This window comes from Puma concolor, chromosome B3 (assembly GCF_028749965.1).
Source record: "Puma concolor isolate L17-30 chromosome B3, mPumCon1.1.hap2, whole genome shotgun sequence".
Lineage (NCBI taxonomy): Eukaryota > Metazoa > Chordata > Mammalia > Carnivora > Felidae > Puma > Puma concolor.
The window spans coordinates 77,861,925-77,934,013 of NC_141672.1; the positions used below are offsets into that span (position 1 = coordinate 77,861,925).

The following is a 72,089-nucleotide window of genomic DNA, read 5'->3' on the forward strand; positions in this document are numbered from 1 at the left end:
CCCAGGGAAGCCATCTGGTCCTGGACTCTTATTTGTTGGGAGATTTTTGATAACTGATTCAATTTCCTCGCTGGTTATGGGTCTGTTCAAGCTTTCTATTTCCTCCTGTTTGAGTTTTGGAAGTGCGTGGGTGCTTAGGAATTTGTCCATTTCTTCCAGGTTGTCCAGTGTGTTGGCATATAATTTTTCATAGTATTCCCTGATAATTGCTTGTATTTCTGAGGGATTGGTTCTAATAATTCGATTTTCATTCATGATTTTATCTATTTGGGTCATCTCCCTTTTCTTTTTGAGAAGCCTGGCTAGAGGTGTATCAATTTTGTTTATTTTTTCAAAAAACCAACTCTTGGTTTCATTGATCTGTTCTACAGTTTTTTAGATTCTATGTTGTTTATATCTGCTCTGATCTTTATTATTTCTCTTCTTCTGCTGGGTTTAGGGTGTCTTTGCTGTTCTGCTTCTATTTCTTTTAGGTGTACTTTTAGATTTTGTATTTGGGATTTTTCTTGTTTCTTGAGATAGGCCTGGATTGCAATGTATTTTCCTCTCAGGACTGCCTTCGCTGCATCCCAAAGCGTTTGGATTGTTGTATTTTCATTTTCGTTTGTTTCCATATATTTTTTTATTTCTTCTCTAATTGCCTGGTTGACCCATTCATTCTTTAGTAGGGTGTTTTTTAACCTCCGTGCTTTTGGAGGTTTTCCAGACTTTTTCCTGTGGTTGATTTCAAGCTTTATAGCATTGTGGTCTGAAAGTGTGCATGGTATGATCTCAATTCTTGTATACTTATGAAGCGCTGTTTTGTGACAGAGAATGCGATCTATCTTGGAGAATGTTCCATGTGCACTCGAGAAGAAAGTATATTCTGTTGCTTTGGGATGCAGAGTTCTAAATGTATCTGTCAAGTGCATTTGATCCAATGTATCATTCAGGGCCCTTGTTTCTTTACTGACCGTGAGTCTAGATGATCTATCCATTGTTGTGAGTGGGGTATTAAAGTCCCCTGCAATTACCACATTCTTATCAATAAGGTTGCTTATGTTTCTGAGTAATTGTTTTATATATTTGGGGGCTCCCATATTCGGCACATAGACATTTATAATTGTTAGTTCTTCTTGATGGATAGACCCTGTCACTATTATATAATGTCCTTCTTCATCTCTTGTTACAGCCTTTAATTTAAAGTCTAGTTTGTCTGATATAAGTATGGCTACTCCAGCTCTCTTTTGACTTCCAGTAGCATGATAAATAGTTCTCCATTCCCTCACTTTCTTTTTTTTTTTTTTTTTAATTTTTTTTTTCAACGTTTATTTATTTTAGGGACAGAGAGAGACAGAGCATGAACGGGGGAGGGGCAGAGAGAGAGGGAGACACAGAATCGGAAACAGGCTCCAGGCTCTGAGCCATTAGCCCAGAGCCCGACGCGGGGCTCGAACTCACGGACCGCGAGATCGTGACCTGGTTGAAGTCGGACGCTTAACCGACCGCGCCACCCAGGCGCCCCTCCATTCCCTCACTTTCAATATGAAGGTGTCCTCAGGTCTAAAATGAGTCTCTTTAGACAGCAAATAGATGGGTCTTGTTTCTTTATCCATTCTGATACCCTAGCCTTTTGGTTGGTGCATTTAATCCATTTACATTCAGTGTTATTATAGAAAGATATGGGTTTAGAGTCATTGTGATGTCTGTAGGTTTCATGCTTGTAGCGATGTCTCTGGTACTTTGTCTCACAGGATCCCCCTTAGGATCTCTTGTAGGGCTGGTTTAGTGGTGATGAATTCCTTCAGTTTTTATTTGTTTGGGAAGACCTTTATCTCTCCCTCTATTCTAAATGACAGATTTGCTGGATAGAGGATTCTCAGCTGCATATTTTTTGTGTTCATCACATTGAAGATTTCCTGCCATTCCTTTCTGGCCTGCTAAGTTTCAGTAGAGAGATCTGACATGAGTCTTACTGGTGTCCCTTTATATGTTAGAGCACGTTTATCCCTAGCTGCTTTCAGAATTTTCTCTTTATCCTTGTATTTTGCCTGTTTCACTATGATATGTCATGCAGAAGATCGATTCAAGTTATGTCTGAAGGGAGTTCTCTTTGTCTCTTGGATTTCCATGCCTTTTTCCTTCCCCATATCAGGGAAGTTCTCAGCTATTATTTCTTCAAGTATACCTTCAGCACCTTTCCCTGTCTCTTCCTCCTCTGGAATACCAATTATGCATAGATTATTTCTCTTTAGTGCATCACTTAGTTCTCTAATTTTCCCCTCATACTCCTGGATTTTTTTTATCTCTCTTTTTCTCAGCTTCTTCTTTTTCCATAATTTTATCTTCTAGTTCACCTATTCTCTCCTCTGCATCTTTAATCTGAGCTGTGGTCATCTCCATTTTATTTTGCAGCTCATTAATAGCATTTTTTCGCTCCTCCTGGCTGTTCCTTAGTCCCTTGATCTCTGTAGCAATAGATTCTCTGCTGTCCTGTATATTGTTTTCAAGCCCAGCGATTAATTTTATGACTATTATTCTAAATTCACTTTCTGTTATATTGTTGAAATCATTTTTGATCAGTTCGTTAACTGTCATTATTTCCTGGAGGTTTTTTTTGAGGGGAGTTCTTCCGTTTTGTCATTTTGGATAGTCCCTGGAGTGGTGCAGAACTGCAGGGCACTTCCCCTGTGCTGTCTTGAATAACTTGCTTTGGTGGGCGGGGCTGCAGTCAGACTTGATGTCTGCCCCCATCCCACTGCTGGAGCCACAGTCAGACTGGTGTGTACCTTCTCTCCTGGGGGGGGGGGGGATACTCTGTGGGGTGGCGTGGCCCATCTGGGCTTGCACACTGCCAGGCTTGTGGTGCTGGGCATCTGGCGTATTAGCTGCGTTGGATCGGCAAGGTATACAGGGGCGGGAGGGGCAGGCTCAGCTTGCTTTTCCTTTGGAGATTCACTTCAGGAGTGGCCCTGTGGCACTGGGAGGGAGTTAGACTTGCTATAGGGTTTGATCCGCAGAAGCACAGCATTGGGTGTTTGTGTGGTGCAAGCAAGTTCTCTGACAGGATCTGATTCCCTTTGGGATTTTGGCTGGGGGATAGGCCAGGGAGATGGCGCTGGCGAGTACCTTTGTTCCCTGCCAAACTGCGCTCTGTTGTCCGGGGCTCAACAACTCTCCCTCCCGTTGTCCTCCAGCCTTCCCGTTCTCTGAACAGATCTGTTAACTTATAACCTTCCAGATGTTAAGTCCCGCTTGCTGTCAGAACACACTCCGTCCGGCCCCTCTGCCTTTGAAGCCAGACTTGGGGTCTCTGCTTTGCTGGCGGACTGCCCCTCTGCCCCAGCTCTCTTGCCAGTCCGTGTAGCGCGCACCGCCTCTCCGCCCTTCCTACCCTCTTCTGTGGGCCTCTTAGCTATGCTTGGCTCTGGAGTATCCGTTCTGCTAGTCTTCTGGCGATTTTCTGGGTTATTTAGGCAGGTGTGGGTGGAATCTAAGTGATCTGCAGGAGGTGCTGAGCCCAGTGTCCTCCTAATCCGCCATCTTCCCAGAAGCCAAATCAACATCATTTTGTAATCACTTATGAAGAGAGACAAAGACAACACTCTAAAACCACCAGATTACTGAATATCACCTTCTCCCTGCTAGTGTGAGTGACTGCTGCTTCTTTCCTATTGACAATTTCAGTCTTGCTTCATTCCTTCCACCTTCTAAATGAAAACGACTAAGATGCCAGTCACTGAATTGCTCACTTTCTGGCAGCAGTCTATCTAAAACAGATTCCCATTTTGTTGAACTTTCCCCCAAATCATATAAAGTTCAAATCTTATGATAATCCTCTCTAAGCTCTTACTGAGTTATCCCATGGTTCATTTGGGATAGTCTCCCTTGCTGCAGCAAACTCTAAATATGATTACTACCACTATGATTATTATCATTAATATCTTCTTTTCTTATTAAAATTTTTTTTAATGTTTATTTTTGAGAGAAAGAGAGAAAGACAGAGCTGAGCCAGGGAGGGGTAGAGAGAGAGGGAGACACAGAATTTGAAGCAGGCTACAGGTTCTGAGCCCCTGATGCGGGGCTCAAACTCATGAATCATGAGATTATGACTTGAGCCGAAGTTGGACACTTAACCAACTGAGCCACCCAGGTGCCCTGATCATTAATATCTTCTTAAGATACACTCATCATCTCTACTGTAGCCTACAAAATCTATATATTCTGGGTTCTGGCTACTTCTTTTTTCTTTTTCAAATTTTTATTTCAAATTTAGTTAGGGCACCTGGGTGGCTCAGTCAGTTGAGTATCAGATGCTTGATTTCAGCTCAGGTCATGATCTCACGGTTTGTGAGACTGAGCCCCACATTGGGCTTTACAATGACAGTGCAGAGCCTGCTTGGGATTCACTCTCTGCTCCTCCCCCACTCTCTCTCGCTTTCTCAAAGTAAATGGATAAACTTAAAAAAATTTAGTTAACATGTAGTATAATATTGGTTTCAGTATAATTTAGTGATTTCTGCCACTTACATTTACTATGTAGTCCTCATCATAACAAGTACCAGCCTTAATACCCATCACCCATTTAGCCTATCCCCCACCCATATCCCTCCATCAACTCTGTTCTCTGTCATTAAGAGTCTCTTATGGTTTGCCTCCCTCTCTCTTTTTCTCCCCTTCCCATAAGTTCATCTCTTTCTTAAATTCCACATATGAGTGAAATCATATGGTATTTGTCTTTTTCTGACAGACTTATTTTGCTTAGCATAATACACTCTAGCTGCATCCGTCATTGTAAATGGCAAGATTTCATTCTTTTTGATGGCTAAGTAATATTCCATTGTATGTACATAGTTTGGCTATTGTTGATAGTGCTGCTATAATCATCAGGGTGCATGTGCTCCTTTGAATCAGTATTTTTGTATCCTTTAGGTAAATACCTAGTAGTGCAATTGTTGGGTCATGGGTAGTTCTATTTTTAATTCTCTGAGGAACCTCCATACTGTTTTCCAGAGTGACTGCACCAGTTTGCATTCCTACCAACAATGCAAGAGGGTTCCCCTTTCCCTGCATCCTCACCAACATCTATTGTTTCCTGTATTGTTATTTTTAGCCATTCTGATAGGTATGAGGTAGTATCTTATCATGGTTTTGATTTGTATTTCATTGAAGCTAAGTGATCTTTTAATCTAGGCTCTGGCTACTCTGATAGTCTTATTCTCATTCACCCCAAAGCACGTCACACACGAACTGTATCTTGAACATGCTAGTTTTACTCCACCTTTGTGGCAGACCTTTGTGCTAGATATTTTTTTCTACCTGGAATATTCTTCTCCAAGGTATTCACACATCTCAGTTCCTTGATTCATTCATTTCTAATCTCTGTCTCCTTCATGAACACATTCTTGACAACCTAGTTTGAAATATACATCCGCCGCTTCTATTCCCTTATTCTATTTTTGTTTGTATCATTTAATAGTAAATGGAATTATGTATCTCTTTATTGTCACTCTTATCTTCTCCGGAGCATGGGCTCTATAATAACAAAGTCTTTGTCCTGTGCCTTTATTCACTTCTGTATTACCAGCATCTAGAATAATTCCTGGCAAAAAGGAAGAATGTAATAGAAAATTGTTGACATGATGAAATAATTCATTGCTTCATGTCTTATGAGGCAAGAATAAAAAGAAAGCATAGAATCTCTTCTCAGAAATAAATGATGTAAACTGTAGGGAGATGGGTATAGGGTGGGAGAAGATTAAAGGGATTCCCCAAATTACAGGGATCAAGAGAATGTGTACATTTATAATTCTCTGGTCACTGTACCTTAGTTGACATTCTGTTATTTTGTAGAACTCCGGTGCTTTAAATTTATTTTCTGCTATATTACTAAGGGGCTGATTCTATTTTTTATGTCTTTCTATGAGTTTTTCTCTTAGTGTCTATGTCCCCACATTCTTCTATTTATTTTTCAAGATCCAATTCAAATGCCCTTATCTTTGTGTTACTTTTTATATTCACCCTTACATGTGGAATGGCTTTGCTTCTATAATATTATTCACACAGTTCCACTATATATCATTCAAGTTATTATATTACTCATATTATTGTATTGTAAGAGGTTAAAAGTTTAGAAAGAGACTTCCAGAATAGAAGAGTAAGGGCCTTCAAAAACCCACTTCTTCAAAAAAGCATCAAGTAGAAATAATCAAAATAAGTTTTATCAGAGCTCTGGAAATTAATCAAAGGCTTGCAACAATTCAAGAATTTTTTTTTCAATAAAACAGCTGAATCTTCGTAAGAAAAGTGAGTTTTGTGTCATTTTAACTGGCCGTATTCTCACCTCCCTTTCCCATTAGCCTTGAAAACCAGCAGACTTACAGACTTACATGGTGTCTGTGAAAACCAGTAGACTAGCAGCCACTAGAGAGGAAGACTGGGTTTGGAACTCCTCAAAAAGCCCCAGTTACCAGAGAGGTCTCACTATCTGGCTCATCTTACAGCTCCTTGGAAAAGCCCTATTTGCAGGACTTGTTATTTGGCCTGAATCAGAGTTTGCTCAGTGGGGAAACCTCTATCCCAGGATATTTTTGAAAATAGTGAAGGCGGTTGTTTAACATTGAAGCTGCTTGGAGCAGTGATATCAGCTGTGACAAATGGGAAGCTGGGGAAAAAAGACTTAAAAAGTAGTTCAGGGGAATGAGATGTCCATAGTGATCTTTGAAATGTTCCAATGTATTCCTGGGGATCTAGAAGACTACACACATGTGCAAGGCTGTGCACATTTCCAAAAAAGACTTAAGAAGACCCTAATATTTTACCTAAGGCTGTATCTGAGGCCCTGTACAAGTAAGAAATGAAAGCTAAAGCAGATTTATAAACATCTGGAACACTGAATCTTTGTCCTAACAGAACCCCTTTGCAGAGAGTGGATAATCTTTTGGTTAAAGGCATTTAAAAAATCTCTGTACAATTATGATCTGACCATTAAGTTAACCAAGCAGAGACTTCAATAGCTACATATAACAGGTGATTTAGACTTTATAGAATTAGTGAAAGAAAAAGTCATTAAAGAAACAATCAGCATCAGCAGCAAGAACAATCACATGAAACAGCAGTAACAAAACCTGGAGAAATTGGGGAAATTTGATTTTTAGAGTTGCCACATTTTATTATTTAAAATATCCAGTTTTAAATTAAAAAAAAAAGACATACAAAGAAAGAGAAAAGTATGGCCCATAGATAAGAAAAAAACCAGAAGTCAATAGAAATTGCCTTCATGGGAGTCCAGATATGGGATTCCCTAGGAAGAAAGTTTAAGTAAGCTTTTATAAACAACTTCAAAGAATTGAAGAAAATTATGTCTACAGAATTAAGAGAAATTATGAGAATGATATCTCACCAAGTAGAGAATATCAAGAAAGAGATTGAAATTATCAAAAAGAACCAGATGGAAACTGTATTGAAAATTACAGTGACTACTAAAAATATTTAATAGAGAGGCTCAACAGAATATTTGAGTAAGCAGAAGAAAGAATCAGCAAACTTGAAAATAGATTGAGAAAATCCAACCTGAGAAATAGAAGCAAAATGAACAGAGTTTCAGAGGACTATAGGACACCATTGGGTATACCAACATATAATGGGAGTCTAAGAATGAGAAAAGAGATAAAAAGGGGGAGGAAAATATTTGAAGAAATAATGACTGAATATACCCCAAATATGATTAAAAACATGAATTAATACAGCCGAGAAGTTTAATAAATTTCAAGTAGGATAAATTCAAAGATCCACATCTAAACACATCAAGGTCAAACTCTTGAAAGAAAAAGAGAAAATTGTGAATACAGCAAGAGAAAAGCAGCCTATAACATACAAGTGATCCTAAATAAGATTAACAGCTGACCTCTCAAAACCATGGAAACCAAAAGGGAGTGGGTTGGCATTTTCAAATGGACTGAAAAAAGATTGGTAACCAATAGTTTTATATCCAGTAAGCCTATATTTCACAAAAGAAGGAAAAATTAAGACATTCTCAAATAAACAAAAACTGAGGGAATTTGTCGCTAGCCAACTTGTATTATAAATGATATTAAAAGAGAGCTTCAGGTAGAATCAAAAGGACTAGAGTTGAATCTACCCCCCAAAAGTAAAGAGCACCAATAAAGATAACAATGAAGGTAAATATAAAATGCAATATAAATGTATTTTTACTTGTAACTTTTTTCCTCTCCTGATTCAAAAGACAACTGCATAAAGCAATAATTATAAAACTGTGTCAATGGGTGTGAAATGTATAAAGATGTCATTTGTATGACAACAAAAGCAGAAAAGAGGAGGGGGAAAAGGAGATACATTGAAGCAAAGTTTTTTTATACTATTGAAATTAAGTTGAAACTAATCCACACTAGATGGTTTTAAGATGCAATCACTAAGAAAATAACTCAAAAAATATACCAAAACAAACAAAAAGGGAATTAAAATAGTGTACTAAGAAATATATATTTAACACAAAAGGAGCTAGTAATGGAGGAATAGAATTTCAAAAATAAAGGAGAGGAAATAATCTTCCCTATTCATTCCATGAGGCCAGTATTGCTCGGAAACCAAAACCAGGCAAAGATGTCACAAGTAATAAATCAGACTGTTATTTCTTATGAACATAGATTAAAGAAAACCCTCAAAAAATACTAGCAAAACAAATCCAGTAATATATAAAAGGATTGATACATCATGACCATGTGGGATCTATCAAAGGTTAGTTTCACTTTGAAAATTGCTGATTAGTGATTTTCATCTGCCTGGGTGGCTCAGTTGGTTAAGCATACAACTCTTGATTTCATCTCAGGTCATGGTCTCACAGTTACATGAGTTTGTGCCTCAGGTCATCAGGCTCTGAGCTGGCAGTACAGAACCTGCTTGGGATTTTCTATCTTCCCCCCCCCTCTCTGCCCCTACCCCTCTTTCTTTTTTCCTCCTCTGTCTCAAAATAAATAAATAAATAAACTAAAGAAAAAAAATCATTAACCATTCAATGTTACTTACCATATTCATAGAATAAGGACAAAAATATATGATCATCTCAATAGATACAAAAAAAGCATTTTACAAATTCCAACATTATTTCATGATAAAAATCCTAAAAAACAAAACAAAACAAAACAAAACAAAAAAGCAGACAAACCGAGGGACTTCCTCAACCTGATAAAGGGCATCTATAAAATACCTACAGCGGCCTCACATTTAGTGGTGAAACACTCAAAGCTTACCCCTAGGATCAGGAACAAGACAAGGATGACTGTTCTTGCCACTTATATTTAATATTGTACTGCAAGTTCTAAGCCTCAGCAAGAAAAAGAAATATAAGACATCCTGATTGCATTTACAATAGCATCAAAAAGAATAAAAATCTGACAAATTTAGCAAAAAAAAAAAAAAAGCAAGATGAATACTGACAACTACAAAACATTGTTGCAAGGAGTTACTATAAATCAAAATAAATAGAGATCCCATGTTATTGGATTGGAAGATTTAATATTATTAAGGTGGTAATACTCTTTGAGTTATCTTCAAAAGACGTTAATGACTTGATATCCATGTTTTTTTTTTTTTTTTCACATCCTGATGGCTCATTTCTTTTTGTCACTGAAAAATATTCCATTGTTTAGGTGTATCAGAGCTTGTTGTCCATTTTTCTACTAAAGGACTTCTTTGTCCCTTCCAGTTTTTGGTAATTATGAATAAAGCTACTGTAAGCATTTGTGTGCAGGTTTTGTTTGTGGACATAGATTTTTGAGTCAATTTGGAGAATGCCTGGGGATGCAATTACTGGATCATAAGGTAAAATTAAGCTTAGTTTGGGAGAAGATTGCCAGAGTGTCTTCCAGGCTGGCTCTATCATTTAGCATTCCCATCAGCAGTGAATGACAGTTCTTGTTGCTCTGTGTCCTCGCCAGGAGTTGTTATTGTTGGTTTTTGGATTTTGGACATTCTTGTTAATGGTTGTAATGGTATCCCATTATGTTGATTTGTAACTCCTTGATGACAGGTGAAAGACAAAGTGCGTATTTTCCACCTGTATATCTCCCTTTTTAAAAATGTTTTTATCTGGATTCAGTAATAGGATAATGATGATCCCATAGAGTGAGTTAGGAAAGGTTCCGTCTGCTTCTATTTTCTGAAATGTATTTGTGGAAAGTTGGTATCATTTCTTTGTTAAATGTTTGATAGAATTCACCAGTAAAATCATCTGATCCTGTTCATTACGTTTTTAAGAGGTTACTAGTTATTGATTTATTTTCTTTACTCTATATAGGTACAGATACTAAATATATAGATTATCTATTTCTCCTTATGTGAATTATAGTTTGTATCTTTTGAGGAATTTGTTGATTTCATCTAAATTACCAAATTTATGGACGTATATCAAATTTATAGTGTTTCTTTACATTTTAATGTCCATCTCTGTCTCCTCTCTTTTTTCTTCTTGGTTAGCCTGGCTGGAGGTTTACTAATTTTTTAAACATTTTCAAAGAACTAGCTTTTGTTCCATTGATTTTTCTGGTTTTTTTTTTTTTTTTGGTTTCTTTTCAATTTCATTGACTTCTGCTCTGAATTTTATTATTTTTTTTCCTGCTTGTTTTAGGCTTAAATTGTTTTTCTTTCTCCAGATTTCCTAAGGTAGAAAATTATATAATTAATTTAATACATTTCTTTTTTTCTAATAGATGCATTTAATGCTATAAACCTCCCTCCCTCTAAATACTGATATTGCTACATCTCTCAAATTTTGGTAAGCTGTATTTTCATTTTTATTCAGCTTAAAATGTTTTTTAATCTCTTGAGATTGCTTTTTTGCCCCATGTGTAGAAGTATATTAAGTTCCACATATTTGGGCATTTTCCAGCTATTTTTCTGTTACTTTAGTAACAGATTCTACTTTAATTTCAATGTATGATAACATACTTTGTATTATTTATATTTGTTTAAACTTTGTTAAGGTTGTTTTACGGCCCCAAATATGGTGTATCTTGGTTCTATGCAAGTTCAAGAAGAATGTGTTTTCTGTTGGATGGAATATTTTATAAACGTCAGGTTCAGTTTATTGATAGTGCTATTCAGGTAAACTGTATCTTTGCCAATTTTCTGTCTGCTTGATCTATCAATCACTAAAAAAAGGGTGTTTACTTTAACTATAATAGTGGATTTCTTTCTTTCTCCTTGAAATTCTCTAAGTTTTTGCATCATGTGTTCTTAGGCTCAAACACATTAATATTGTTAGTTTTAACTTTGGGATGCATCACTTTAGAAAATTATATAAATTATAAAATATTATAAATATGAGAAAAATAATGGAAATACATAAGTTGTATCATTTAGTTTACCTAAAGAAGAAAATTAATAATTTGACTTAAAAATTCACATGGAAATGCAAGGGACCCAGAATACCCAAAGTTGGAGGACTCCCAATTCCTGATTTGAAAGTGTACTACAAAGATACGATAATCAAGACTGTGTGGTACTAGCATGAGAATAGACATATAGAATGAGAATTGAGCATCCAGAAATAAACCTTATTTTTATGGTTTAATGTTCAACAATAATGCCAAGATAATTCACTGGGGGGAAGGATAGTTTCAACAAATGTTGCTGGGACAACTGGATATCCACACGCAAAAGAATGAAGTTGAACCTCTGTCTTCCATCTTATACTAAAATTATCTCAAGATAGGCCATAGACTTAAATATAAAAGGTAAAGCTATAAAACTCTATGAAGTAAACAGACATAATTATTTGTGATGTTGAGTTAGACAATAGCTTCTTAGATATGGCACCAAAAGAACAAGACACACACACACACACACACACACACACACACACACACACACAAATAAATTGGACTTCATCAAAATAAAACAAACTTCTGTGCTATATATGACACTGTCAAGAAAAGTGAAAAGCAACCCACAGAATGGAAGAAAATATTTGTAAACCATTTATTGATAGACACTTGAATCTAGAATATTTTAGGGGCACCTGGATTGCTCAGCCAGTTGAGTGTCCAATTCTTGATTTCAGTTCAGGCCATGATCTCAGTCATGGAATTGAGCCCTGCATTTGGCTCAGTGCTGAACATGAAGCCTGCTTGGGATTCTCTTTCTCCTCTCTCTGCCCCTCCCCCTTCTAAAAATAAATAAATAAACATTTAGAGTATTTAAAAAACTCTTAAAACTCAACAGCAGTAATGAATAAGACAACTAAGCCAATTAAAAATGGGACAAAGAATTTGAATTGACATTTCTTCAAAGAAGATTCATGAGTGGCCAATAGTTACATGAATAGATGCTTAATATAACTGATTAGGAAAATACAAATCAAAACCACAGTGAGATGTTACTTTATAATGTCTAGGCTGGCAAAAAGAAAAAGAAAGAAAAAAGAGAGAGGGAGGTAGGAAAGAAAGGAGGGAATAACAAGTGTGGCTGGGATATAGAGAATTTGAAACTAATAATTGCTGGTGGCATTATAAATAGTACCACAACTTTGGAAAGCAGTCTAACAATTCTTCAAAAAATTTACTACATGATCTAGCAATTTTACGCAGGTATTGTTATGGACTGAATTGTGTCTTTCTAAAATTCATATAACTTCTAAAATTCATGCAACTGTGTTTGTAGACAGGGCCTTTAAGGAGGTAATTAAGGTTAAATCAAGTCATGGGGGGGACCTTAATTTGATGACTGCAGCACATATAAGAACAGGAAGAGATAGCAGGACCACCCTCACCTCTGTTCATGTATAGAGGAAAGGCCATGTGAAGATACAGTGAGAAGGTGGTTGTCTGCAAGCCTAGGAGAGAGGCTTCATCAGATTCCAACTCTTCTGGTGCCTTGATCTTAGACTCTCAGTCTCTAGAACTGTGATAAAATAAATTTATATTGTTTAAACCACCCAGCCTGTGGTATTTTGTCATGGCAGCCTATGCAAACTAGTATATGTCCAGGAGAAATATATATTCAGACAAAAATGTGTACATGAATGTTCATAACATCATTATTCATATTAGCAAAAAAGTAGGAACAGCTTAAATGTTCATCATTTGATGAATGCATACACAAAATTTGGTATATCCATACAATGGAATATTATTTGACAATAAAAAGGAATAAAGTACTCATAGCAAGCTATAATATGGATGAGTTATTCATGGATGAACATTATGCTAAGTGAAAGAAGCTAGCTACAAAAGGCCACATAGTGCATGGTCCATTTTTCTGAAATGCCCAGAATAGGCAATATCCATAGGAACATAAAGTAGATTAGTGGTTTCCAGGGGCTGATGGAGAGGGAAGTAGGGAATGACTGCTAATGGGTATGGGATTTCTTTTTGAGGTTATGAAAATATTGTAAAATTTGTTAGTGGTGATTGTTGCACAGCTATGTGAATAAACTAAGAGCACTGAATTGTCCCTTTTTAAAAGGGTGAATTTTTATGGTATGTAAACTGTATTTCAATCAAACTATTATAAACCAAAACAAAAAAAGTTAGAAAAATTTATTTCCTTTGCTGGGTTGTGGTCTTTCTGAGGACAGGAAAGAAATATTGCTAATCAGCATTACTCCAAAGGCTAGTACGATGCCAGGATGGTTTTTCATATTCGCTATTCTTTTTAATATACATATATCCCATTTAATATACATATATCCCAATATACATATATCCCCAGGTAAAAATATTCAAAAGAGACTTACCTAACTTGAATATAAAATTTTTGGGGGGCAAAACAATGATTATTATACTTGTGTTATAACATGTCGTATTGCTATCTAATAATCAGTTTGGTTGATTTGCACCAGGGTGGCTTTTGAAAAGAAAAGGAATGTGGATGTAGTCTCGTTATGTGTTATTGTGGAGTTTAGAAGTCCCTGGATTGGAATGCAGTGGTTCCCAGTGCTTTTTGTGTATTACAATTTCCTGGGGGGCTTTTCAGAATACCTGTACCACCTGCACCCCCATCATGAGTCACTCAGTTGAGAACCACTGCTTGGGTGGAGGTAGGTGTCAATAGGACTGCATGTGGTTGTGATTACAGTGAGGCAACAGAGAAACTGTTGTAAAGCACTGGTTTGCCAACTTTAACGTATGTAATAACCCATGAGGATAAAATGCAGATTCTACTTTATAGGGCTGAGCTAGGCCCTGAAATCCTACCTTCCAAGAAGCTCCCCAGTGATGCCCAGCTAACAGTCCCCAATCCACATTGTCAGTTCCAAGGGTTGTATAATACATTTTCAAAGGAGTGAAAGCATGGTTAATAGGAAAATGTAATAAAGAAAATGAAATTAAGCAGCTGCATACTTAGACAAAGAGCTTGATGAAGGGAAGGAAGCAGGTAATTGCTTAAGACAATAACTTTCATCTTGGTGAGATTTTCCATTGATTTGATTATCATTTAATGATTGGTCCAACCACTTTAGATGGATTTCACGTTTTCTGGAAGTTTTTCCATTTTGTCCATAGGATGAAAATTTGGATTGTTAGGGACTTTGCATAATTTCTTTAGATATTGTCCTGACTTGCCAGGATGATAGAATCTAGTGAGGAAATATGAACAAATATATTTGTTTTATTTAAATTGACATTATTGACATTTTTGTGCTAGACATGATATTGAGTTCTGGAATTACAGAAATTAATAAGCATAGTCCCTGTTCTTAAAATTTGACAGTTTAGGGGCACCTGGGTCGCTCAGTTGGTTAAGCATCCCACTCTTGATTTTGGCTCAGGTCATGATCTCATGGTTCATGGGATTGAGCCCCAAATTGGGCTCTGGGCTGACAGTATGGATCCTGGTTGGGATTTTCTCTCTCCCTCTCTCTCTGCCCCTCTTTTTCTCATGCTTATACTCTCTATCTCTCTCAAAATAAATAAACTTAAAAAAAATTGACAATCTGTTAAGGATGGGGAGGCATGTAGGACAGATTTGTGAACAGCTAACTATCACACAAGAAATAAATGAATGACATGTGCAGTAGAAGTACACACAACGTGCTATGGAAGAGGCAGTTAATTCCACCTGGGGAAAGTTTCCATTGATGACCTGGTATTTAGAATTTTGAAATGACTTCTTCAAAATGTTCACTGGTTGTTGGCCAGTTCTCAACTATTCACTGTCAGGAGGCTCACGGTTGGAACTCATCCAGGAATAACATACTAACATCACAGACCAATTTTAGAAACCTCCTAGGACTTTCTTCAAGGCATCCTTCATTTCTTTATTCCGGAGGCTGTAGATCATGGGGTTAAAAAAAGGGGTCAGAACTGAGTAGAATAGAGTTGTGAACTTCTGCATTCCCTCTGCTTGTCCTGACCCCGGGCTCACATATGTCATCATGACAGAGCCATAGAATAGAAACACAACAGCCAGATGTGAGGAGCACGTAGAAAAGGCCTTCTTCCGGCCAGCAACTGAGGGCACCTGCACTACAGCCCTCAGCACCAGGGTATAGGAGCCAGTAATGTAGAAAAAGGTGGCAAAGATGAGGAGTGAGCTCATGGTGCCACATATGAGAATAGTCCCTGGGATTGGGACACAGGTTGAAGCCAAGTCCAGCAGAGGACCCAGGTCACACAGGAAGTCATCAATCACGTTTGGGCCACAAAATGGTAGCTGGGTAACAAGTATCACTGGGATCAGAAACCAGAGAAAACCATAGACCCAGCAAAAGATGACCAGGCTGCAACAGAACTTCACAGTCATGATGGTGGGGTAATGCAGGGGGTGACAGATTGCCAGGAACCGGTCATAGGCCATGATGGACAGAAATAAGCATTCAGTTGTGCCTAGTGAGAAGAAGAAGTACAACTGGAGGAGGCACCAAGCAAAGGAGATGGTTTTGGTCTGGGAGAGGAAGTTGGCCAGCATGTTGGGCACATCAGAGTTGACATAGCAGATTTCCAGGAAGGAGAAGTTGGCCAGCAGAATATACATGGGGGTGTGGAGCCGGCGGTCCCAGTGCACCACACACACAATGGCCATGTTTCCAAGGAGCGTCATGATGTAAGTCATAAAGAATATGGAAAAGAGGAGGATCTGCATTTCCCAACGGCAAGGAAAGCCCAAGAGGATGAACTCACTCACAGTGTGAGAAATATTTCTGGCCTCCGAAGTCATTTCCTTCTATCCTGTGAGGATTGCAGCAGAAGTTACATTACAAAAGGAGTCATGCCTCCTGATTCCTCCCCAGGAGAGAACACATTTTCCTGATCATAGGGGAGACCTAGACCAGGAGTTCCTATTTTTGATTGGGCACTTCAACAATATACTTGTTGAGTATACTTTTCTATATATGACTCTTCACTTTTAAACTATATACAGCCCACTGTCAATCAATATAGTAAATATTGGTAAATATTTTGAAAAAAGTTTTCTTAAAATAAAAGTAGAAATTCAGGTATTTCCTTTCTGCATCTCTCATTGAGTTGTCCGGTGCAGCCAACTTTGGAGAACATTGGTCTAGACAATATACATAGGTGGCTGGCTGAAGCTAAATTGAGATATAAACATTGACATTGGCAATTCATCCATAAAAAAAAAAATTAGAATTGACAGTTTTACCAAACAAAACAGTACAATCAGATAAGTGATATAAAGGAGAGAACATGAGGCTTTGAAGCCAGGTATGAAAATAACCAGAGTGACTTTAAACAAGTTGCATTTTAGCACACTAAGTAACCATTTATAGGCCATTATTAGTGTCTCTTCTCTATCTGTAGGATGCTGTGGTACAAGGGCTCCAGACTCTGATATTATTAGCAACATATGGGGGAGACTTTGAAAGGTGTAGATTCCTGGGCTCCACCTGGGTTTGGGATCCACTGGTGTGTGTCAGAGCACAAGCTCTGGAGACATGACAGTTCTGGGCTCTGCCACTTCCTGAGGAGCATTTCCTCAGGCAAGAATTTGACCTTTGAGACTATGTTTCTTTCTCTGTAAATTATGAACAGTCATACCTCCACAGTAAGGATGGCATGAAAATTGCATAGAATAATGTATGCAAAAGCAGTTTAAAATTATACAGTGCTACAGAAATATAAACTTTGGTAAACTGTTCAGGGCTTGTTATGCTAAACATTACACTCCTTTGTTAACCTTATAAATTAAATTGATTTTATTTATTTATTTATTTTATTTTTAAAATTTTTTTTGTATTTTATTTTTTATTTTTTTATTTTTTTTGACTTAAAGATCTACTTTATTTTTTTTCTTTTTTTTCAATATATGAAATTTATTGTCAAATTGGTTTCCATATAAATTAAATTGATTTTAAAATGCAAAAGAATGTGTTTTCCTGTGGAATTTTAGCCATGTGACAGGCATAGTCCATGTTGTGTGTGTTCGTGTGCATGTACACACGTATGTGTGTATGAAAAAGAAAGTGTTTCTCAGTCGTTTCAGAGTACACTGAATGAAACTCCCTTATAAGCCTCTTTTTTTTTTAAGTTTATTTATTTTGAGAGAGACAGAGACAGCATGGGTGGGGGAGGGGCAGAGAGAGAGGGAGAGAGAATCCTAAGCAGGCTCCTGGGAGATCATGACCTGGGCTGAAACCAAGAGTTGGACACTTAACCCACTAAGCCACCCAGGTGCCCCTATAAGCACCCTTTTTTGCCTATCAAACATACCTATAAAGCACCCTTGAAGACCCTTTTTTGCCTATCAAACATATCAGAGCTCTCATTTTTTTCTTAATAGACTGTCTTCCTTGGTAAGGTTACCACTGCAACCATAAACAATAGGATCATTTTCCTGATGGCTACACTGTAGTTTGTATTAAAGCCGCCTACTTTTGAAGCCACAAAACTTCCTGTGTGATCTCTTCCCCCACTGCTCCTACCCATGCCTGGCTCCTTTGTGGGATTTCCTGGGAAATAAGCATCAACCTTTATTCAAATGATCACAACAGAAGAGCAACAACAAATACTATTTCAAAATAGTCAGACATGGAAATCAGGGTTTTGATAGAACCTTTCTCCCTCTGGCATTCTTTAGTTTTGTGGTTTATTCAGCCCTGCAAGCCTGGCGCTCTCTCTCTCTCTCTCTCTCTCTCTCTCTCTCTCTCTCTCTCTCTTTGATACAGGGGGGCAGAGAGAAGCTTATCTAAATTTCAGCCTTGACCTAAGCCTAAGTTGAACCCAGAAGAAGTTTGGAATATGGGTATATCATCTCTGTTTTGCCTTTTTCCTCCTTTCCCATTTTAGAAGCTCAGAACTCAAATGCTCTATTTACCTTTTCTTGGCAACACCAGTTCTTTGGGGAAAAATCCAATAAACTCATGCATAAACTGAACCTCAGTGTCTGTGAAGACTTTAGCAGTTTTCATTTTCCACATTATGTACACAAGGGCACATGACCAGCTGGCACACATACCAGATACAGTGGAGCAGCATTTATTGGGAGAAACTTGCAGACCCAGCATCAGTCACAGGCCTGCAGTCCCCTTGTTTTGCTCATTATAAGCACAGTGGCACACAGAAATCTAGGATATTACGTCTTAAGAAGGCACCTGAACTTTTAAGGCCTGAGGGTTTTGTTTTTTAGCTGTGTCATTAGGGAAGTGCTAACCCCTCCCCTGATGTGATTAGGGCCAGTACATAACATCAACATGAAGAAAATTTGGTTCTGGTCCTATTTCTAGAATCAGGTTTTGGGGCTGGGGGAGAGGGCTGCCAGCATTTCTCCTGGTGTGATTGGGGGCTGAAGTCAATTCAAACTTTGCAGTTGCAGCTCTAGGCTATGACAAGTTAACAGAGGATTCTCCCCCTCAGCCATGTGAAGGAGAAAGTCATTGTATTAAGCACTGGGCAATTGATGCTTCATTTCCATGGAACTTCACAGGAGGCAATTTACTCTTTGGGAGGGTGGCTTGAAAGAAATTTGTTTGAACAAGTTAACCCTTATGTCTGCCATAAGGGTTAGATGTAACCCTTATGGGTTTTTTGGAGGGCTTTCTTAATTACTCTATAGGGGAGCCATAGCAAGGGTTATTGCTTCCATTTCATGTATGAGGAGATAAAGAATCAGAGATCAAATGCCGGAAATTCCAAAGCAGTAAGTGACAGGGTCAGGACACGAGTCTTTGCTTTCTAGCTCCTATTTTGCTATTTCCTCACCACGTTAGAGGATCTTCAGAGTAGATGTGTCTAAAATGTCACTCATCCCAGGGAAAAAAGTGTATCAAATTAATAAAATGAGCAACAGTTGGTGCTATAGACATCATCACATCATCCGAGGGAAGAGGGGTGGCATCTCCCAAGCATCCCTTAAATTATACCACCTAGGTGGAATTGTGGGTTTTTTTTCCTTTTATTTTTCATTTTTACATGGCTAGCTCATTTTTTTTCTTTTTTGTTTTTTGTATTAAGTTCAGACACACAAATACTATACTGAGTGTGGTAGTTATTTTACTCTTACCTGACTTTTCTGATATGCAGTGTTCAACTTCTCTACAGTGAAGAGGCAGGACAACTCTCATCCATCTATACAAAATTAAGATAAATGATTATCTTAAAGAAGTAATGGAAGTTTGTTTTGTTTTGTTTTAATTTTTTTTTTCAACGTTTATTTATTTTTGGGACAGAGAGAGACAGAGCATGAACGGGGGAGGGGCAGAGAGAGAGAGGGAGACACAGAATCAGAAACAGGCTCCAGGCTCCGAGCCATCAGCCCAGAGCCCGATGCGGGGCTCGAACTCCCGGACCGCGAGATCGTGACCTGGCTGAAGTCGGACGCTTAACCGACTGCGTCACCCAGGCGCCCCTTGTTTTGTTTTTTAAAGAGATGATATTAAGCAACAATAGACAGTGAGGAGGCATCTAAGGGACCTACAGGCATGTTTCTTTGCAGTTTGGGGTGTTATAATTCTATTTGTTGCAGCTTTTGACTTATTACTACTTTTATTATTTAAACCTTTTTCACCAATTAGATAATGTTACCCTGTTTCTACCAGTGCCTGCCTGAGTCTCTGTTTCCCAGTTATCTTTGCAGCATAAAGGACAACTGATTCAATGTGCTATGTCCAAGGACTCACTTAAGTGAATAGCTGGATTCTGTTCCTTGTACTCTGGAGCAAATAAACTGTCAAGTCTGGCCTTCTGTTTCTTGGAATAACGTATTGCTCATATTCACTGGCCTCAGAGACATCATGGGTTTTAAAGTGATTTACAAAGTCACATTTTCTTATTGATCTGAATTTACTGAATCTTGGAGTGGGAGAGACTTTAGGGATTCTCTAGTCTCTCTTCCTACCAGCAGTAAGAACCCCTTTCTTCTGCTTTCTTGCTGGTTGGTTATCTAGCTTCTGTTGGAATAATCCATGACAAATAGCTCAATGAACTGCAGAACAGCTTTCAGTTTTAGAGATTGTAATACACTTCCTTGTTCTCTCTTACGTTCCTGAGTCATGTTCCCATCTTGATGTGCCATCTTGGTCTCACTTCTGCCTCAGGGAAGGAGGGTTAACATTATGTGCCCATCATACACACACACTCTGTTAAGATTTTGACCATGCATTATCCTTCTTGGTCTTTCAACAATTACAGAAGTAGTAACTGGGTCACAAGAAGACAGTAAGTGGTGGTGCTGGGCAGATTGTATTCTTTCATTACATTATGCTGATGCTCAGAATAAGTCTATACAGCGGTATTTAGAATATCTGAGGAAGGGACTCATGTCTTCTTTGAATCTTCTCTATACTAAGCACTCTTGGTTTCTTTAAATTTGACGTAATTTCTAGGGTGCTCACCATCCTCGCTGCCTTTTGATTGTTCATGCCTTTCAGAAGATATGATCTTACTGAAACCAAACAGAGTGTCCTTTGTGCTGTGTGACTGACACAGAGCACAGTGTGCTATGATCTCTTTTGTTCTAGACTCATGCAGACTTAGGTTGACGTTAGCTTTTTTGGGCAGTAATTTTATATTTTAGACTTTTATTGAATTTTCATTTTACCAAAGTCCTTAGAGTTCATTCACAAGAACTTCTTTAAAGCCAGATTGGCCCCATGTGATGCTTGTGTCATTGAGTTTTCTAAGCAAGGGAGGTTAATTACTGAATTTCACTAAGTGTTTCAGTCAATTAAGATCTTAAGACTATCAAATACTAGCTTTCTTTTCTATTTTTATTGCCTAGAATTTGATAAAATTTCTTTTGTTTCACCTATGTCTGATTAAAATATTATATACAACATGAGAAAGTCCTTTTTTTACTTAAAACTTTTTCTAGCTTAACATCTATTATCAACAATTGTTGATAGATGGCTAAGCTAAAAATAGATAAATAGTACAAAGGTGGTGAAAATGACATTGTATCTCTGGAAGACATTCTGGCATATATAATTGGATGGTTTATGAAAAGTTTTTAGAAGGAAAGTTTAGACTTTTTTGTTTTTGTTTTTGTTTTTTTATTTTATTTTTTTTAAATTTACATCCAAGTTAGCATATAGTGCAACAATGATTTCAGGAGTAGATTCCTTAATGCCCCTTACCCATTTAGCCCATCCCCCCTCCCACAACCCCTCCAGTAACCCTCTGTTTGTTGTCCATATTTAAGAGTTTCATGTTTTGTCCCCCTCCTTGTTTTTATATTATTTTTGCTTCCCTTCCCTTATGTTCATCTGTTTTGCATCTTAAAGTCCTCATATGAGTGAAGTCATATATTTGTCTTTCTCTGACTAATTTTGCTTTGCATAATACCCTCTAGTTCCATCTACATAGTTGCAAATGGCAAGATTTCACAAATTTTAGACTTTAAACTGGTACCCTCATTCACTTTCAGTTGTTTAAAATTTTTCTTTCATTCTCCAGAATATTCTAAATACAGTAATAGTGGTTTTGAAATCACACCTGTAAATTCTTTCTGCATCCTGGGATATAATTTGTCTAGGTCTGAGAAATTAAGCTTATTAAGAGTGACTGAGTGCTGTTTCACTTAATTTTCCTGTCAATTCTCTTCTATACATGTGTTCTCCATTCTTTGGAAAGAAGATCATTTTTTGGAGCTGACCATATTTTAATTTAATTTAGATTGATGGGTGCCATGCCTTTCTCCAGAGGACAGGAGATGGCCCAGGCTTTTTTTTTTTTTTTAAATCTCGTAAACCTTGCAAGCAAGGAGACCCTCTCATTACAGTGCTATCAGCTTGTGTTGGAAGTTGTGTTCTCATTGAGGTCTTAATCCAGTGAAAAGCTCACTCAATTCCTCAGAGAAACCCATGCTTTCTTTATAATCACTTTATTTTACCGGTCTCTCTGTAGTCGTTTCTGTCTCTTTCTTTCTCTTACTCCATTGATTACTTTATTTTTCTTTTCCATAGAGTTACTTCTAAGATGACAGTATGACTTGGGATTTCTGACTCTGGAAAATTTAAGAACTGGCTGTAATACTACCCGTCTTCTTATAGTTATTTACTTGTATAAGTAAATAATAGTACTTCATACCATTTTCAGTAAAATATTTTTGTTTTTCATTTTTTTAGTAAAATATTTTTAAATAACAGAATCAACTTCTTGACTGCTGTCCATCACGAACTTTAGTTCATTTTCTATTCGCCGTTACTTTGCTACTACTTATCGAATATTTATGTGCTACGGTACAGGCCTTTCAAGCTTATTTTCTTTTTTTTTTTTAATTTTTTTTTTTCAACGTTTACTTATTTTTGGGACAGAGAGAGACAGAGCATGAATGGGCGAGGGGCAGAGAGAGAGGGAGACACAGAATCGGAAACAGGCTCCAGCATCTGAGCCATCAGCCCAGAGCCCGACGCGGGGCTCGAACTCACGGACCGGGAGATCGTGACCTGGCTGAAGTCGGACGCTTAACCGACTGCGCCACCCAGGCGTCCCTCAAGCTTATTTTCTAAACTTCTTTTGACTTTATAGCTGATCCCTAACCTAAATGATTTCAATAACACAACAAAATTTTACTAAGTGCCTACTAAATTCTTGTATAATTTTCTATGCAAGGGCTGTTTTGGGAAGTGTCTTTATATTCCTGCATGGTGAAATGTCTTAAAAATTAGAAATATTTTTTTCAATAAAAGGGACATTTAAAGAAGTGAAAATGAAATTTCAGTATAAGTTGTAGAAGTTAACTTCCCACCATTCTAGATGAAGGCTGGTAATTTAAGCTGAAAAAGATCATTTTTCTTTTGCTTTTCACGTTAGCGTAGGTGAATAACCATGATACCAGTGTTGGTGAAGGTGCAATGCAATGACATTCAGAAGAACTTGTGGAGGGAATATAAACTTGTAAATTTTTTTTCTGACAGGCAATTTGGAAGCGCTAGAGCTTTAAAAACCTATGTGCCTATTAAATAAAAATCAGGGATGTGGAAAAAATTACTAATAAGTAAGTTCATTGTAGCAGTGCCTAAAAATTTCTGGGGCTCATGTTAAAATACAGACTCTGACTCAAACGGAAAAGATGTGGCTTGAGATTCTAAATTTTTAATGTGGAGAATTTGAATCACTATGCTGTATACCTGAGACTAATGTAACATTGTGTAACTAATGTAACATGAGGTAACTAGTATCAACTATACACAAATGAAAAAGAGGTTTTAAAAAAGCAATAGGGTAATGCTGATTCTTTGAGTAGTAAAGGTTTGTAAAGTTCTTTCCAGAGTTCTTTGTATAGCAAGGGTTTATGTAGTTCTTTATATACATTTGTGTAAAGAAAGTAAAAAATACAAAGGAATAGAAAAATTCCTGTGAAGAAATAAAACTTAATAGTGGTAACTTTTTCAAGGTCAAATGATAGGTTACATAATTGTTTCCCTTTATACATATCTATATTTCTTAACTTTTTATGAGTAATATGTATCACTTTATAATCTGAAAGATAATTATTATAAAATATTGTTTTTGAAGGTACTTACTCTTCTGGACCTTCTACCTTCTCTGAGCACTTTTTATGACCTTTGTTATTCCTGAAATGTGCTAGGGAGTCCACAATTTGTGTCATGTTTGACTTACCATGTAGGATGTCGTCTCCCCTTCACTTGCTGCTTGGGTTTAAAGCCGCTCAGGTCAGCCACTGTGCCAGGGTTGAGGAGAAAGGGAAGGTTCCCAACAGGGCATCCTGAGGTTACATTTTACTTTTGGGTCACCTATATCATTATCATTTCATAAACCTAGGGCAGGGATAAGAAGTTAAATTAAAAAAATTGAGTGCAACATTGTGAGAAATGATAACCTTCAGCTTCTGGAGAGGATTTGTACTGTTACTTCTCTCTCATTAGAAAGAGTCATATCTTATCTTCAGTCTACTTTTCTTCCCTAAAAGCAACAGAAAGGAAGTTGATATTAGTTTCCATTCTGGGTTTTACTTTTCTTCAATAAACTTTATGGAGAATGCTGTCGTTTAGAATAAAGTCACAAATACTGTGATGATAGTAGAACAGAGTAAATGAAGGCAATATAATTATCTTTTATTTTTCTTTTGCCTTTCCAGTTGACGACTTTTGAAAGTAATGGTTTCATATTCAACTAGAAATGTAGTTTCTCAAACTCAGATTTCCACACTCAAAATATAACACATATTTTTCTCTGTCCCCCAATCATGCAGTATAGGCACCAGCCCTTTGTTGAAGGAATTGATTCAAGAACTGATTGAGAATAGGAAACAGAGTCTGCAGATAAGCCTTAACCTGGATCTGAGTGCTATCCCTTGAGCTTTCAATTTCAGTGCATTTGGGGAAATTTTTTTTTTGAAGTTGGAAAAAATGAGTATTTTTCCCCTCCCATCAGTGATGAGAATGAAAACTTGGCTTCTCCACTTGTCCCGTGAAACTATTGCTGGGCCAAAGCCAGCTTCCCTAAAGGGATTCTTTGCTGAGATTCCCTCAGCTGGATGAACATTACCCCAAGGACCCATGTTTTGATGATTCTTTTTCCAAACGTCTGATATTCCTTTTCTCATATTGGACCAGTGAGTCTACTCCATCTGTTTGCACTGTCCATTTGACATGCAGTTCTGAGCCTCTTTCTCAGATTAAAGGGACACCTATTTCGATTATTCATTTTTAAATTCATTACCTGAATCCAAAAGTCAATCCAAGCCTGTACCTTCCCATTTCCTTTGCCATCAAATATTAGCAGTTGATATTTATTGAAAGCTTCCTTTGTGCAAGGCAGTAAAATGAGTAACTTTTTTGAATAAGTTCATTTAACTCCCATAAGAATCCAACATGTTAAATGTTGCCATTGTTTTTATTTTACAGTAAAGTCATTAAAGTTTAGGTTAATTAATTTGGTCAAGGTTTTTCATCTAATAAATGGGAATGCCAATATCTGAATTTAGTTGTCTCTGAGAACAGAGCCTGAGTTTTTATTTTTTTATTTTTTTATTTTTTTTTACTGTTTAGAAGAGTTCTTATCTTCTTTTTTTTTTTTTTTTTTTTTTTTTTATTTATATATGAAATTTATTGTCAAATTGGTTTCCATACAACACCCAGTGCTCATCCCAAAAGGTGCCCTCCTCAGTACCCATCACCCACCCTCTCCTCCCTCCCACCCCCCATCAACCCTTAGTTTGTTCTCAGTTCTCAACAGTCTCTTATGCTTTGGCTCTCTCCCACTCTAACCTCTTTTTTTTTTTTTTTTTTTTTTTGTTCCCCTCCCCCATGGGTTTCTCTTAAGTTTCTCAGGATCCACATAAGAGTAAAACCATATGGTATCTGTCTTTCTCTGTATGGCTTATTTCACTTAGCATCACACTCTCCAGTTCCATCCATGTTGCTACAAAAGGCCATATTTCATTTTTTCTCATTGCCACGTAGTACTCCATTGTGTATATAAACCACAATTTCTTTATCCATTCATCAGTTGATGGACATTTAGAGAGCCTGAGTTTTTAAATACTAACCTATTTACCCTGCATCATCACTTGGGAGGGAAGGAAAACAATGCTTACTGATAACTCATTTCATGCCAGGCAATGTGACAAAATCTTATAAAAATGTAATTTTATTTAATCTTTGCAACACTCTGTTGCAATTTTAAAAAATTCTGACTACTACAGTAATATGTGTTTAAATAAAAATTTGGGAGATTCAGAAGAGTTTAAAGAGCTATAAAATTACTAATAATTTTATCAAGTAGACATAAATTCAGATAAAAATTTGGCATATTTCCTCTGCTCTGTTTTGTTCTAAAATTTTTTCTTTATACATATGAGGTCATATAGCATTTATAATTAGTATCCTGCTTATATAAGCATTTTTAAAATGTAATTAAAACTCTTAAATGCTACATAATAGTGAGTGTTATTTTTATAACATTTCCTGAGTGTATTTAGGCTATTTTGAATTTTCCAATCTTAAAATAATGCAATAAAAATCTTTGGGTTTTAATGTTTGCTTAGAGTTTTAGAATATTTCCCTGGAATAGATTGTTTCAAAGAAAATTATGTCAAAATTATATATATAGTTTTTAAAAGATATATATAATTTGGGGTGCCTGGGTGTCTCAGTGTTTAAGTGTCTGAGTCTTGCTTTTGGCTCAGGTCATGATCTCAGGGTTTGGTTTGTGGGTTCAGCCCTGTGTAGGGCTCCACGCTCTCTGCCCTTCCCCTACTCCCTTGCCATGTGTGCTTGTGCACTTTCTTTCTCAAAAGAAATACATTTTAAAAAAGGATTTATATAATTTAATGCTCACAACACATATTGCCAAATCACCTTCCAAAATATATTCTCAAAAGATGTGTTGATGAGGATGCCATCTTCTGGAATCCTTATTGGATATGGATGGTATTAAAAAAATTATCTCTATATTGATTGAAGAAAAACATTCATGTCTCATTTTTATAGTTGCATTTTTTTGGCTTCTAATTTTGTCATTTTTATCCAGTTTTATTGAGATATAATTAACATACAACACTGTATAAGCTTATGATATACAGCATAATGATTTGATTTACATATATTGTGAAATGATTACCACAGTAAGTTTAGTTACCATCCATCATCTCATATAGATACAAAAATAAGAAAAAAAATTCTCTTGCTATGTGAACTCTTAGGATTTACTCTCTTAACAACTTTTATATATATTAGAGGACAGTGTTAACTATGGTTATTATATTGTACATTTCATCCCTACTATTTATCTTTTAACTGGAAATTTGTACGTTTTGACCACCTTTATCCAATTTCCTCTTCACCTGTTCCCTGCCTCTGATAATCACAAATCTGATCACATATTCTGAGTTTTTTTTTTTAAGATTGTACCTATAAGTAAGATTATGCAGTATTTGTCTTTATCTGACTTATTTCACTTAGCATAATGCCCTCAAAGCCCATCCATTCTGTTGCAAATGGCAGGGTTCCCTGCTTTTAAATAGTTGAGTAATACTCCATTGTATATATATGCCACAACTACTTTATCCGTTTATCCAATGATGGACACTTAGGTTGTTTCTATGTTTTGGCTATTGTAAATAATGCTGCTTTGAACAGGGTTGTGCAGTTATCTCTTCAATATAGTGTTTTTGTTTCCTTCAGCTATATTCCCAGAAGTGGAATTGCTGAATCATATGATAGTTCTATTTTTAATTTTTTGTGGAAACTCCATACTGTTTTCCACACTGGCTGTACCAATATACAGTCACATTAACCATGCTCAAAGGTTCCCTTTTCTCCAAATCCTTGCCAGGATTTGCTATCTCTTGCCTTTTTGATGATAGTCATCCTGACAGGTGTGAGGTGATATCTATCCCATTGTAGTTCAGATCTGCATTTTCCTAATGATGAGTAATGTTGAGCATCTTTTTATGTGTCTGTTGGCCTTCTGTATGTCTTCTTTTTTTTTTTTTAAATTAATCTGTATGCCTTCTTTGGAAAAAATCTCTATCCTGGTCTGTTACTTTTTTTAATTAATTAATTAATTAATTAATTAATTAATTTATTTATTTATTTATTTTGCTGTGGAGTTGTATAAATTCTTTATATATATTGGATATTAACCACTTATCAGATACATGGTTTGCGAACATTTTTTTCTCATTCTATAGTTTGTCTTTTCATTATGTTGGTTATTTCTTTTACTGTGAAGAAGACTTTTTATTTGATATAGTCCCACTTGTTGGTTTTTTGTTTTGTTGCTTGTGCTTTGTGTGTTTATTAAAAAAGTCATTGCCAAGATATATGTCAAAGGGCTTCTTTATTTTTTTAAGGAATTTTATGGTTTCAGATCTTACAGTTACGTCTTTAACTCATTTCAAGTTAATTTTTGTGAGTTGTATAAGATAGAGGTCTAATTTCATTCTTTTATATGTGAATATCCAGTTTTCCCAGCACTATTTATTGAAGAGACTGTCTTTTCTCCAATGAGTATTCTTGGCCCCCTTGTCAAATATAGTTAACCATAAATGCATGGGTTCATTTCTGGGCTCCTGAGTTGTTCCATTGGTCTATGCACCTGTTTTTGTGGCAATACCATACTATCGTTATTACTATAGTTTTGTAAATTCGTTTGATATAAGAAGATTTTGATACCTCTAGATTTGTTTTTATTTCTCAAGATTGCTTTGGAGTCTTCTGTGTTTTATTTTTTTAATAATTAAAAATTTTTTTCTTAATGTTTATTTTTGAGAGAGAGACAGAGAGAGAGAGAGAGAGAGAGACAGAGACAGAGACAGAGACAGAGACAGACAGATGATAGGAAGCAGGCTCTGTGCTGACAGCTCAGAGCCTGATGGAACTCAGACCCTCATACTGTGAGATCATGACCTGACCTGAAGTTGAACACCTAACTGACTGAGCCACTCAGTCTCCCATTTCTGTGGTTCCATATAAGTTTTATGATTGTTTTTTCTCAGTCTGTGAAAAATATGATTGGAACTTTGATAGGAATCTTATTGAATTTGTAGATTGCTTTGGGTAGTATGGACATTTTAACAATATTAATACTTCTAATCCATGAATTTAGAATATCTTTCCATTTACTTGTATCTGCTTTAATTTCTTTCATTAGTGTCTTAGACATCAATCTTTATCACAAAGACTAAAATACTGGAAATAGCTATGGTATCATTTATTTCACTCTGAAAATCGACAAGCAGTTGAGTCACCAAAAGGTCAAGAAAAGGAAGAAAGGAGGGGCACCTGCTATGGAATATATTGCTTATGTCTTTGTATCTTATCTGTTGTGATAATAATTTAAAATGCCATTTTGTGAGTGTAAGAGGAAATTGATCTGACCAAATTGTATCTGTTCTTATCTGACTCAGTGGTTCTTAGAGAAGCTTCCACAGTGGATAGAGTGAAGCTTTTTAGGTTCTAAATGTTCCTCAAGAAGTCTAAGAAGACAGCAGGTATATACTTCCAGCAAGTCAGAGATTGTGCATCCAAGTTGCCTCCTTCTCATGACCCACAAAAAAAAAAAAAAAAAAAAAAAAAAAAAAAAAAAAAAATTGTGCCCTAGAGGGCAATTAGGACATCTCCCAGTGTTCCTTTTGGGTGGGTCCTCAGGATAAAGCAAACAAACTGAAGTGAGGAGAGACAAAGAGATATCCTTTCCTTAAATAATAATCCTGTTCAGAGCCAGAAGTAGTTGAATGCTAGAAACTGATACTTTCTCCTGCAGGTGGGACCCTTGGATTTCACTGGAGGTTAGACATATCTCACTAGAGTGAGTGTTAATGAATCCCTATTTTATTTTATCTTCCACACAATGGATGACTAATATATATGTGCTAAATGAATGAATAGATAGATGTCTTTAGGAAGTCACTTAATTGAGAATTTCACCAGATGATATATCACCTATGCAAAGTGGCCAGATGGGATGGGCACCATGAGTTTTCTCTTTGATAGAATTCCTGTGAAAATGAACATTACTCTCTGTAAAATTCCTCACATACAAGAAAACAAATCCTGGTGAAATTTTTCACGTTTCAAGCTTAAGGGTCTTATTGCCTCTTAAAAATTTCTAAACCAAGTTTTAGTCATTTGTATTATGAAAAACTCAGCCTTCTTTGACAGGTCTCATAATTTTATTATCTCCTCTGATCATATAATTATCCACCTTGTAACAGAGCTTCAGTATGGTAACTTTCTCCACAATCATCCAAATTGCTTCCCACTCTCTCCAAATCACCTTGCTGTTTTTTTCTTATAATCACAATCACCTCAGTGATCAGGGTCTTTTGTATTATATAGTGTTCTGTCCTGTTTATTGTTTGCTTTGCTTAAAACATGCTCATCCAGGTGGATGCTGAAAAAGATGCTGAGATGGCACAGGGTGGTGGGAGGGTGTTCCATGTTACTAGTTCCTATTCATCTTAGGTCAGAGTGAGAGGGGAGACCACAGGCGATGCAGTATCCTGTAGCAGGCAGAGGAGGGGACAGACCTCCTGACATTACTATTTGATCACTCTCTCTGTGCTTCTTTACCTAGCAATCTATTTGGGTTATATTGATCATGGACTTTGGGATCATACAAACCTGGGTTCAAATCTTGTCTCTTTGATTTATTACCCTTTGACACAGGAAACTATTGAATATTTCTAAAATCTTGAAGTTTTTCTCTGGATAAAAAAAAAAAAAGTTTTATCAGTCCAGACCTAGGGACACAATTTCACTTCTGCCCTCCCAGCTTTCACGTATGTAAGTCAGTAGAGGAGAGAGTTGTGCCTGGACTCATAAGTTTAATTAAAATGGATTTTTCCCCCCAAGAAGAATTTTCCTAATAATCGTTCATTTCGGGAAACCCACGAAAATCTGTAACAAAATCTGTAGTTGAAGTGCTGTGTGAAAGGGACTGAAAGCAGAATATAAGCCAACAAGTTGGAATCAGAGAAAGGAAAATTGTATAGAATAATGTCAAAAGGGGCTCAATTCAAGAAGTAAGGAGTAATTAAAGTGATTGCAATGATCACATTGGGCTTCTTTGGGCCATTCTGTAATGAAGGTATAATGTTTTTATCGAGAGATTTATTCTGAGGTCCAAATGCAATTTTAGAACATGTTTTCAAATGTTAGTGGCATGGAAGTGCATTAATCTCATATCATTCCTAAGATTGAATATGCAAAAGGAGAAGAATGTGTATGAAAGCTGAATATTCTTTTTCTTTTTAGGTTCAAACAAATACTTTTTAGGAAGAACCAGCTCATATTTTGCTTATGGTAATAAATAAATATAATGGCAATAAAATGAGCCCTTCCACACTGAACATTTACTTTATGGTAAGCACTGTGTTAGGTGCTTCATGAACATGATTATATTTTGTTAACAGTAGGTACTATTACCCTGATTTTGCAGATAAAGAAATTGAAACTCAGAGAAAGAGAAAGTCACTTGTCGCAGGTCATAAATCTTATATTAAAAAGGGCTAGGATTTCAGTTAAGTCTTTCTGAATTCTGACTCTTTATTTTCCTTTAAAACTAAAAAAAACCCATTTCTAATTATGGTAAAACTGACACCTCATTATTTTTTTTTAAGTTTAGCTGATTTTTTAAAAAATATAATTTATTGTCAAATTGGTTTCCATACAACACCCAGTGTTCATCCCAACAAGTGCCCTCCTCAATGGCCATCACTCACTTTCCCCTCTCCCCTTGGGTAAATTCCTAGCAGTGCTATTGCTGGGTCATAGAGCAGTTCTATTTTTAATTTTTTGAGGAAACTCCCCACTGTTTTCTAGAGCAGCTGCACCAGTTTGCATGACACCTCATTCTTAAACACTTTGACTTTCTACTTAGAAAACATTAAGGTGTCAAGCTTTTTGTTTTTTCACTAAGCTCTATATATTTAAAATGAAAATTGAGGGAAAATGATATAAAATACATAGAAAATAAAAATGGGTGGAAAACCTGTTTCAACTAAAAAGTAAAGTATGTGATATCATTTTAAAAAATAGTAAACTGGCAAATTTTGCAAAGGGACTGAAATACTATATAGCTAACATGAATAAAAGGGATTCCACATTGGATAATTTGAATCAAATTAAAATAAATTAATTTAATTGTTTTTAAAGTACATGATACATTCCTAAGTTAGACTGGGAATTGCTGAATTATCATTCAGTTATTTATGAACCCTCTTTTATCTTACATACTGTGCTTCTAAGTCACTAGTCTAAGCTCTATATTTTACTTTCATTGCTCTCCATTCAAATCTCCTAAAACAATCTTCCCTGAATTCAAACTTCTCTGGCACCCATATGGTAAAATAGTAGTTCTCAAAAGCCGAGCATTGTTTTTGTCACACTAGAATCATCTGGGGATGCAAATCTTTAATGGAAAGTAATTAATGAATTAATGTATTCATTTATGGATGTGTATTTTTATTGTGATGTACCAAGCTTCTATAATAATGTAGATAAATAGGGAGAATTTATGGATCTTGTGATGTTGATTGAAATGATATGTTGGCAATAAAATATTTCAGTGCAGTTTGAGGGCATAAATTCCTTCCTAAAGCTTATTAGCTATACTTGAGTTAAATAAAGTGAGCAGTTGAAGTGTACAGGCTAAAATTGGAAGAAAAAGCTCTAGAGAAAACATTTAAAGTAAAGTAATATTTAAAGTAACAACACTGCTAGGAATTTACCCAAGGGATACAGGAGTACTGATGCATAGGGGCACTTGTACCCCAATGTTTATAGCAGCACTCTCAACAATAGCCAAATTGTGGAAAGAGCCTAAATGTCCATCAACTGATGAATGGATAAAGAAATTGTGGTTTATATACACAATGGAATACTATGTGGCAATGAAAAAGAATGAAATATGGCCTTTTGTATCAACGTGGATGGAACTGGAGAGTGTGGCTAAGTGAAATAAGCCATACAGAGAAAGACAGATACCACATGGTTTCACTCTTATGTGGATCTTGAGAAACTTAACAGAAACCCATGGGGGAGGGGAAGGAAAAAAAAAAAGAGGTTAGAGTGGGAGAGAGCCAAAGCATAAGAGACTGTCAAAAACTGAGAACAAACTGAGGGTTGATGGGGGGTGGGGGGGAGGGGAGGGTGGGTGATAGGTATTGAGGAGGGCACCTTTTGGGATGAGCACTGGGTGTTGTATGGAAACCAATTTGACAATAAATTTCATATATTGAAAAAATAAATAAAAAAATAATAAAAAAAATAAAGTAATATTACCAGTGGTGTTTTTTCTATTTGTCTTATAACAGAGCTATTTTGATACAAATTCTTCATGTTGACTAAATATTAATATTCCAGTTTTTCTCTACTTAAAATACTGCCTGGTTCTGATGAGAAGTTGAGGTATGGAGGGCTGAATAAAATAGGAGATTCTTATTATGCAGTTCTGATTACATCTGTGCACATTCTAGGTTGGAAAGAAATGTATGTTTTGCCTAACAATAATGTCACTGCTGTCATTCATGAATTCAGCCTCCTGGGTTTCTCGTATAGTCAAGAAATAGAAGTTCTCCTTTTTGTTTTGTTCTCTGTCATCTACATCTTGACCTTGTTGGGCAACAGTGCTATTATCTGTGCTGTGTGGTGGAACCAGCAACTCCACACCCCTATGTATACTTTATTGGCCAACTTCTCTTTCCTGGAGATCTGCTACATCAGTTCCAGTGTACCCAACATGTTGCTCAACTTCCTATCTAAGACCAAGACCATCTCTTATAATGGCTGCATCTTACAGTTCTACATCTTCCTCTCTCTTTGTGCTACAGAACTCTTCTTTCTGGCCCTCATGGCATTAGATAGGTATGTTGCCATCTGCCACCCACTGCACTATTCTACCATAATGACTGGGAAAGTCTGTGGAACCCTTGTGTCTGCTTGCTGGGTGGGTGGCTTTCTCTGGTTGGTGACCCCAGCCATACTTATCTCCCAAGTTCCATTTTGTGGTTCAAATGTCATTGACCACTACCTGTGTGATCTTGGGGCAATGCTGGCCATATCATGTTTACCTGTCCCCAAGACAACTCTGACTTGTAGCATTTTCAGTGCTGTGATAACATTCATCACTTTGTTCTATATCCTTGTGTCCTACACACTGGTCCTTCGAGCTGTGGTTCAGGTTCCCAAAGGTTCAGGTAGGAAAAAAGCCTTCTCCACGTGTGCCTCCCACCTGATAGTGGTGTCCCTATTTTATGGCTCAGTCATGGTGATGTATGTAAGCCCAGGGGCAGCCAATCAGCCTGGTATGCAGAAGTTCTTGACCATGTTATACTCAATTGCAACTCCACTTTTAAACCCTCTGATCTACAGCCTCAGGAATAAGGAGATGAAAGTTGTCCTGAGGAAAGTTATGTGTAAAGTTTAGAAATAATTCCTGAATGGGAGATGACATAGTGCAATAAATTACTTTTGAGTTCTGTTATAAAGAATATAGAAAAATTATACTTAAAAGTAGGAAAAGGAGCTAGATCTAGAATGTGTCCACATGAGAATTCCTTAAAATTCCAAGCTTGTCTGCATTCTGTATTGATTGAGTGACTATGGTCAAGTTACTCAAATTGTTATTTGAGTATCTGTTATTTGAGTTATCTGTTTTTCCAATTTTAACTGGAGATGACCTTAATAATCATATCTATATTATAGAATGTTTGAGATTAAATGACTTACTATATGGAATCATTTAAAATAGTGCCTGGCTCTCAATAAATATTATATGATATGATAATATATTATTATTAACAATTATATCCAAATTTATTATCATTAGCTATCATTGTCAAGTAAGAGCTTCAGCAGTTTCTTTTGTCAAACTGTGAAATGATAATCATATTTATATAAAGAAAAAAACAGTCTATTTTTAAGGAAAAAAAGTTTTGTTTCTTGAAGGAGGTCTATATAAATACAAACCAAAACAAGAATAATTTTTGCTCCACCTCCTCCCCACATTTCTTCGTGTTATGAAGATGATGACAATGATTTGTTGGACAAAGATTGTTGAAGACTGTGTTCTGGTTCCACCTCAGTGAATCAAAGCCTTCATTCCCAATTTTTAAAAAGGACACTTTGGAGGTTTTATGTGGATCAAATGATCAATCACGTATAAAAGTATTTGTAAAATGCAAAGTACAGTCAAAAGATGAAAGCAGTCAAATGTCCATCTACAGATGAATGGATCAACAAAATGTGATATATACAAACACTGTAATATTATTCAGCCTTATGAAAAGAAGGGAAATTCTGGGGCACCTGTGTGGCTTAGTCGGTTAAGCATCTGACTTCGGCTAAGGTCATGATTTCAAGGTTCATGAGTTTGAGCCCTGTGTCGGGGTCTGTGCTGACAGCTCAGAGTCTGGAGCCTGCTTCAAATTCTCTGTCTCCCTCTCTCTCTGCCCCTCCCCCACTTGTGCTCTGATTTCTCTCTCTCAAAAATAAAACGTTAAAAAAAAGAAAGAAAATTCTGAAACATGAATGCACCAGCTTCTCACAAAATGACAAAGACTGTATAATCTCACTTTTATAAGGTTCCTAGAGCAGTCAAATTCATAGAGATAGGAAGTAGAATGGTGGTTGCCAGGGGCTGGGGAAGGGGGATGGAGAATAATTGTTTAATGGATACACATTCTGTTTTGGAAGATGAAGAATTCTGGAGACCAGTGGTGGTAATGGTTGCTCAACAATGTGAACGTGCTTAATGCCACTGAACTGTGCACTTAAAATATTAAGATTTGTTAAATGTCATGTGATATATACTTTACCACAATTAAAAATAATTTTGAAATGTTAAGCGCATTACCAATGTCAGTTTTGTTTTTGTTTTTGTTTTTGTTTTTTGATTGTTATAATGTTAGCATTTTCATTATATTCTTTTCCAGCAACACCTGCTGCTGCAGTCTTGTCTGTGTGTGCATTTTCTTTCCATCTTGTGATGTTGCTGTTACACTTTTTCTCAGTAATTGAAACTACAGATAGGATAGGCTTTTTTCCCTTCAGGTCAAGAATATTTCTCCACTCCCCAGCTCTATCATTGCTCTACCCTCCAAGGTGCCTGCCCCTTTGTTTTGCTCTTTGAGGACACAGAGAGTGGTCTCAAGGAGGCAGCCACCCCCCCCCCCCCTCCAAGGGCAGACTTTCACCTCAGGGACTTTCTTCTACCCTAGTGCTCATGATTGTTAGAAACTGCATTATCACCAGGGATAAAATTAAAGAAAGGAATAATTTTGGTTCTGGCCTGAGGTGTGTAAACCCTTGGCACATGAAGAAATTTGCTCTGAGGCTTCTCAGTGTTGCCAAGTCTTTAGATCACATAGCAGAGCCTCTCCTGAGGCTCTGAAGTACCTCCTAGCTGAGCTGACTGGCTTCTGCCTGGTGTCAAATTCCTCCCCCACTGTGAGCCAGAGTTGTGATGTGCCTGACCTCAAGGAGGAAGAGAACTCATCCTCTGTCTGTATGCTTTTCTTTTTTTCCAAGTTTTTATTTAAATTCTAGTTTGTTAACATATAGTATAATATTGGTTTCAGGAGTAGAATTTAGTGATTCATCACTTACATATAACACCCAGTGCTCATCACAAGTGCCCTCCTGAGTACCCAAAACCCATTAGCCCATCCCTCACCCACCTCCCTCCATCAACCTCAGTTTGTTCTCTATGATTAAGAGTCTCTTGTGGTTTGTTTGCCTCTCTTTTTCCTCCTTCCCCTATGTTCATCTGTTTTGTTTCTTAAATTCCACATATGAATGAAATAATATGGTATCTGTCTTTTTCTCTCTGTCTAGCACTGCACACCTCAGGTGGACTTGATCTTACATACCCATCCCAGAAATAGATGTGCGACACATGCAAGCAACATGTATAATGTAAAATTTTCTACCACACAAAAAATGAAAAGAAACAGTGAAATTAATTTTAATGACCCATTTGTTCAATATAAAAATGTTTTAACTTGTAATCAATATAAAATTATTAACCAGATGTTTTGTATTAGTTTTTTGTATACTAAGTCTTGAGAATGGGGCTGAATTTCATACTTACAGTACATCTCAATATGGACCAGTCATATTTTGAGTGCCAGTAGCCACAGCTAGCTAGTGGTTACCATAATGGACAGTGCTGTTCTGTGGCTTCTTATGTTCTCCTTTGTAATGAGAGTGGGTGTGGATGGGGTGGATTATGGTTAGTAGATTGGGAGCTTTCAATTAGTAACCTTAGATAAATGACTTCTTGTCTTTTCTTTATTCTGTCTCCGTTCCTCTTTGTCCTCTTCCTCTAAAGGGAGATTGAACTTTACAACATAGCTTTTAGAGAGGAAGGAGGGATAAAAACCTGGAAGCAGCAAAAGAGACAAGGAAGACTCTCTTTGTTATTAGTGGAGTGAGATCATAGCCATTTTGGGAGAAGGCAATGTACTGATGCTGTCTTCACAGCAGACAGTGTAGAAAGGTTGATGGGGAGGGAGATGAGGGTAACTTTACCAGGAGACGGTAGAGCTTTGCTGCTTCTCTTTAGTCTTGCTGATGGTGGTGTGGAGGCCAGAGGATGTGTGGTCTTACACATGGAACTCTGGGGCCTACAAAGTCTTCCAAGCAGCACACTTGGTATTGGCAAAACACGGATACATATGATAGGATCCTTGTTCTTGAGGAATTCTTGACTTATGTGGGCATAGATGTGTTAATTCCAAAGAAAAATGCTAAGAGAGAAGAATGCATAGTGTGCCAGAGGAACATAGAAGAGTGTTGGACTAAGTATAGGTTAGGAAAGTGTTGGTGGGAAGTGTCAAAGAAGAGTTCACAGAGAACCTGATAAATCATCTGAATCTTGAATGACAAGCTGGAAGTTCTTTGGGTAGAAGGGAAGGAGGAAGGTGAATGATGACATTACAAGCGGAAGGAGTATTGCTGAGTTTAGAATGAATGGGGGGGGGGGTCCTGAAAGGAGATGACGGGAACTTAGAGACACTAAAGAGGTTGAACTTGATCCTGTAGGGGAGAAGGAAATATTTAAGAATTGAAAGCAAAAGAATGATATAATCAGACATGCATTTTTGAAAATTTGGCATCTTTGTTTAGATTCTGTGTCACTGAGTGCCACAGTATAGCTCCATCTTTCATCAAACAGTGTAAGCAATCCAATTAACTTTAAGGAGAAGATGAATTCAAATTAATGGTATTGACTCAATCTTTTGAGAATTTCACAATTCCTCTTGAAAACATAGCTGACATCTCAGAGTCTTACAGTCAAGGTGGGAAATCTCTGTTTTATATTAACATTGTCAGAGTTTAAGGTTAGTAGTTTGAAGTTGCAGTTGGGAAGGTGTTCAATTAAAATCATATTTCAGTCCTAATTGAACATGCCCAAATGGAAATTCTGAGCCTTTCATTCACCATAGACTCTAAACAGTAGAAAGATCTCTGGGCTTTGACCACATATTTGACTTGACATCTGAGAACCATTTAAAAAGGAAGGATAACAATGATAATAACAACAGCAACTCCTTTATGTTACCTCAAGCCCTATGTTTTGTAGCATATTTCCATGGAGGCTTTTTGCTCTTGCATATTGAAGTTATGACAAAGTCTGTGTTAAGTGTTTTACAGCTGTTATGAGCCAGCAGAAACTACTCTTTAAAAATTTTTTAAAAAATGTTTATTTATGAGAAAGAGAGGGAGAGAGAGATTGCGAGCTGGGGAGGGGCAGAGAGAGAGGGAGACACAGAACCTGAAGCAGGCTCCAGGCTCTGAGCTGTCAGCACAGAGCCCGACTCAGGGCTTGAACTCACAAACTGTGAGATCATGACCTGAGAGCCGAAGTCAGATACTCAACCAACTGAGCCACCCAGGCGCCCTGAAACTACTCTTTGTAAAGAGGTTAAAAAGCTATGTTCTAGAATATGGGAACCTATCTTAAGAGATTAGAATATAACAATTCTTGGGGTGCCTGTGTGGCTCAGTTGGTTAAGTGTCTGACTTCGGCTCAGGTTATGACGTCACTGTTCATGGGTTCAAGCCCTGCATTGGGCTCTGTGCTGACAGCTCAGAGCCTGGAGCCTGCTTCAGATTCTGTGTTTCCCTCTTTTCTGCCCCTCCCCTGCTTGCACTCTTTCTCTCTCAAAACTAAATTCTGAAATAAAAAATTAAAAAAAATTCTCCAACAAATGTATGATGTGTAAGATTTGTGAGAGTTCTAAGAGTAATAACCTGGTTTAGTAACAGATCTAGTGAGTTCTGAAGAATCTTACATCCCTTGTATGTGCTATTAAAATAGCAAGAGAGCTAGGTTGGTTTTATAATGGTGTATGGGCAGTTAATACAGTTCCCCAGGTTTTTGTTTAGTGTGGTGATTAGCTTTGTGTTCTTGAGGATGTACATTGTAGGTTTGAAGGGTAGACATTGGGTCACCTTGGATGAAAAAAGTCTTAAGGATATGTTCCATATTCTTTCAGTTGATATTGACATACATCATCATAATGGAGGTATAAAATAGTGTTGCTATATTCATTTATAATGCCCAGTTTGCAGAACTAGGCCAGCAGCACAGTATGAAAAGCTAGGTCTTGCTGCTAAGGACAGAGAGAAAAGTAATAGTGCTGAAGAAAGCTCTGAAATGTCTTTGGAGGGAAATGTGGCTACATTGACCTAAATCTAAAATGCTCTCACTTTATGACTCACAATTTTTATTTCTCAGAATTTATCCTTCATAAACATTGTTTTTTTTAATTTGTGCCATTTTAGAATTAGAAAATTGAAGGGAATAAGCCCACAAATATATACATTTTAATATAGTCAACCACAGATTGTTTTCTTCATATATTTATCAAAAAGTAAATATTTAATTCAGTTAGTCACATTATTCTCCAAACAACCTTATTTTTTAGTGGATCAAATATGAAAAGTTTTGGGGCACCTGCGTGGCTCAGTTGGTTAAGTGTCCAGCTCTTGATTTTGGCTCAGGTCACGATCTTACCATTGTGAAATCAAGCCCTGCATGGAGTTCTGCACTGTCAGCGTTCATATTCTCTCTCTCTCTGTCTCTGTCATGCTCTCTCTCAAAATAAATTAAACTTAAAAAATTGTAAAAACAAATATGAAACATGTTCACTGGTTACTTAATATCCAGATGGGTGTTCCTGATTGACAGATGATTGTTTTTCAAATGATGATTCTGGAATTCAAGGTATTTTCCATCCTTGCCTTCATCATCTTCAAAACTTAGCTTCCTAGGTCAACATACTTAATTATATCCAAGATCATCAAGGATGATGCCTGGATAAAGCTTCAAGTGTTACACATCAATTTTAATTACATTCTACTAATTAGAACTCAGTTACATGAGCATACATATCTCCAAGGAAGCCTTAAAAAATATATTATTGACTTGAAGAAGAGGAAATGAATTTGTCTCTGTCAGTGTCTTAACTTCTTAGTTGACCAACATCCATCCTATGTGATCTACATGTAGGGATAAGCAGTTTGAAAAGTATGGAGATGCTGTAGATGTTTAATAGGCTCATTCAGGATATAGTGGACAGGATCTTTAAACTGTCATTTGGACAACAGGAATGGGAGACTCTAGGTCTAACAAACCTTGAAAGTAATGACATGAAAGCATCTCATGTCAAACAAATTTTTTAGCTAAGAAGTAATTTATTAAGGGGGTGCCTAGGTGGCTCAGTTGGTTAAGCATTTGACTCTTGATTTCTGCCTGGATCATGATCTCACAGTTCCTAAATTCAAACCCTGCGTTGGGCTCTGCACTGACAGCATGGAGCCTGCTTGGGATTCTCTGTCACTCCCGGCCCCTCTCCTGCTCATACACGCTCTCTTGCACTCTGGCTCTCAAAAATAAACAAAAATTAAAAAAAAAAAAGTAGTTTCTTAAGGTTAGGAGAGGAAACCCTGGAAGGAATAATACTATGTTAGCTTGGAATATGTGTGTATATGTGCATACGTGTGTGTATTTGTGAGTGCACCTATGAATGTGTGCACATTCGTGTAGTTCTCATCTTCAATATGATAATCACTGAGGGTGAAACATGCTCAAGTCTGTATGATGCACGTTAATTGCCTCCATTGCTCCTGTGGTTGAGGTCTCCAGAGACAGGCTTCAGAGTCTGGAAAGGATCAGTAATGGGGAATGGAAAGATTTGTGGCTTGTTTTATTCTCTGAGTAAAACCTGAAAGGGATCTTTGTAAAGAAAGGAACCAAAAAGCGTCCTACCAAGGAGCTGATATCTCTGACTTCTGGGCTGCGCTGGGATAAGTAGGTCTGGGCACATGGAACAATAACTTCTTTCCTGTATCTCAATGTCCATTTTGTTTTATCTATTGATAAGAAAATGGAGCAAAATTTTCATGATTATTTTCCTTTGCAAACACCATTCCTCTTATACAAACCATATTAGACATGGGATTAAAGAAATGTTTTCATTAAGTTATCATTCTGTCTTTGCAGGTCACCTTCAAAAGAACTGTTCTTTGAGGGTAGGAGGTTTTTCTAAGTTTCTAGTTTCTTTTTCTTTTCTTTTTATATGGAAATAGTTCATTTTTTTTACCTTTTTAAAAAATGTTTCAAGTTTTTATTTAAATTATAGTTAGTTAACATATGGTATAATATTGGTTTTAGAAGTAGAATTTAGTGATTCATCACTTACACATAACATCCAGTGCTCATCACAAGTGCCCTCCTCAGTACACATCACCCATTTAGCTCATTCCCCACCCACCTCCCTCCACCAACCCTCAGTCTGTTCTTTATTATTAAGACTTTTTTATAGTTTGCCTCTCTCTTTCTTTTTTCTTTCCCCTCTATTCATGTGTTGAAAAGGACTGTATTCTTAGCCAACAGGAAAAGGGATCAATTTTTCTTTAAAACACTGGCAAGAATTTAGATGACTCTCTTGTTTACTGTTCTCTTTCACATGAGTGACAACATAGCAGATCAACACCCATTATGTGTGGCTTGTAGGAGAGGAAAACTTTGTAAGTGGAAGCTAATTTATTTAATGAGGTATAATACTCAGATACAAAGGAGTCAAAAGAAAACAGGGGACTGGGGAATGAAGTGGGCTCAGAGAGAGACCCAAAGGCGAGGAAAGGCAAGGAAAGGAACACTTGTCTTCAGCATGTTGACGTGTGGGAACAGAAGGAGCCAGGATGTTCAGAGTGGCTCTCTCCTGTTAGGCATCCCAGGTGAGAGAACAATCAGAAGAGATCTAAAGAGTATTACTGTGGCAAATGGAACGTGAGGTCTCTTTTCTGTGTCTTCTCAGCTCCTGAGGAGCATTTCATTACCTGTACTGATTTTAAAGCCTAGGAGGTTAGGTGTCTACCATTGCATGTCTCTTGAATCCATTCCTGGTATCTTTTTGCTTATACATTACCCTAAGTCAGGCTCTTCAGGCTTTTTCTTTGGGCTACTGAAACTGCTTTCTAATAGTGTACTGCAAATTCATTACCCTCTAATTGTCTTGCAAATGTAGCTTCCATAAACCTTTGATCCTTGTGTTCTTGTACTAGTCTAGCTCCAATTGTTTTCCATTGACTAGCAAATGAAGCCTGAATTAGACTGGCAGTGAGTGAGTCCTCTGCCATGTGGCCCAATCTGTGAAAATTGTATCCCACTGTTCCTTAACAAGTACTCTAATTTTCACTCTTTTGGGCTTTTCTCTAAACACAACGTCTTATAGCCAAATCTTTTCACATTATCATTAGTATATGCTATTAATGTTCTGCCTCCGTCACTGACCTTTTGCTAAAGCCTTTCCTTATTTTTTCCAACTGAGTATAATCATGTCTCATGATGAGAAAATATTTTGTTCTGATTTGTCATATGCTGTTACAGTATCAGTGGCAGCACCATGATATAGGTGAAGGGATGTTTGGGGCTCCCTACGAATTTCCCCAAAATAAACATAGTCTCAGTAGAAACAATTTCCTTTCTATGCAAATGTGATTCCAAGGTCAATCTCCTCAGATCTCTTCCAATCAGATTTAAGCTCTTAAACTCCTTTTATGTAGAAATTCTGGAGCCATGAATGTATTGTTTGAAGTTGCTTTGAACAAAATATATTTGACATAAGTTACAAAAGAGCAGGGACTCTGCATTTTTATTCATCACTTTTTTGCTATCTCCCAGAACAGTGCCTGGCAATAATATGTACATAATAAATGTTTATTGAATAAATGAGAGAGGGAAGGAGATGAAAAGGAAAGAACTCACCCTTCCAAAGGGAAGTTAGTAATATCACAAGCCTGAATTGAGGAAAACAAGCATGTATCTCTTCACCAGGACAGAGAAAGAAGAAAAATAGTGTTAATATTTCTGTGGTTCTTACAGTCTTCTGTCACTTCCACAGGTCACACTAATAAGGACTGTGGAGACTACTAACATCTCTGGGTCTTTGAGTGAGTTCATCCTCCTGGGCTTCCCATGCCACAGGGAGATCCAGATCCTCCTCTTTGTCATCTTCTCCCTCATCTACCTTCTGACTCTCATGGGGAACACATCCATCATCTGTGCCGTGTGGTCAAGCCGGAAACTCCACACACCCATGTACATCCTCCTGGCCAACTTCTCCTTCCTGGAGATCTGCTATGTCAGTTCTGATGTGCCCAAAATGTTGGCCAACATCATCTCCCAGACTAAGAGTATCTCCTATGCTGGCTGCCTGCTCCAGTTCTACTTCTTTTCCATGTGTGCCGCTGAGGGCTTATTTCTGTCAGTGATGTCTTTTGATTGATTACTTGCCATTTGTAGACCTTTCCGCTATCCTACCATAATGACCCACCACCTATGCACTCAGTTAGTGGTCTTCTGTTGGGTAGGGGCTTTCTCTGGTTACTGACTCCTTTGACTCTAATATCTCAGGTGCCTTTCTGTGGTCCAAACACTACTGACCATTTTCTCTGTGATCTTGCACTTTTGCTGGCATTGTCCTGTGCTCCAGTATGTGAAATTACTCAAATCTGTGGTATCAATAGCTCTCTCATCATCTTTCTCACTTTCCTGTACATGGCACTTAGTTCTGTGTCTTGAGTGTGGTGTTATAGGTGCCCCCAGGCTCAGGAAGGCATAAGGCTTTCTTTACTTGTGCCTCCCACCTTGCTGTGGTATGTCTGTTCTATGGTTCAGTCATGGTGATGTATATTAGCCCAGGTTCTGGGGACTATCCTGGGATGCAGAAATTTGTGACCTTGTTCTATGCTTTCGCAACCCCACTCTTTAATCCCTTGATTTACAACTTCTGGAACAAAGATATGAAAGAGGCACTCAAGAAAATTCTGAATGTGTTATTATGGGAAATCTCTAAAGGATTCAAAAGTTGAATTTAGTATACGGCAAGTCTAGGAGGATGGAAGGTAACAAAAATGAGATTATGGTTTTTTCCCTTCATTTTATTTTATTTTAATCTATTGGGAGGATGATTTTTAAAAATTTACTAGACTCATGATTTAAGTCTTAGGAAGTTATTATTCTTATGTTGCAGTTACCTTAGATACAGTTAGTTTGAAATACAACTTGGTAAGATTTTCATGTATTCCTCTATAATTGAGTTTTTTAGTTTCTTTTGGTTTTAATTAAATACTACTTGATGTCTTTCAACATTTTCAAATTCTGCTTTCATCAGAGCCAGTTGTTCTTTTCAGAAAATAACGAATGTTGAATGTATTGTAATCACACACATAATTAACCAGTTTTTTAAAAAAACCCTCAATATCGGGGACAATTTTAAACTTTCTTAAAAAAAAAAGGTTTCATTAATTTTTGGGAGAGTGCAAGTGTGGGAGGGGAAGAGAGAGAGAGAGTGACAGAGGCTCTGAAGCAGGCTCTGCACTGACAGCACTGAGCCCAATGTGGGGCTTGATCTCATGAACCATGAGATCATGACCTGAGCTGAAGTCAGATGCTCAACCAACTGAGCCACCCAGGTGCCCCTCAGGAACAGTTTTAAAGCACTACTTTGACATATTCCATAATTCTCAGTATAGTTTTGGGCACCAACAAGCATCCTCAGTAAGATTATATTGACTTGCTTGACTCCCACATTTTGCCAGTGCTTTCATTTTAGGAGGTAGGTCTAATGGAGATATATATTTTTCATGAAAGTCCACTCCTAATTCAAATGTCTGATCCTAAATTTGATAACCTCCTTTTAAATTAGCTCTAGCTATACTTATTTGTCAATGGCTCCACTGATCTATAACCTGAACCTAAAATCTTAACCTTCATAAATCCCTTACCTTTTCATTGCCAATCTTAATGTGATTAAGTTCTGTGGCATCTTCCCTGTGATCCTTTGTTGTCCTCCTTCATTTTTGTCTAGGTTCTAGCACTCCATGCCTTTAAAGGCATAACTTAAACTTCTTTTCCATCAGTCCTTACACTTATCTCCTTTCTACTTATACAAACTTTGGAGACAAATCCCAAATTCTTCAGTTCTGTTTTGTTTGGTGGTTTTATGTCATCATAAATTTGTTCAAACCAGAAGAATATACAACACCAAGAGTGAACCCTAATGTAGACTATGGACACTGGGTGATGATTCTATGTCAATGTATGTTCATCAGTTGTAACAAATATACCACTCTGGTGGGGGGTGTTGATAACGGGGGAGGTTATGTATGTGCGCAGTTAGGGGGCATATGGGAAATCACTGTGAACCTCAAACAACTCTAAAAAATAAAATTTCAAATAAACAAATATATATAAATAAATATATATACATACACATATATAGTTACATTTATATACTGCTCTGTGTCTGATCTGTGACATCTAACTTATCGTCCTCATTTTGCTACTTGTTACTTAGTTATAAGATGGCACTAAACATCCAGGTTTTTCCCCATTCCAGGGTGGAGGAGCTTGAAACAGCAGCTTCTAGTTCCCAGAAAGCAGAAGCCCCCTCAGAAACCCCCAGTCTAATTCTCATTGGCTGGAATTATGTCACATGACCAAACTAGCTGCAAGAAAGCTGAAAAAGCAAACGTTTTTAGCTGGACTCATTGCTACTCTGAACAAAGTCAGGCTTCTTTTAGTTACGGAAAAGGGCGATGAACTTTGGGTGGGTGACAGTAGTCCCTGGCACAAGACGGATCTGGAGAGCTTCTCTAATCACTTTGGACTTCATGAAACTCAACAACTGATAACACTGACCTTTGACAAGTATGAAAAAGCTAAGGAAGATGAGCATACAAACTTTCCAGAAGCCACTATGTTTATAAATCTGACTGGAGGCAAGTAAGACAGAACTGTGGACTAACCACTTGAAATCACTTTTTGTTGATCATAATAAATGATATTTTTGTAAACAATTGGTACAACCAAATTTGAATAATAATGAGTTTTTCTTTTTTTTTATTATTGATATTTTATTTTATTTTATTTTATTTTATTTTTATTTATATGAAATTTATTGTGAAATTGGTTTCCATACAACACCCAGTGCTCATCCCAAAAGGTGCCCTCCTCAATACCCATCACCCACCCTCTCCTCCCTCCCACCCCCCATCAACCCTTAGTTTGTTCTCAGTTCTCAACAGTCTCTTATGCTTTGGCTCTCTCCCACTCTAACCTCTTTTTTTTATTTTTTCCTTCCCCTCCCCCATGGGTTCCTGTTAAGTTTCTCAGGATCCACATAAGAGTGAAACCATATGGTATCTGTCTTTCTCTGTATGGCTTATTTCACTTAGCATCACACTCTCCAGTTCCATCCACGTTGCTACAAAAGGCCATATTTCATTTTTTCTCATTGCCACGTAGTATTCCATAGTGTATATAAACCACAATTTCTTTATCCATTCATCAGTTGATGGACATTTAGGCTCTTTCCATAATTTGGCTATTGTTGAGAGTGCTGCTATGAACATTGGGGTACAAGTGCCCCTATGCATCAGTACTCCTGTGTCCCTTGGATAAATTGCTAGCAGTGCTATTGCTGGGTCATAGGGTAGGTCTATTTTTAATTTTCTGAGGAACCTCCACACTGTTTTCCAGAGCGGCTGCACCAATTTGCATTCCCACCAACAGTGCAAGAGGGTTCCCGTTTCTCCACATCCTCTCCAGCATCTCTAGTCTCCTGATTTGTTCATTTTGGCCACTCTGACTGGCGTGAGGTGATACCTGAGTGTGGTTTTGATTTGTATTTCCCTGATAAGGAGCGACGCTGAACATCTTTTCATGTGCCTGTTGGCCATCCGGATGTCTTCTTTAGAGAAGTGTCTATTCATGTTTTCTGCCCATTTCTTCACTGGGTTATTTGCTTTTCGGGTGTGGAGTTTGGTGAGCTCTTTATAGATTTTGGATACTAGCCCTTTGTCCGATATGTCATTTGCAAATATCTTTTCCCATTCCGTTGGTTGCCTTTTAGTTTTGTTGGTTGTTTCCTTTGCTGTGCAGAAGCTTTTTATCTTCATAAGGTCCCAGTAATTCACTTTTGCTTTTAATTCCCTTGCCTTTGGGGATGTGTCGAGTAAGAGATTGCTACGGCTGAGGTCAGAGAGGTCTTTTCCTGCTTTCTCCTCTAAGGTTTTGATGGTTTCCTGTCTCACATTCAGGTCCTTTATCCATTTTGAGTTTATTTTTGTGAATGGTGTGAGAAAGTGGTCTAGTTTCAACCTTCTGCATGTTGCCTTCCAGTTCTCCCAGCACCATTTGTTAAAGAGACTGTCTTTTTTCCATTGGATGTTCTTTCCTGCTTTGTCAAAGATGAGTTGGCCATACGTTTGTGGGTCTAGTTCTGGGGTTTCTATTCTATTCCATTGGTCTATGTGTCTGTTTTTGTGCCAATACCATGCTGTCTTGATGATGACAGCTTTGTAGTAGAGGCTAACGTCTGGGATTGTGATGCCTCCTGCTTTGGTCTTCTTCTTCAAAATTACTTTGGCTATTCGGGGCCTTTTGTGGTTCCATATGAATTTTAGGATTGCTTGTTCTAGTTTCGAGAAGAATGCTGGTGCAATTTTGATTGGGATTGCATTGAATGTGTAGATAGCTTTGGGTAGTATTGACATTTTGACAATATTTATTCTTCCAATCCATGAGCAGGGAATGTCTTTCCATTTCTTTAAATCTTCTTCAATTACCTTCATAAGCTTTCTATAGTTTTCAGCATACAGATCCTTTACATCTTTGGTTAGATTTATTCCTAGGTATTTTATGCTTCTTGGTGCAATTGTGAATGGGATCAGTTTCTTTATTTGTCTTTCTGTTGCTTCATTGTTAGTGTATAAGAATGCAACTGATTTCTGTACATTGATTTTGTATCCTGCAACTTTGCTGAATTCATGTATCAGTTCTAGCAGACTTTTGGTGGAGTCTATCGGATTTTCCATGTATAATATCATGTCATCTGCAAAAAGCGAAAGCTTGACTTCCTCTTTGCCAATTTTGACGCCTTTGATTTCCTTTTGTTGTCTGATTGCTGATGCTAGAACTTCCAGCACTATGTTAAACAACAGCGGTGAGAGTGGGCATCCCTGTCGTGTTCCTGATCTCAGGGAAAAAGCTCTCAGTTTTTCCCCGTTGAGGATGATGTTAGCTGTGGGCTTTTCATAAATGGCTTTTATGATCTTTAAGTATGTTCCTTCTATCCCGACTTTCTCAAGGGTTTTTATTAAGAAAGGGTGTTGGGTTTTGTCAAAGGCCTTTTCTGCATCGATTGACAGGATCATATGGTTCTTCTCTTTTTTTTTTGTTAATGTGATGTATCACGTTGATTGATTTGCGAATGTTGAACCAGCCCTGCATCCCAGGAATGAATCCCACTTGATCATGGTGAATAATTCTTTTTATATGCCGTTGAATTCGATTTGCTAGTATCTTATTGAGAATTTTTGCATCCATATTCATCAGGGATATTGGCCTGTAGTTTTCTTTTTTTACTGGGTCTCTGTCTGGTTTAGGAATCAAAGTAATACTGTCTTCATAGAATGAGTCTGGAAGTTTTCCTTCCCTTTCTATTTCTTGGAATAGCTTGAGAAGGATAGGTATTATCTCTGCTTTAAACGTCTGGTAGAACTCCCCTGGGAAGCCATCTGGTCCTGGACTCTTATTTGTTGGGAGATTTTTGATAACCGATTCAATTTCTTCGCTGGTGATGGGTCTGTTCAAGCTTTCTATTTCCTCCTGATTGAGTTTTGGAAGAGTGTGGGTGTTCAGGAATTTGTCCATTTCTTCCAGGTTGTCCAATTTGTTGGCATATAATTTTTCATAGTATTCCCTGATAATTGTTTGTATCTCTGAGGGATTGGTTGTAATAATTCCATTTTCATTCATGATTTTATCTATTTGGGGCATCTCCCTTTTCTTTTTGAGAAGCCTGGCTAGAGGTTTGCCAATTTTGTTTATTTTTTCAAAAAACCAACTCTTGCTTTCGTTGATCTGCTCTACAGTTTTTTTAGATTCTATATTGTTTATTTCTGCTCTGATCTTTATTATTTCTCTTCTTCTGCTGGGTTTAGGCTGCCTTTGCTGTTCTACTTCTAGTTCCTTTAGGTGTGCTGTTAGATTTTGTATTTGGGATTTTTCTTGTTTCTTGAGATAGGCCTGGATTGCAATGTATTTTCCTCTCAGGACTGCCTTCGCTGCGTCCCAAAGCGTTTGGATTGTTGTATTTTCATTTTCGTTTGTTTCCATATATTTTTTAATTTCTTCTCTAATTGCCTGGTTGACCCACTCATTCGTTAGTAGGGTGTTCTTTAACCTCCATGCTTTGGGAGGTTTTCCAGACGTTTTTCTGTGGTTGATTTCAAGCTTCATAGCATTGTGGTCTGAAAGTATGCATGGTATGATTTCAATTCTTGTAAACTTATGAAGGGCTGTTTTGTGACCCAGTATATGATCTATCTTGGAGAATGTTCCATGTGCACTCGAGAAGAAAGTATATTCTGTTGCTTTGGGATGCAGAGTTCTAAATAGATCTGTCAAGTCCATCTGATCCAATGTCTCATTCAGGGCCCTTGTTTCTTTATTGACCGTGTGTCTAGATGATCTATCCATTTCTGTAAGTGGGGTGTTAAAGTCCCCTGCAATTACCACATTCTTCTCAATAAGGTTGCTTATGTTTATGAGTAATTGTTTTATATATTTGGGCGCTCCGGTATTCGGCGCATAGACATTTATAATTGTTAGCTCTTCCTGATGGATAGACCCTGTCACTATTATATAATGTCCTTCTTCATCTCTTGTTACAGCCTTTAATTTAAAGTCTAGTTTGTCTGATATAAGAATGGCTACTCCAGCTTTCTTTTGGCTTCCAGTACCATGATAAATAGTTCCCCATCCCCTCACTCTCAATCTAAAGGTGTCCTCAGGTCTAAAATGAGTCTCTTGTAGACAGCAAATAGATGGGTCTTGTTTTTTTATCCATTCTGATACCCTATGTCTTTTGGTTGGCGCATTTAATTCATTTACATTCAGTGTTATTATAGAAAGATATGGGTTTAGAGTCATTGTGATGTCTGTATGTTTTATGCTTGTAGTGATGTCTCTGGTACTTTGTCTCACAGGGTCCCCCTTAGGATCTCTTGTAGGGCTGGTTTAGTGGTGACAAATTCCTTCAGTTTTTGTTTGTTTGGGAAGACCTTTATCTCTCCTTCGATTCTAAATGACAGACTTGCTGGATAAAGGATTCTCGGCTGCATATTTTTTCTGTGTAGCACACTGAAAATCTCGTGCCAATTCTTTCTGGCCTGCCAAGTTTCAAAAGAGAGATCAGTCACGAGTCTTATAGGTCTCCCTTTATATGTGAGGGCACGTTTACCCCTTGCTGCTTTCAGAATTTTCTCTTTATCCTTGTATTTTGCCAGTTTCACTATGATATGTCGTGCAGAAGATCGATTCAAGTTCCGTCTGAATGGACTTCTCTGTGCCTCTTGGATTTCAATGCCTTTTTCCTTCCCCACTTCAGGGAAGTTCTCAGCTATTATTTCTTCAAGTACCCCTTCAGCACCTTTCCCTCTCTCTTCCTCCTCTGGGATACCAATGATGCGTATATTATTTCTTTTTAGTGTATCACTTAGTTCTCTAATTTTCCCCTCATACTCCTGGATTTTTTTATCTCTCTTTTTCTCAGCCTCCTCTTTTTCCATAACTTTATCTTCTAGTTCACCTATTCTCTCCTCTGCCTCTTCAATCCGAGCCGTGGTGGTTTCCATTTTGTTATGCATTTCGTTTAAAGCGTTTTTCAGCTCCTCGTGACTGTTCCTTAGTCCCTTGATCTCTGTAGCAAGAGATTCTCTGCTGTCAGCTATACTGTTTTCAAGCCCAGCGATTAATTTTATGACTATTATTCTAAATTCACTTTCTGTTATATTATTTAAATCCTCTTTGATCAGCTCATTAGCTGTTGTTATTTCCTGGAGATTCTTCTGAGAGGAATTCTTCTGCTTGGTCATTTTGGATAGTCCCTGGCGTGGTGAGGACCTGCAGGGCACTTCCCCTGTGCTGTGGTGTATAACTGGAGTTGGTGGGCGGAGCCGCAGTCAGACCTGATGTCTGCCCCCAGCCCACCGCTGGGGCCACAGTCAGACTGGTGTGTGCCTTCTCTTCCCCTCTCCTATGGGCGGGATTCACTGTGGGGTGGGGTGGCCTGTCTGGGCTCCTTTCACACTGCCAGGCTTGTGATGCTGGGGATCTGGCGTCTTAGGTGTGGTGGGTAGGCAAGGTGCACAAGGGCAGGAGGGGCAGGCTTAGCTTGCTTCTCCTTAGGTGATCCACTTCAGGAGGGGCCCTGTGGCAGCAGGAGGGAGTCAGATCCGCTGCCGGAGGTTTGGCTCCGCAGAAGCGCAGAGTTGGGTGTTTGCGCGGAGCGAGCAAGTTCCCTGGCAGGAACTGGTTCTCTTTGGGATTTTGGCTGGGGGATGGGCGGGGGAGATGGCGCTGGCGAGCGCCTTTGTTCCCCACCAAACTGAGCTCTGTCGTCCGGGGGCTCAGCAGCTCTCCTTCCCTTTGTCCTCCAGCCTTCCCGCTTTCTGAGCAGAGCTGTTAACTTATGACTTCCCAGACGCTAAGTCGCGCTTGCCGTCGGAACACAGTCCGTCAGGCCCCTCCACTTTTTGCAAGCCAGACTTGGGGGCTCTGCTTGGCCGGCTAGCCGCTCCTCCGCCCCGGCTCCCTCCCGCCAGTCCGTGGAGCACGCACCGCCTCGCCGCCCTTCCTACCCTCTTCCGTGGGCCTCTCGTCTGCGCTTGGCTCCGTCGACTCCGTTCTGCTAATCCTCTGGCGGTTTTCTGGGTTATTTAGGCAGGTGTAGGTGGAATCTAAGTGATCAGCAGGACGAGCGGTGAGCCCAGCGTCCTCCTACGCCACCATCTTCCCTCCCTCAATAATGAGTTTTTCTAACGACAATCATAATAATATTGAGCAAATAGCATTTGGCAACGAAAGGGCACTTTTGAGTTCCATGGTGAGGAAAACAATTAAAAAGACAAAAGAGAAAAAGACTGTTTTGAGTTGTAGTTTTCTGTGAATCTAATCTTTCAAATGGCGTCTTTAATTTAACCATCTTCCCTCAAGGAATATATAAATAATAGTTTTCAGTCTGTTGATTAGAAGGAGATTAAATTACAGAGACCACAGATACTGTCAGCCTACCAAGAGTAAATGAATCACCCCACCAGTCATTCATCTTGGGGCTTTGTGAGATGTGTCCTTAGAAATGGAATGAAATAGGATAGGATAGAAATGCATTATTTGTGATACGGGTGGTATTTTTTAAAGAAATTTCTGTTTCAGTTGTATATGTATGTATGTAATGGGCACAATGTACAATAAATTTATTTCTGTGGGTTGTGTTCAGAAAAGTTTGAAAAACCATTGTCTTAGCAGTTTCAGAACTCCTAAAAGCAGCCATTGGCATAGGTCGCCAAAAGGAAATCCTGGCCCTAAAAACAGTACAAGAACTCACAAGAAAAGAGCCCAAGAAAATTAAGGTCAAATATGGAGTAATGAGCCTTCAGACCTGTGGAGTGCATAGAAAACAGCATGAATAGTAATAATAGATGACTGTTTGTAAAAAGGGTGGCAAATCTTTACCCTGTTACAACGATCTTAATGCATGGTGAGTTGGAGAAGATGTGACACTTGAGAAAAGGAACAGAAATCAAGTGGCACCAAAGCAGAGAACAACACCAGTGTGAAAGGAATTCAGAAAAGTATGAAGACTGATTCTGAGCAGCTGCCTATGAGAGGTGCCACCCTAGAGAGAAAGGGTCAGCAGTTAGACGAGATTATGCTAGCAAAAGTCACATGTGATTAGTTGTGTCTAGATTGTTTAGTTTGTGTGTAATTCAACTTGTCCTCAAACTAGAACCTTAGTAAATATGTGTCCCAGTACTCCTGTTTGACTCACTTTCCCTAATTAATGTAGTATAATCTTTGTTTTACAATCTGAGCTTACAATTGTTTTACTAATAACTTGCCCATTTTCAGGCACCAGTCATGCTCTCCTTAAAAAACGTTTCTTGTCCACTGTACCTCACCATAATATTCTTTTCTTAAAGCAATTAAAAACATTTTTTTAAACATTTATTCATTTGTGAGAAACAGTATGAGCAGGGTAGGGGCAGAGAAAGAAGGAAGCAGAATTGAATTCAATTCAACAGAATTGAAGCAGGCTCCAGGCTCTGAGCTGTCAGCACAGAGCCTGACATGGGACTCTAACCCATAAAGTATAAGATCATGACCTGAGCCGAAGTCAGATGCTTAACCGACTGAGCCACCCAGGGGCCCAATATTCTTTTCTAAATTCATAGCGTTTTTGAGGTTTGTTGAATATTTACTTGTAATCAGACTGCCTTTTATGTATCTGTTGCAATATCATTTGTGTTACTTTTTAAAAAATTTTTAATCTTTATTTATTTTTGAGAGTGAGAGTGAAAGAATGCAAATGGGGGGAGGAACAGGGAAAGACAGGGAGACACAGAATCCAAGGCAGGCTCCAGGCTCTGAGCTGTCTGCTCTGAGCTGTCTGCCGAGAGCCCGACACAGGGCTTGAACTCACAAACCAAAAGATCATGATCTGAGCCGAAGTCGGAGGCTTAACTGACTGAGCCACCCAGGTACCCCTCATTTGTGTTACTTTTTACTTTCCTATCAGTTACATTGTAAGTTTCCTGGAAGCAGGGAATATAAGTTATACTATCTTTTCACTGTTCCAGAATGACTTCTTTAATAGTAGGAACTCAAATAATTGTTTATTTCGTTTACAGGTTCATTCAACAAACATTTATTGAGTTGCAACAGTGTGTTAGCCATTTCTCCAGGAATTGAGGGTAGAGTATGATATCTAGCTCTCATGAGGTTCATATTCTAGTATGAGGAGACAGAAATAAAGATAGAGAAATAAATATATACAATACAATATGTATATTTTTAATTAATTAATTTCAGTTTGTTCTCTATAGTTAAGAGTCTTCTATGGTTTGCATCCCTCTCCCTTTTTTACCCTTCCCTTATGTTCATCTGTTTTGTTTCTTAAATTCCACATGAGTGAAATCATATGGTATTTGTCTTTCTCTGACTGATTTATTTTGCTTAGCATAATATACTCTAGTTCCATCCATGTCATTGCAAATGGCAAGATTTCAGTGTTTTTGATGGCTGATTAATATTTCTATATCTATATCTATATCTATATCTATATCTATATCTATATCTATATCTATATCTATATCTAATCTATATCTATATCTATATCTATATCTATATCTATATCTATATCTATATCTATATCTATATCTATATCATCTATACCTATATCTATCTCACATCCTCTTTATCCATTCATCAGTCCATAGACATTTGGGCTCTTTCCATAATTTGACTATTGTTGATAATGCTGCTATAAACATTGCAGTGCATGTGACCCTCTGAATCTGTAGTTTTGTATCCTTTGGGTAAACACCTAGTAGTGCGATTGCTGGGTCATAGGGTAATTATATTTTTAACTTTTTGAGGAAGCTCCATACTGTTTTCCAGAGTGGCTGTAAGAACTGGTCACATTTCAACTGGTCCGTAGTCCCATGTGGGTAATGGTTATTGTGTTGGATTGTGCAGGTATAGAGAAGTCTGAGGACTGAATAGAGAGCTTAAAGATGTTGAGGTTAATCAAATAACTGAACTTTCTTTATTTTTCAGAATATAGTTTCTTTGCCTAGAGGGAACAAGCATACTCCTGTGTCACAGGTTTTCTTAATTTTAATCCGGATCTGGTGGCAGAAGAACCTCCTGAGTTCACTGTGTCAGGGATGTAGTGGGCTCACACATCCATGAACTGCCTCCTGAGAATGGGTCTTTCCTGAAGAATTGCATCTTCAGCCTCATTGTCCTAATGTGTCCCAGACCAATAGTTAGAAGCCCTTTCAGAAGCTGGATGAAATTTCCCCTCAGACATTGCTTTTTAGATGAGTATAGGGGGTGGGTGTAAGAGCCAGTCAGTTGTAGAGCAATTTTTTTTTAAATGTTTATTTATTTTTGAGACAGAAAGAGAGCATGAACGGGGGAGGGTCAGAGAGAGAGGGAGACACGGAATCTGAAACAGGCTCCAGGCTCCGAGCTGTCAGCACAGAGCCCTATGCGGGGCTCGAACTCACGGAGTGCGAGATCATGACCTGAGCCGAAGTCGGTCGCCCAACCGACTGAGCCACCCAGGCGCCCCTGTAGAGCAATTTTTAAGTATAATCCAAGTTACATAGTCATTCAAAACCAAGAAATTATATTTCAATATATAAATGCACAGAAAAAGGTCTAGAAGCATACCCAACAAACAAACTGAACACATTGCTACAGAGACAGGTGTGTGTGTGTGTGTGTGTGTGTGTGTGTGTAAGTATGGAGATCTGAGGATTTTCATTATTTTGTACTATTTGGCTTTTATAATGAAAATTTATTCATTGTAAAATGTATTGCATAATTGAAAAGTAAATAGAGAAAGTAGAATATTATTCATCTCTGTGTAGTTAAGCCCGGGTTATTGAAAGATATATGAATATAACATGTCACCAAAACAAAAAATATTTAATTTTAAATATTTTATTTTAAAATATTAATCTCTTTTTTAGACTCTGTGAAAACCCAGATATAAAGATCTCAGTTATTTGGTTAATTGTGGTCCATTTATCCCCCAGGCAAAAAGTTTTTGGCTTAAGGTGAAGGAGTCAAGTGAAGAATCTTCCTTATTCACTCTTTACCAATTCTAAGAAAGGTGAGTAGGCAGCACTAAATCTCACGGAAGCTAATGGAGTCTTTCCTACATGGTGGATGATGTTTTTTTCCCCTTTACTTGAACTTGTTTCTCAGGACTGCAGATAATCCAGCCATAACTTAAAAGTATCAGACTGTATTCTAACAGCACACATCATGAGATAGACAAGCCCTCAACTACCCATAGGGAAATTTATTTCCCCTTTCTCATCCTGCTTCTACTTCACTGCTATTATATAGATGGATCATTTAGTTACGTCCTACCCTGTGTAACTTCTAGAGGGATATGGCTCAGGGATATCTTGGGGAGTCCAAATAAATGGATTATTATAGTTAGTATTTTTGTTTGTTTGTTTTGGCTCCCTAGTATCTCAATCCTTTTTTATAGGTGGGAGAATCACAATATTAGCAGGCATGGAGCTTATCTCTGCATAAGTGGATTTTTTTTTTTTTATTGCCAGATATTAGTTCTCTTAGCCTCTCTTGGAGCTACAGTACAGGGATGTACTTTTGGTTCCACCACTCAGATACAGCTAAACCAGATTTTGATTCAGGAGCTAGTGATGCAAGAAGCAGAAGTAGGGTAGGGGGAAGCAATGTTGAAATATTAGCATTAAAATCAGCAATGAAGCAGGTAGCCCAGTGATTGCAAGAAGGACAGAATGGCAATGGTTGAAACAGTGGCATCTGGTAGCACATGGCCACAGGTGTGGCTCTAGTGATGGTGATTGTTCATCAGACCAGTTCTGCAGGGTAGTTTGTACACTGGTCTTTGAATCTGAGCCTCAACTCTGGTTCTTCAGCTTTCATTTGATTCTGTGAAATTCCTGATACCCCATCAATAAATCTTTCCCATTGTCATGCTTAATCAGCCAGAGTTAGTTTCTGTTGCATGCAAGTAAGAACCCTGTTATAATTACATAAGTGTAGCGTTACCTCAGGTAGGTGCAGTCCGGTAATCAGACAAAGAGACACTAACCTTTCAGTACTGTAGGTTGTCTTGAATTTTCCCTTGGTGGTCTAGGAAGCTTCATCACTCAGCATATTTTGTTACAGAAATATCCCCAAAGCCAAAATAACTTGAAAGAAGACTTTAAAATATCTATTTTTGCTTGAAAAACTAAATTGAGGTCTGGTCTGGGTTGGATGTTGTCAGTCAAACCATTTTTTTTTTTTCAACATTAGGAGACAACTTTACAAACTGACCCCAGAAAAAGGGAATTTTGTGCCATAGTTTAAAATATGAACATTTCCAAGGATGGGAAGATGATCAGGCCAGGTCAAAAGTTTAATATTAAGTGCCAGTTGCCTGACAGTATCTTATATTTTGGCTGACAGAATTTATTCCCTGGTTTCTCATGCCTATTTTCTGTAACAGTACATGTTCTTCAACTAAAAGCTTAGAAGGTGCTGAAACCCAGGTTTGGGTAAGGAATACTTAATGATTTGGCATACGTGAATGTATCCTTCTGTGCATTCTCTTCAAAACTGGACTAAGAAGTTTCAATAAGAAGCAACCATATCATTTCCTGTTTCCATTTGCTATGTAAACTGGACACTTTACCAACACAGATGAAAGAAAACACAGATGAAAAACATTTCATTGACAGATACTGGGTTATTGATCTTATAAATAAAACAATTGAATTTTTGTTAGTGCAGTGAGTAGATGCTACATTTCATTATAGAAAAACCTGTAATTGGAAAGGAGAAAAATAGTGATACATTTGAAACACAAAAATGTTTTGTTTCTAGGATAAACGCCAAGATACAAGTAGGAAGCATAAGCGTTAGCTTTGTACTTCTCAACTTGATTAGATTTGTTTTAGGCCTTCAAAAAATGACAAAACAGAGAATGATACATTGATGCATGAAAATTGTACAGAATTTTCCACAATAGACCTTTAAGACTGTGGATATTTGCTTTTGAGACAGGATGAGAATTCTTTGTGTATAACGAGTCACATTGTCATGGGAGTAAGGAATTGAACACTCAGACATGCCCAGAAGATAGTTTTTCTCCCAGTGAGAGAAATTCTATGTTTCTGAGAGAATTATACGAAAATTTATATCATTTCTCTTTATTTTTAGTAATTTCTTTTGATGGTGCTCCCAGGACTTTCTTGAGTGCATCTTTCATATCTTTGTTCCGAAGACTGTAAATCAAAGGATTAAAGAATGGCGTTGCCATGCAGTAAAACAGGGTCACAAATTTCTGTGTTCCAGGATGGCTCCTGGAACCTGGACTCACATACATCACCATGACTGATCCATAGAACAGGGAAACCACCAAGAAATGTGAGGCACATGTAGAAAAGGCTTTGTTCCTACCTGAGCCAGCTGGGACCCGAAGTACAGCACGCAAAACTAAGCTATAGGACCCTAGAATGTAGAGGAAGGTGATAAAGATGATAAGAGAACTTACAGTAGCACAAGTTAGAGTAGTTTTGGGAACTGGAGCACAGGACAGGGCTAGCAATGGTCCCAGGTCACAGAAAAAATGGTCAATGATGTTAGGGCCACAGAAGGGCACCTGGGACATGAGAACTGCAGGCATGAGTATGGATAGAAAGCCACCTACCCAGCAGAAAACCACTAATCGGGCACATAGATGGTAAGTCATGATGGTGGGGTAACGTAGAGGTCGACAGATAGCAAGGAACCGATCAAAGGACATTGCAGACAGAAAGTAGCCTTCAGCAGCACACATAGAAAAGAAAAAGTAGAACTGAAGCAGGCAGCCAGCATAGGAGATACTCTTAGTCTGGGAGATGATGTTGGCCAACATTTTGGGCACATCAGAACTGACATAGCAGATCTCCAGGAAGGAGAAGTTGGCCAGGAGGATGTACATGGGTGTGTGGAGTTTCCGGCTTGACCACACGGCACAGATGATGGATGTGTTCCCCATGAGAGTCAGAAGGTAGATGAGGGAGAAGATGACAAAGAGGAGGATCTGGATCTCCCTGCGGCATGGGAAGCCCAGGAGGATGAACTCACTCACAGACCCAGAGATATTGTTGGCTTCTGACATACTCATTCTAATCTGTGAAGGGAATGAGCAATAAGCATTATATGAGTCATTTGCCCTCTCTTTAAAAGTTATTTTTATTTCTTCTGACTCTTAGATACTCCTTTAATGCACTTTCATGAACAGGCTCTGTATGGTTCTTAAGTCAGTGACTCATTTCCCAGGATCTGGCTTCGCCCAGTGAGATCAGGGTTCTGGGAGAAACTTGCATGCTCCCACAGCCCCTACTCTATCAATCTCCATTTTCAGAGTATAAATTTCATTGGCCCATAGAATCCAAATTGTTTTCTCTGTTTGCACTTAAATCAATTCTTTTTTGATGTATCGTTCTAGAATATACTCATATTTTTGTTGAAAAGAACATTTATTCTTGTTGAAAAGAAAATTTTGTATAGCATTTTGGAAAATGTTAAGAAAAATCAAAGTTTAAATGTAACCTGAAATTGAACCAGGTCAGTAAAAAAAGAGCATCTTACTTACTTTGTTGTCAGTAACATGGTGTTGTCAGGAGATCTGTCCGGAATAGCTCTGTTGACTAAAGCAGAGTGCTGAAGACAGTGCCACAAATTCCATTTTAGCGAGTACTTATTAGCTTCTTTTAAAAAAAGTTTTAATTTTAATCCCAGTTAGTTAACATACCTATTAGCTTCTTATACCTGTATTTAACTTCTACTTGCTGAGCAACAGCTAATTTGATGCCAAAAGTACCCTAGTTGGCTTCACTCCTTTATTAGGAGATTCTGGTTCTCAAATAGAAAAATAGATAGAGGCAAATAGAGGAACACCTGTCTCTTAGCTCAGATGCTTCATCATCTTTTTGCTGCATAGTGATGAATTATCCTATATAAAAAAACAATAAAAAAGAAACAAAAGCATATATTTAACTCTAAAACTGTGAGAGAAATATACCAGTGTAGAGTGTTAGTGGCAGAAGGGACCTCAGAGATTATCAAGCTTAATTCTTCTTATCACAGAAACTGAAACCAGAGAGGTTAGACTAATCCAAGGTCATGTTCACTTTTGGTGGAGGAAACAGGTCTAAAACCTAGGCGTTTGGACATTCGGTTCAGACGTTTTCCCATAAACCTTGTTATCATGGACCCTATTTTTCTCAGATGGCTGTAAAAATATATTGTGCATGTATTATAACTTTCCCTTCTTTGAACCAGATTCTTGTTTATAATAAAGAAGGACTTTAATAAAGCTACTCACCAAAGCTGGAAATCACTATCTTATATCCTTCATTCATCTTTGACCTGCCCTGTGTCCTAATTCTGGGAACCTTTAATGACACGAACACACTTTTGGACACTTCTTTAAAACACATTGACTCCTAAAATAGTAAGTATAATGTCAACCACTGTCATGTATTAAATATTTATTGTGGCAGTCACTTAATGTTCATTATTTCATTAAATTCTACTCTTCTTTCAAAAATCTCTAGTTCTAGAGCCTTAAAACAAACAAACAAACAAACAAACAAACAAACAAACGAGACAGACAAGCACTTCCACATTTCTAAATGTAGCATTGAGTTTCATTTCCCTCTGAGTATGTTGATTCTAAAACCCAACTTATTTTTTCTACATGGCTGTCAGCTATGTATATATTAGCTGTTTCCTTATTGTTTTTGATTCAGTTTATTCGCGTGCAACTTGGTTATTCAAATTTACACTTGTGAATATGGAAGGTTAACCTCAGGAAAGCTGTGTTAGGAACTGAGGCCATATACCACAAGAAAAGATTATGTATATATTTCTCATAGTCTTTCTATATAGTTGACTTCAGGTATGTTAGCTAAGATAGTGAGCAGGTATCTTGAGGACAGCAGTTTCCATTAAATACCAAAAGGTTACCAAGTATGAGAAGATTATTGTGTTCCTTCAGAGAGCAAACATGGCATACAAACAGACTGGTGAGCTGAAATTGGGAAAGCTATAAACCATAAATCCAAGATTGTGGGCTCATTGAAGGAGGCTTTGGGCTGGAAACTCAGTGATTGTAAGGAAGGATAAGATGCTTTAGCCCAAAACTAGACAACCTAAATTTTCTATAATTTAACTAAAGTACATAGAGCTCCCACACTCTTTTCTGTGGCCATAGTTTTACTTATACAGTGGAACTGACAATGGTGGGTGAGACTGCATGTGAACGGGGCAAAGAAACATGGTTAAGAACAAGAGTGGAAGGAAAGTACGTTTTGGGGTGGTTTTATTTGAATGAGAAACATTCCTTTCACTTTTGGTTAGATTTATTTAAGGAAAGCATAAGGAGCCCTCGAGAAGAAGTCTTCAATATTTTGAGGGTGGATCTTAAATGAACGAACGGTTGTTAAAGAGGGAGGAAAAAAACATCCAGACAGAAGCAGATTTTCTTTCAAATTCTTATCTGTAATAAAACTTGGGAGTGTTGTGAGTTCTCTCCCTTCCTTTCTCAATTCAGGAGCAGACTTCTTGGTCTTTGAGAATCCCTCTGTTCCTGCCTCACTGTTCTAAGTCCTTCTCTCCCTGCCTGGGGGTCACTGTGGGTTCTACCTGTGACCACATGTTGATCTTTCCTTTCACTGCAGATAGAGGAGTTCTTAAGTCTTTTTTTGTAATGTTTATTTATTTTGAGAGAGACAGAGAGAGAGGGAGGGAGAGAGAGAGAGATGAGTCACAGAGAGAGAGGGAGACACAGAGCCTAAAGCAGGCTCAAGGCTCTGAACTGTCAGCACAAAGCCCAATATGGGGCTAGAACTCAAACCGCGAGATCATGACCTGAGCCGAAGTTGGACACTTAACCCACTGAGCCACCCAGGCCCCAAAGGAGTTCTTAAATCTTTATAATACTTAATGAAAATCAATACCCATTACTTACAAATATTTTATGTCCTCTGAAGTGATATGAGACCCACTGCCTTCCCTCATCTTTTATCTGGAAGATAATGCAAAGCAGAAGTGTCAGCTCAGGTTTTCCTGATGAGATTTTTAAACAGATATATTCTGGATAGACATTTGAGGTGCCCTGCAAGGAAGAATGAAGGCTTTGTTAAAAAACATTATGTATTATTTTACATACTTTCTCTAAAATATAAGACATATTCATAGATTAAAAGTACAAAAGAAAATTCACAGCCCTTTTTTCTGTAGCAATATTACAATTTTTCTTCTGTAGCAATATTTTCAGTAGCAGTTGAGGGGCTCCCACCTGTGCCCTCTTTGAGGGTCTAGGTGTGCAGGATTTTGGATTCCTGGTGGCTCTCTCTCACAGTTTGAGCCTCACAAAGGATTCTCTTTGACTGTTACACAAAATGGAATAGAGTGTCAGGGAACTCTCCATTCGTTTTATTATGCATCCCTTTCTGGCCACATATTGTCCCTGGAGGCCACCCCTCAGGAGCAGCAGGGACAATCGCAGTGCATCAATCAAACCCCAAGTGTGTCATGAACTCAAAGGCGAAAGGGCCTCCCTGAATCCATTGGTGAGACTGTCACCTAATAATGGCCCCTCTGCTCTGCTGCTTACCTTACACCTCCAGACTGGTTCTGGATTTTAAAAACCAGCCTCATTGGATGTCACCAGTTGCTTCAAAGCTCCTGGAGCTCCCTTTCCCTCACATGTGCACTTAAGTTCACTTTAACAAATCCCCAAATCCTGAGTATCTCCCCAATTGTCCACTAAGAGAAATTTCCCCACCAATCTTCAACACTCAGTGTAGTGTTGTTTGAAAATTCTACTCCCCCTGCAGCCCCCTGGCAGCCAGAACTGACACCTGCTGGAACTATCCAGTGGCTTTCAGGCTTTGAGAGTAGAAAAACCTGGTTTCATTTAACATTTAGAGCCTCTCTCACAGCCTGCCTCAACCCCAAGGATTCTATGTCTCTTTATATTTTAAAATTATCTTCCTCCAATGGATATAAATACTCTTTCTAGATTTATATCATGCTCGGATGATAGCTTTTAGTACCTGCTATGTGCCAATTACTATGTCAACATATTTCACGTGTATTATCTGATATATAATACTCATAAATTTTTTTGAAGATAGTCTTACCAGTTTAAATGATTAAATAGAAGCATACAGAGAGTAAGACTTTATATTTGGCTATAATTCAACTTGGTTTATTTACTTTCCACAAATAAAAGTCTTATAGTGAAAAATTATATTTAATCTGCCTATAGCTTCAACCTGTCTATTCTTTCTTGGTCATTGTTCTATTAACATTATTTTTATTATTATTTTCTGCTTCCTTTATTTTTAAAATATTTTTACTTCAACACTAACTTGATCAGGTTGTTCAGAAGCTTCTGTCTATGGTTTTACTTGCTGCTTACCTTGGTACAAAAATTTTCATTGAAAAATGAGTGCCCATTGTGAACAAAGATTTATTCAAAGCAGTCATTTCCCACAGAGAGCTTTTAGGGTAATAAGGTACTTCGGCAAAAGTTTCAGCAAAGAACCCTGTACAAGGGGAAAACTTTATATCCTTTTCATTCTTTGCTGCTTAAACAGATACATAGTAGTCTTACCCTGACAGTGAGGTACATTTGACTTCTTGGGCATGGTTCATAGGAAGGTGGGAGTCAGACCCGTTTCAGATGTCACCTTCTTCTATCAGACACTAACTCATGTTAGGCTCCTTCTCTCTTCTCTAAGTTTTAGTCATTTTAGCACACAGGTATGAAGTGGCAGGAACCAGCCAGAATGTCTCTAATCCAAGCTGAGAAAGCAAGAGTGGAAACAGCCTACTCACTCTGTTCACTGTCCAACAGTTCCTGCAGAAAGTAACTTGGGACAAATATTTCTGAGTAACATTAACTGCTGGCCCTAATTCCTCTTTTTTCTTCTGGTGCTAATTAAGGATACTCTAATTTTTCCATTTTGGAAGTACGATTGATGTTTCTGGAAGTTTTCAACCCACTAATGCTTTCATATTGCACTTGGACACTCCTTTTTAACCTCCTTAACTTCTGCCCTCAATGACTTGCTTTTGAAAATGTATTGAGTCTTTGTCACTTTGATGATGGAGGTCTAAACTCTTTGGTACAATCTTTATTTTTATTTTTTTTTATTCTTTCTGTTTGTGTATATGCAATAGGTATTTATTAAAGAACTAATGAGATAAAGGAAAAAAGAGAAGAGAGAAATGTTTTATTGACACAAGAGGCCAGCCTGACCCACAATCAGTTCATTACGCCAGCATACCGATCTGAGAACTTTTTCTTTTTTTTCCCTCCAAGATTTCATTTAACATATAGTGTAGTATTGGTTTCAGGAGTAGAATTTAGTGATCCCTCCAGTTTAACATATCGTGTAGTATTGGTTTCAGGAGGAATTTAGTGATTCATCCCCTATATACAACACCCAGGGCTCATCACAACAACTGCTCTTCTTAATGTCCATCACCCGTTTAGCCCATGTTCCCACCCACCTCCCCTCCAGCAACCCTCAGTTTGTTCTCTATCTTTAAGAGTCTCTTATGGTTTGCCTCCTTCTCTGTCTATATCTTGTTTTATTTTTCTGTGCCTTCCCCTATGTTCATCTGTTTTATTTCTTAAATTCCACATGAGTGAAATCATATGGTATTTGTCTTTCTCTGACTGACTTATTTTGCTTAGCATAATACACTCTAGTTCTATCCACATCATTGTAAATGGCCAGATTTTATTGTTTTGGTGGCTGAGTAATATTCCATAGTATATGCATACCACTTCTTTATCCATTCATCAGTTGATGAACAGTTGTGCTCTTTCCATAATTTGGCTACTGTTGATAATGCTGCTATAAACATTGGGGTGCATATGCCCCTTTGAATCAGTATTTTTGAATCCTCTGGAAAATACCTAGTAGTGCAATTGCTGGGACATTGGGTAGTTCCATCTTTAACTTTCTGAGGCACCTCTACACTGTTTTCCAGTGTGGCTATATCAGTTTTCCTTCCCACCAACAGTGTAGGAAGGTTCCCCTTTCTCCACATCCTCCCCACATTTTTGTTTCTTGAGTTATTCATTTTATCCATTCTGACAGGTGTGAGGTGGTATCTCACTGTGGTTTTGATTTGTATTTTCTGATGATGAATGATTTTGAGCATCTTTTCATGTGTTTGTTGGCCATTTGCATGTCTTCTTTGAAGAAGTGTCTGTTCATGTCTTCTGCCAGTTTCTTAACTGGATTATTTATTTAAAAAAAATTTTTTTTAACATTTATTTATTTTTGAGACAGAAAGAGATGGAGCGTGAACAGGGGAGGGTCAGAGAAAGAGGGAGACACAGAATCTGAAACAGGCTCCAGGCTCTGAGCTCTCAGCACAGAGCCCGATGCGGGGCTCGAACCCATGGATCATGAGATCATGACCTGAGCCAAAGTCGGACGCTTAACCGACTGAGCCACCCAGGCGCCCCTGGATTATTTATTTTTTGCATGTTCAGTTTGATAAGTTCCTTATAGATTTTCGATACTAACCCTTTACCCAATGTATCATTTGCACATATCTTCATTCATTCCATAGGCTGCCTTTTAGTTTTGTCGATTGTTTCCCTCACTGTGCAGAAGATTTTTATCTTGATGAAGTCCCAATACTTCATATTTGTTTTTATTTCCCTTGCCTCTGGAGATGTGTCTAATAAGAAGTTGCTACAGACAAGGTCAGGAGGCTGCTGCCTGTGTTCTCCTCTAGATCTTGATGATTTATGCCTCATAATTAGGTGTCTCACCAATTTTGAATTTATTTTGTGTATGGTGTAAGAAAGTGGTCCTGTTTCATTCTTCTGCATGTTGCTTTCCAGTTTTCCCAGCACCATTTGTTGAAGAGACTTTTTTTTTTTTCCATTGGATATGCTTTCCTGCTTTGTCAAAGATTAGTTGGCCATATAGTTGTGGGTCCACTTCTGTGTTCTCTATTCTATTCCATTGATGTATGTGTCTGTTTTTGTGCCAATACCATACTATCTGGATGATTACAGCTTTGTAATACAGCTTGAAGTCCAGAACTGTGACACTTCCAACTTTGTTTTTGGTTTTCAACATTACTTTGGCCTTTTGGGGTCTTTTCTGGTTCCACACAAATTTTAGAACTGTTTGTTCTAGCTGTGCAAAAATGCTGGTGGTATTTTGATACGGATTACATTGAATATGCAGATTGCTTTGGGTGGTATAGACATTTCAACAATATTTGTTCTTCCAGTCCAGGAGCATGGAATATTTTTTCATTTCTTTGTGTCTTTTTCAATTTGTTTCATAAATGTTCTAGAGTTTACAGAGTATAGATCTTTTACCTCTTTTGTTAGGTTTATTCATAAGTATCTTATGGATTTTGTGCAATTGTAAATAGGGTCGATTCTTTGATTACTTTTCTACTGCTTCATTATTGGTGTGTAGAAATGCAAGATATTTCTGTATGTTGTTTATGTATTCTGTGATTTTACTCAACTCATGTGTCTGTTCCAGCAATATACTGGTGGAGTCTCCTAGATTTTCCATGAAGAGTATCATGTCATCTGAGAAGAATGAAAGTTTGACTTCTTCCTTGCCAATCTGTATGTCTTTTATTTCTTTTTGTTGTGTGATTGTGAGGCTAGGACTTCCAGTACTATGTTGAACAACAGTGGTGTCATGTTCCTGACCTTAGGAGAAAAGCTCTCAATTTTTCCCCATTGAGAATGGTATTAGCTGTGGGTCTTTCATATATGGATTTTATGATGTTGAGGTAGATTCCTTCTATCCCACTTTCTTGAGGGTTTTTATCAAGAAAGGATGTTGTATTTTGTAAATGCTTTTTTTGCATCTATTGAGAGGATCACATGGTTCTTATCCACCAAGCGTGGTGTATCATGTTGATTGATTTGTGAATATTGAACCACTCTGACAATTGGTGTGTAATTCTCCTTCTTAGGGATTCTTTGTCTGTTTTTGGAATCAAGGTAATGTCCTCATAGATGAGTTTGGAAGTTTTCCTTCCATTTCTATTTTTTGGAACAGTTTGAGAAGAATAGGTATTAATTCTTTTTTAAATGTTTGGTAGAATTCCCCAGGGAAGCCATCTGGCCCTGGACTTTTGTTGTTGGGAAATTTCTGATTACTGATTCCATTTCAGTAGATTGGAATCTCTCCATTTCAGGAGAGATTGTGATCTCTCCTCTTTCATTTGTGTTTTTATTTATTTGGGTCATTTCTCTTTTCTTTATGATAAGTCTGGCTAGGAGTTTATCAGTTTTGTTAATCTTTCAAAGAATCAGCTCCTAGTTTTGTTGATCTGTTCTGTTTTTTAAATTTTTATATCATTTATTTCTGGTCTAATCTTTATTATTTCCCTCCATATGCTGGTTTTAGGCTTTATTTGCTGTTATTTTTCCAGCTCCTTTAAGTTTAGTGTTAGGTTGTGTATTTTAGAATTTTCTTACTTCTTGAGGAAAACCCAGATTGCCATATACTTCCCTCTTATGACTGCTTTTACTGCATGCCAAAAGTTTTGGACTGTCATGTTTTCATTTTCATTGACTTCCATGTATTTTTAATTTCTTGTTTAGTTTCCTAGTTAACCCTTTAATTCTTTAATAGGATATTATTGAACTTCCATTATTTGCAGTCTTTCTTTTTGTGGTTGACTTCAAGTTTCATGATGTTTTGGTCCGAAAATATGCATGGCCTTATCTCAATCTTTTTTTTTTTTTTTTTTTTTTTTTTTTTTTTACTGGCCGAGGCCTTATTTGTGACCCTGTATGTGGTCTTTTCTGGAGAATGTTCTATGTGCAGTCAAAAAGAATGTTTATTCTGTTGCTTTAGGGTGAAATGCTCTAAATATATCTGTTAATTCCATTGGGTCCAATGTGTCATTCAAAGCCATTGTTTCCTTGTTGATCTTCTGCTTACATGATCTGTCCATTGCTATAAGTGGGGTGTTAAAGTTCCCTAATATTAATGTATTATTATCAAATGCATTTCTTTAAGTTTGTTATTAGTTGATTTATATATTTGGGCGTTTCAAATTTGGGACATAAATATTTATAATTGTCAGATCTTGTTGGATAGACCCCTTTATTATGATACAGTGCTCTTCTTCATCTCTTATTAAAGTCTTTGTTTTAAAATCTAGTTTATCTGATATGTGTATGGCTACTCCAACTTTCTTTTGATGTCTGTTAGCATGATGGGTCTCCGCCCCCTCAGTTTCTACCCAGAAGTGTCTTTGGGTTCTAAAATGAGTCTCTTGTAAGCAACATATTATGGGTCTCATTTTTTTTTAAAGCTATTCTGATACCTTCTGTCTTTTCATTGGCACATTTAGTCCATTTACATTCAGAGTAATTATTGATCAATATGAATTTAATGCCATTGTATTGCCTGTAAAATCACTGTTCTTGTAGATTGTCTCTGTTCCTTTCCAGTCTTTGTTGCTTTTGGTCTCTCTTTCCAACTCAAAGTGTACCCTTTAATAATTCTTGCAGAGCTGGTTTAGTGTTCACAAACTCTCAGTTTTTGCTTGTCTTGGAAACTCTTTCTCTCTCCTTATGTTCTGAATGACAGCCTTGTTGGATAAAGTATTTTTGCTTGTGTATTTTTCATGTTTAGCACATTGAATATATCATGCCACTCCCTTCTGGCCTGCCAAGTGTCTGCTGCTAACCTTGTGTGTCTACCCTTGTATATTAAGTTCCTTTTGTCCCTAGCTGCTTTCAGAATTCTCTTTATCTTTGTATTTTGCGAGTTTCACTATGGTATGTCTTCGTATTGATCTGTTTTTGTTGATTTTTAGGGGAGTTCTCTGTGCCTCTTGGACTTGGATGTCTGTTACCTTCCCCAGATTAGTGATGCTTTCAGCTGTAATTTGTCTAAATAAACCTGTTCCTTTTTCCTGCTTTTCTCCTGGGACTCTGATGATATGGATATTATTGTACTTTCTGGAATTGTGGATTTCCCTAAGTCTATATTCATGATCTAATAGTTTTCTTTCCCTTTACTTTTTAACTTCATTATTTTCCACAGTTTTATCTACTATATCACTTACTCAATCCTCTGCTTTTTCCATCCTCATTGTGATTACATCCAGTTGGTTTTGCATCTCCATTATAGTATTTTTTAATTTCAGCCTGACTAGTTTTTAAGACTTTTATCTCTGCAGGAAGGATTTCTCTGGTGTCTTTTTGCTTTTTATTTTCAAGCCCAGCTAGTATTTTTATGACTGTTGTTCTAAATTCTTGTTCTTATATATTAGTTATATCTCTTTTGAGCAAATCCCTGGCTGTGGTTTCTTTGTGATCTTTATTTGGGGGAGAATTCCTCCATCTTGTCATTTCATCTAGATTTCTGGTTTGTGTGTGTTATGAAAGCTTGTTCTGTTTCCTGCTCCTGAGGGTAATGCTATATGAAGAAGGGGTTATACACTTCCCAGAGCCTGGTGCTTCAGGAAGTGTTTCTGGTACATGCTGTGTGCACTCTGCTGTTGTGATTTGGCTGCTCTTTTCCCCAGGTCAGTCCCCTGCAGAGTTCCCCTTTGCTTGTAGTGGGGAGTGTTTGGACCTTCAACTGGTATGTTTTGATTTGTTTGTTAAAATAAGCCTGGTTTAAAACAACAACATGGGCTGATGGCTCAGAGCCTGGAGCCTGTTTCCGATTCTGTGTCTCCCTCTCTCTCTGCCCCTCCCCCATTCATGCTCTGTCTCTCTCTGTCCCAAAAATAAATAAACATTGAAAAAAAATTTAAAAAAAAAAAAAAAAAAAAAAAAAAAAAAAAAATAAAACAACAACAAAAGATCTGAAGCAAAATAAAAGGAAAAGAACAAAAATCTCCAAATAGACAAACAGAAGACTATAAGCCTGATTCCAAAGAAAAATAAAGAAAAAAAGAAGAAAAAGAACGAAAGAAAAAGAAGCCTGACCCATAAAACGGGAAAAGAAAATAAAAAGCAAATAGACAAAAAATATCAGCCTGATTTAAAAAAAAAACCAAAAAAAAAAACCTGTTCGTATTTCCATCAAAACTGAAAAACTGAAGCTGATGCTTTGGAGCACTCTATGATCAGTTAATTTGGTGCATGTGGGGGAGTCGGGGACAGGGAGGTTATGCTCATCCTCTGAGGGAAAAAGGGCCTGCTGTGCTGGCTCACAGCCAGACCTGACCTCGCGTAGCCCCTTTAAGATGCAGGGGAGTGGGGATTGGTGTAAGCAACTCCCCCTCCACTGGGGGCGCTGTGTTGCTCACTCAAGGCCGACTAAGCTGGTGTGTTGGGCAAGATGGCATCACACCGCTCTCTGGTCCCAGGTAAGGGAGCTGGCACCTCTCTTCAGGTAGCCCTCACAGACAGGCAAACACTTTTCCCTCCTCTGTCCCAGGCTTCTGTCAGATCCCTCCTCTCAACCTTTCTGTGCCGGGTGCCACAGCTCTCCTGTGTTTTATCTCCAGTGCAAATCTTACAGGACTGGGTCACAGGCATACCTGCTTCCCTCCTCTAGATGAGAGCCCTGCAGTGCTATGCCTGGCACTGTTCTGTCCCAGAAAAGTAGTCGCACAGCATTGCTGGTGCCTAGAGCTTATGGTGATGCACAGGGAAAAGCTGCGACCACTATAGCTGCCCTCTACATGTGCTTCTGTCCCCTGCTGTTAATTGGCTGCTCAAAGGCACCAACTGGGTGCTTTTGTCCTTGGAGAGGCAATATACTTTCTTCCCAATGCATTCCAGGGAGAGGAACATTCTCTACCAGTGTGGCCCAGGGGATCCCCTACACTGTTGGCTGTCCATTCAGGCCCCCACCCCCCTTCTCCCCAGGTGCATTGCTGCCGGCCCTACTCCAGATTTCCCAAAACTCAGAATTTCAGCTCAATTGTTTGCAAAAATTTTCTATAGTCTGTTACTCGTCAGTGGTTTTGGGGGAGTACTTTTCTTGCACGAACCCAACACACTGCTCTCTCTCTCCCTGTCTTTTTCTCTCCATGAAGAGGTTCCCACCCCTCAGCACCACGGCTTTTCTCTCCCCCAATTTCCCTCTCTGCGCCACGTACCTGCCACGTTCTCTCCCTCAAATTATGCAGATTGTTCTCTTAAGCCTCATCAATTTCCCAGGTGTTCAAAATGATTTGATGTTGATCTAGCTGTGTTGGAGGAGTGAGACTAGCCAGGGTCCTCCTCCTACTCTGCCATTTTAACTCTTCTCTCCCCCCGCCCCCCACCTTTTTAAAGTTTTTATTTAAATTCCAGTTGATTAACATACAGTGTAATACTAGTTTCAGGTGTAGAATTTAGTGATTCATCACTTACAACTTCTAGTGCTCATCATGACAAATGCACTCCTTAATACCCACTGATCTCCTGCCCAGGAAGCCTCAGTTTGTTCTCCATAGTTGAGTCTGTTTTCTATTTATCTCTCTTTTATGTCCCCCTATGTTCATCTGTTTAATTTTTTTTAATTAAACTTTTTATTTGGAGGTAATTGTAGACTCACATTCAGTTGTAAGAAGTAACACAGAGAAATCCATGTACTCTTTACCCAGTTTCCACCAATAGCAACAGCTTGAAAAACTATAGTACTATATCATAGACAAGATATTGACATTGGTAAGAGGAAAGATAAAAACATTTCTATCACTACGAGGATCCCTGGTGTTTTCCTTGTATGGCCACACTCACTTCCTTCTGGTCCCATCTCCTTCTTAATCCCTGGGCAACCACTAAGCTGTTCTCCATTTCTAGAATTTTGTCATTTCAAGAATATTATATAAAAGGAATAATACAGTATGTAATTTTTGGTACAATCTTTTAAAAATATTTTGTGATTAGTAATATTTGTGTTGTATCCCATTAGTATGTAACTTTCCAAATTAGTTCTTTCCCTTTTTAATTTCAGAAGTACCTCATAAACCAGTCTTCTCTGATATGTCACTTCCCCCAAAAGAGACAGCCATTCTGAAAAAAAAAATTGAAATTTTCTAGATGTTTCAATTTTAGATAAATTCTTCAAA

General features: G+C 37.8%; 3 protein-coding genes and 1 pseudogene across 3 annotated transcripts; 2 read left to right on the plus strand and 2 right to left on the minus strand.

Annotated features, from left to right (window-relative positions):
- Nucleotides 1–15,213: 15,213 nt before the first annotated feature.
- Nucleotides 15,214–16,155, minus strand: LOC112855660 (olfactory receptor 11H6-like). The gene has a single exon (XM_025919272.2). It carries the CDS (start codon nt 16,153–16,155, stop codon nt 15,214–15,216), a length of 942 nt encoding a protein of 313 aa, XP_025775057.2.
- Nucleotides 16,156–33,350: 17,195 nt separating this feature from the next.
- LOC112855659 (olfactory receptor 11H6-like) lies at nt 33,351–34,289 on the plus strand. Its single transcript, XM_025919271.2, has one exon. The coding sequence runs from the start codon at nt 33,351–33,353 to the stop codon at nt 34,287–34,289; it is 939 nt and encodes a 312-aa protein (XP_025775056.2).
- A 1,225-nt stretch (nt 34,290–35,514) lies between these two features.
- On the plus strand, nt 35,515–44,245 carry LOC112855658 (olfactory receptor 11H2-like; annotated as a pseudogene).
- Nucleotides 44,246–58,194: 13,949 nt separating this feature from the next.
- Nucleotides 58,195–59,163, minus strand: LOC112856237 (olfactory receptor 11G2-like). The gene has a single exon (XM_025919801.2). The coding sequence runs from the start codon at nt 59,161–59,163 to the stop codon at nt 58,195–58,197; it is 969 nt and encodes a 322-aa protein (XP_025775586.2).
- Nucleotides 59,164–72,089: the final 12,926 nt, after the last annotated feature.

What these genes read in the sequence shown, in the direction of transcription:
- LOC112855660 (XM_025919272.2), bottom strand. Translation starts at nt 16,155, where the DNA reads ATGACTTCGGAGGCCAGAAATATTTCTCACACTGTGAGTGAGTTCATC.
- LOC112855659 (XM_025919271.2), top strand. Translation starts at nt 33,351, where the DNA reads ATGTATGTTTTGCCTAACAATAATGTCACTGCTGTCATTCATGAATTC.
- LOC112856237 (XM_025919801.2), bottom strand. Translation starts at nt 59,163, where the DNA reads ATGAGTATGTCAGAAGCCAACAATATCTCTGGGTCTGTGAGTGAGTTC.